Below are 72,089 nucleotides of genomic sequence, written 5' to 3' on the forward strand. Positions count from 1 at the left end.
ATACAACTTGCCTAATAATTCTGCACTCCCTGTATGTATGTATGTATATATTATATATATATATATATATGTATGTATATATATATGTATGTATATATATATATATGTATATATATATATATATGTATGTGTATATATATATATATATGTATATATATATATATATATATGTGTATATATATATATATATATATATGTGTATATATATGTGTATATATATATGTATATATATATATGTATGTATCTATACTAATAAAAGGCAAAGCCCTCACTGACTGACTGACTCACTCACTGACTCACTTATCACTAATTCTCCAACTTCCCGTGACATTCGGCATCTGTCAAGCTGCCAGGGCACACAACCAGTTTCATCGATAAAATCACATCCAGCTATTGAGAGTTTAAACATTCATAAACATCAAAGTGTCCACTACTGAAATCGCACCTGTGAATCTAAGATGTTTAAGAGGCATTGGCAGTTGTCTAAAGGTGTAAAATATTTGGCTATTTCGTACACTTGAAAGTTTACAACCGAACAATTCAGCGGCAGCCATCAACTCACATGCAGAACCATAGGTGAAGGGCTTAAGCATTTCACTCTTCTAGTGCTCCTGTGTAGTATAATTATCTCCTGTACCGTCATCAGTCCACACCTTGAACCTGTCCCAGTCATTTAATACATAAGACACAATGTTCTTCCGATATCAAGAGTGAGCCTGATATGGCGTGCAATATGTAACAAAGAGAATGGAAAAGGTAGGTGGTATCTCCGGGCATGGAAACCACTCGGTAAGTGACAGTTCTTTGATCGATAGAATTTCTTGAAGATGGGCCCATAAGTAACAAAGACTGTTGAAAAGTTCAATATGGCGGCCGACAGTGGCATCATACCACCGAAATAAGTACGTACATTGGTTTCAGTTAGTGCAGGGAAGCCACCTACCAAATTTCGAGAAGATGGGGCCATAAATAAGAAAGTTCAACATGGCGGACGTTGTTGACTGTTATGACCGTTACTGCGTAGAATTTCGAAATGAAACCTGCTTAATTGTTGTAAGTAAGCTGTAAGGAATGAGCCTGCAAATTTCATCCTTCTACCTACACGGGAAGTTGGAGAATTAGTGACGTTGGAAAGTTCAATATGGCGGCTGACAGTGGCGTCATACCACCGAAATAAGTATGTACATTGGTTTCGGTTAGCGCAGGGAAGCCGCCTACCAAATTTCATGAAGATAGGGCCATGAATAAGAAAGTTCAATATGGCGGACGTTGTTGACCGCTATGACCGTTACGCGTAGAATTTCGAAATGAAACCTGCTTAACTTTTTAAGTAAGCTGTAGGAATGGGCCTGCCAAATTTCAGCCTTCTACCTACACGGAAGTTGGAGAATTAGTGACGTTTGGAAAATTCAATATGGCGGCCGCACAATGGCGTCATACCACCGAAATAAGTATCGCATACATCGGTTTTGGTTAGCGCAGGGAAGCCGCCTACCAAATTTCGTGAAGATAGGGCCATGAATAAGAAAGTTCAATATGGCGGACGTTGTCGACCGGTATGACCGTTCTACGTAGAATTTGAAATGAAACCTGCTTAACTTTTGTAAGTAAGCTGTAAGGAATGGGCCTGCCAAATTTCAGCCTTCTACCTACACGGGAAGTTGAGAATTAGTGACGTGTGGAAAATTCAATATGGCGGCCGACAATGGCGTCATACCACCGAAATAAGTACGTATATCGGTTTTGGTTAGCGCAGGGAAGCCGCCTACCAAATTTCGTGAAGATGGGGCCATAAATAAGAAAGTTCAACATGGCGGACGTTGTCGCATCGTTATCGACCATTATGACCGTTACGTGTAGAATTTGAAATGAAACCTACTTAACTTTTGTAAGTAAGCTGTAAGAAATGAGCCTGCCAATTTTAGCCTTCTACCTACACGGGAAGTTGGAGAATTAGTGATAAGTGAGTCAGTGAGTGAGTCAGTCAGTCAGTGAGGGCTTTGCCTTTTATTAGTATAGATATATATATGTATGTATATATATATATATGTATGTATATGTATATATATATATATGTATATGTATATATATATATATGTATGTATATATATATATATATATATATATGTATGTATATATATATATATATATATATATATGTATGTATATATATATATATATATATATGTATATATATATATATATGTATGTATGTATATATATATATATATATAGTATGTATATATATATATATATGTATGTATATATATATATATATGTATGTATATATATATATGTGTGTATATATATATATGTGTATGTATGTATGTGTATATATATATGTATGTGTATATATATATATATGTATGTATGTATGTGTATACCTGATCTACATACTCTCAAATAGACAAGCCACACGCTGGTGCAATGGTAGAGGCTTTGCCTCTAGCGGCATACATCCGAGGTTCGATTCCCGAGAGGGGATGCACTGAGTATGTACGTGCACTTCCCGATTCATTTTACCCTCGCATCCCCTTGGTTTAAGACGTATGAAAAAAATATGTGGTTAACGCAGAATCATGTTACGCTATTTTTAAAATGTTTCCCTTTTCTTAGCACAAGCACAGCTGAGAAGCTTCATGCATGTACTCCATAACGTGTTAAAAAATAACGCATTTAATCACACTTTCAATTCCAAGCAAAGGGGAACTTTTGTCAATGCATGATTTCCTGGTACATCGACAGTACCGCCGCTCCCTATAAGCAGAGTAATGCGCAGTCTCGTAGGGCTCCAACTCCCAGGGGCACCATCCCAGCTGCTCAAAAAATCGTTTTATATATTATAATAATAAATTAAGATTAGTAATATACATATACAAATAAACAAAAATATAAACGTATATATTGCATTTTACGGTGAACGCAGAGTAGGCTAAGCACGCGATGACGCGTGCCCTCACCTCTGTTACGGCTGCCTATTTGGCCAAAAATAATGATAATTGAACAATATGCCTGCTCCTGGAAAGAGACATCAACAGTCCGGCGCCGTAGAAATGAAAGAAAAAAAAGCCTAAGATGAAGCCCGTGCATGTACCCAAATCTCTTTTGTTTTGGATTGTTCTATGCATAACTGTGGACGCTCCCTGTAACTGTTGCCTCTGCTGAGCAAAGTTTTTCTAAAATGAAGCTCATCAAAACGTACTTGCTCATCTATAGCACAAGAGCGCATGAGTGGTCTGGCAATTGTCAGCATCAACTCTGAATTAGCAAAGGCTTTATCATATGAAGAGCTCATTTACGACTTTGCCTCAAGAAAAGCAGAAGTGTGCCTTTGTAAATTTTGAACTTTGGAAAGCTCCAGCAGATGACAGTGTTGATTTTATTTCAGTTTATTATTGTTTATTTTATTTATTATAAATGTTTTATTTAAAGTGTAATTTTAGTTTGTATTTTTGCTGTAGAGCTACAATTGTAATTTATAAATGATACAATTTATTTATGTATTTACTTTTATTAGAATAAAGTTCTATTTTGGCCCCTATAGTAGGTGTTTTTTATTATTTTATTTTTACTTCCGTAATATTTGGGAGGGGGCACAAAGTAAATTTCTGCTTAGGGCACCCATTTGCCCAGCAGCAGCCCTGTACATTGATTACATTGATGCACACATCAGAGCTACAAAATGTTAGAGTCGAATAAAGCACGCTTCCTACGACTGATCGGAGGAAAATTTCATTTCAAAAGACTACCCGAAAGTGAAGCCTTGATAAATGCATGGTTTTCTGCACACTGAAAAGCAAGCAAAGTTAGATGCATTACAGAAAGTGGACTTTGTGGCTCTTACTGGGGATCATTGGACTTCCGTGACCGTTAGTAATTCTAATTACATCTAATTATAAAATGTTCAATGATCACACTGTTTTAGCCTAATGTACAAAATAATTTTGGCTAAGGTTACTCAGAGTTTAAAGATTAAGTTGGTCAAATTACCTTTTATGTTTCTGACTTATTTTTTAAGAACAAAACTGCACTTTATGTTGAAATTTTGCTTATTATTATTTAAAGACAATACCATTCTGAAAATGTACTTAAAGTACTTAAAATACCACTTTATTTTTAAGTCTACCCAATTTTAGCCAGGGATGATATTTTTGTTTCTGTTTTGAATTATATATATGTCTATATTTGTATATGTGTATATATATATATATATATATGTATATATGTATGTATGTATGTATATGTATATGTATATATGTATGTATGTATGTATATGTATATATATGATGTGTATATATATATATATATATATATGTTTATATGATGTATATATATGTTTATATGTGTGTGTGTGTGTGTATATATATATATATATTTTTTTTTTATTTACTTTATTTTTCTTCACCGTACATCGCCTTCCCCGTGACCTACAGGCAATACACAGTCCCAAATACACACATTAAACCACAACACCACTTTTCTTCCTTTACCACCACTCCTCCTGAAGCTTAGTCATCCTCCCGACTCTGGCTCTTGAGTGGTGGTGGCTGGCCCTTTTATAACCACCTGGTCCTGATTGCACCTCCGGGTGGGGATGAAGAATCGGTCCAACCAGGCTGCTGACTCCATGCAGCTCCCCAGTGGCCATCCCAGCCCCCAACCAGGCTGTGGAGGACTCCATCTCCCATGGAGCCATGTGACAGGCTGGGGATCACCGCCAGGGATGCTGCCACCAAGCATCCCGGGAGGTACTGAACTGCCCATTGTTGCTCTCCTGGAACAGATGCAGCAGGGTTGTCCTGGCTATATATTGGGGTACAGCCCGACACAGACAGGCAGACATGTTGTTTTACCACACACGTGTTTATTATCAACTATTTTACAAAAGTCAAGTGCACAAACCCAGTGCCGCAGCACCAATCACCCCTTCAAGTCCTGGCCGCACAATGATGCCTTGCTCAGTCCTCAGACCGCCTCCACTTTTCTCCTCCGATCTCCGGCCCACTTCCACCCACTCTTGCCCTGAATGAAGGCACCTTTTATCCGCACCCGGATGAGATCCAGGTGCTCCCCGGCAATCTCCCCGCTGACACGCCCCAGTGTGGCGGAAGTGCCGGTTGTTCTCCCGGAAGCTCTCCGGTGTCCCTGTTTCTTCCCCAGCACTTCCTGGTGTGGCGAAGTGCTGAGGTCCAGGGTCCCCAAGGCATTGGGGCCTCCCTGGCGGTGACCACGGGCCCCTACAGGGTGGGGCTTCCATGCCCTGAACCCATGGCCCCCAAAGCAACCAGGAAGGCGGCCCCCACGTGATCCCAGATGGGCACACGCCCACTTCCGGTCCTCCAAGGCGTCCTGGCCGGGTCGTGGCCCCTGGCATCCTCGACACTGCCAAACAGCCAGTGAAGACCACTGGAGGAGCGGCCCGTCCCGCGAGGGCAGCATACCCGAAGCTGGGTCCTACTCCTGGGTCCGAGGTCCGGCCCTGTTCTCCCAACAGGGATAGGGGTGGAGACGCCACCTGGACACCACCAGTTGGTGTCCCCTATCGCCGCACAGGTTGCGCCCCTCCTCTTACCGGCACCCGGGCGCCCACTCGCTCGCACCCCCTCCGAGGTTTCGCGCCCTTGGTAGGAGCCACTCGCTCCTCCGGCCTCCGCAGCCGTGGCAGCACCCCTCACCAGTGGAGAGTCCTTCCGCAGATGGCCCGTCTCCTGAGGGCAGGGTCCCAACGAAGTGGGTCCTACTGCCAGTCCAGGGTCCGGTCCTGAAACAGACAGAAAGAGAGGGCAGAACCGCTGTCTAGACACCCTTCCCTGCTGTCTCTGCGTGCCACGCACTGGCAGCGCCTCCATCCCACACCCGGCACTTGCCTTTCGCACCCTCTCCGCTGGTCCCATGTCCCTCCTGGTGTTGGAACCGCCTGCAGTCTCTTCCTCTCCACCGGTTCAGGGATTCCCTCTGCCCCTGCAGAGGGCGTGCCAGCACCCGACGCGTGCACCCAGCAGCACGCCCCGCTCTGTCAGAGGAACCGCATTCTCCCTCGACCCCCTATCACTCTGGGACGCCCTGACGGTTTGAGTCTCCTTATTGTGCAAAAGAGACTCCTTCCCGCTCCTGCGCCCTGTAGAGTGGTTGAGACTGCCGCCGACTCGGGCGGAGGCGCTTAGGACCTGGGGCACTCAACAGCCCGTGTCCTGCCAGCCCTCTCGCTGTATCTCCCTCATCACGCGCGACAGCCCCGCGCCGTGTCCACTGTCGGAGGACTGCCTACTTGTTGCTGGTCATTGTTATCACAGCCGCTTTGGCAGATCCTCACATATTCTTTACGGGGCGGCGCCACTTACCTTCCTGTTTCCAGCACCGCCGATCCGCCCACTGTCGAAGCGTCTTCATGGACGCTATCGCCTTCACCTCCAGCTCCATTAATCCTTTACGGATGACGCAAATCACCCGTAAAAGCGACTCTGCGGGCTGCAGGCATTCCTCCAGCTCACGCAGAGAGCCGCCGGCAAGCACAAGGGTTATCCGACGGCTGCCCTACCTTCCGCCAGGCAGATCCGCCGCCACCCCTGTGGGGCACTTCCTCCAGCCCCATCGGGTCCTTCTTCATCACGGGATTGAAATTCCCTGGTCCCGCCTCTATACATTCATTGGCGGGCGACAAGACACACCGCCAATACCGTGCCTGCCAGCAGGTGGGACTTCCGTCCGCTGCCATCTTTGCTCTTCTCTTCCTGTGCGGTGGCCTGTTTGGGCTTTTACGAGCAGCAGCGGCTCCCTTTCGCAGCTCTCCTAGCTGCTGCCGCTACCGCTGGAGCCCCGCGAACCAACATGCCCCGGCACTGACGCGGATCCGGGCAGCCCCTGCTCTGTAAATAGAAAACACACTCGGCCCCACAGGGCCGGTTGCCGACAAGCAGGGAACTTACCTCCCGGATCTCGTCTGCCCGAGGAAACGCCCCGCATGGCCGCTGGGTGACACGCGCCGCTGGCGCCTCCAGCGCCGCACGCCATCGGAGCCGCTGCACTCCTGCCCTGGCCGTGGTCTCTCTCCCGCACCAGGTGAGCACCATTTCTCCGTGAACCGGCAGCAGTCTGCTGGGCGAATTCTTGTCCCGGGTAGTGGGCACGCGCCGCACTCCCTGCACGTGTGGGCGCACCTGCTGCCCGGGCCGTCCACAAAATATTTGTTTGGGGGTCCCCGTCTTGCACCAGACGGATCGCCCCACGCTAGGCGCCATTGTGGAAGTTGACCCGGACACAGACAGGCGGACACGCTCATTTCACCCACACGCTTTATTTACACTAATAAAGTCACACAAGTGCACCACAAAACCCCAAAGTCCCCAAAAGTCCTGGCCACACAATGCCTTCTTCACCTTCAGGCCGCCTCCTTGCCTCCTCCAGCAAGCTCAGTCCTCTCCTGGTGTGGCGGAAGTGCTGAGGTCCAGGGTCCCCAAGGCATTGGGGCGCCTCCTGGCGGTGACCACGGGCCCCTACAGGGTGGGGCTTCCATGGCCCCCAAAGCAACCAGGAAGGCGGCCCCCACGTGATCCCAGATGGGCACACGCCCACTTCCGGTCCTCCAAGGCCGTGGCCCCTGGCATCCTCCATGCCCTGAACCCGTGGCCCCCCCGTGATCCCAGCTGGGCACATGCCCACTTCGGTTCTATATAGCAAAATACCCCGCTTTGCAGCGGAGAAGTAGTGTGTTAAAGAAGTAATGAAAAGAAAAGGAAACATTTTGAAAATAACGTAACATGATTGTCAATGTAATGAATGCAATTGTTTTGTCACTGTTATCTATTTATATATATATATCTATATCTATATATCTATATATATCTGTATCTCTATATATCTATATATATATCTATATATATATCTATATATATATATATATATATATATATATATATATATATATATATATATATATATATATATATATATATATATATCCTTTGGAGGTGCAAGCAGCTGTTGCTGGGGAAGAAAGAGGAAGAAAAAGGAAAAACATTTGTTGTACAAAATCTTAATTTATCTATCCATTCCTAAATAATTAAATGGGCAGGCTATTTCGTATCAGTGCAATATGCTGCTTGTTAAAACGGATGAATCCTGCTCTTACGCACTTACTGTAGTGCTGCGTGGGTATTATGAAGTATCATATCTGTTCAAGTTCTATTTAAATTTTAAATATAAGTAATTTTATTTAGTTGACTGAAATATGTTTGTAGGAATGAAAGGTAAATTTAGTCAGCATTGCATAAATTTTTCTTCACCATAGAAATTTAAAGAGTAAATTCAGCTTACATTCCTACCAAAGATATTTCTGTCGACTAAATAGAACCTACTTATATCCAAATTCGAAGCTATTGAGGTGTCGCCTGCCTGCCTGGATATGTCACTCCTCGCTTGCTCTTACTTTTTACCGCTCATGTAATCATGGCTAGTCGCAAAAAAATTAGAACATGGAAGGAGGATTATACTGAGTATGGCTTTACCAAAATAATTATTGATGGGGAATAAAGTATCCATTATTCATAAAGCTTCAATTGGTGATCTTTTTTTCTGCTAACCTCATATTTTTTTCATACTTATTCTCAAACCAAGGGGGTGCGAGGGTAAAATGAATCGGGAAGCTTTGATTTATATATATTGAATATACTGAAATAGTTTCACTGTCAAATAATGCAAACAATACGCGGCACGTGTTTCGCCCTAATTCTGGGCTCATCAGGCGTACACACTGACGTGCACCCCGCCTCAGGAATCAAACCTCGGATCGCCAGCTTAGAGGCTAAGCCTCTCGTGTTGCACCACGGCGTGTGTTTCGCTTATTTGACAGTATGTAGATCGGGTGTATGGCTGCTCGAGTTTTGCTGGGCAGGAGACGCCACTTTTGCAGACACGCTCACGCGATCAAAAGTCTCTGCGCTCTTTGAGGTCATTCATATATATATATATATATATATATATATATATATATATATATATATATATATATATATATAAACTGATCAGCCATTGGCCTCGCTCACTGAGTGCAAGGGAAAAAATAAAATGTAGTCTATAAGTTATTAAACAGTAAACCATTAACGCTTTTAAGAAGTAAAGATACATTGAGCACCACTGAGTGGTTTCGGTAAGCTACATTTTAAAGCTGGTATAACATAACAGGTAAGTAGTACTAACAGCAGCTAAAATGTATATGGATCATCTCTTGGTAGTAGATCCCTTTTGAAAGGCGCTACGACAGCTGTGGTATAGAAATTACATTTTCTATGTGAACGTCCAAATTTCTGCCTCTGGTAATGTGCCTTACCGCATTACCAGCAATTAAAAGAAAATCATTTTTGTGTCCTCTGCAGTGTTAAGAGAGAAAGGCTTTTGGTTTGGGATAAAAGGAAAAAGGTGTAAAGAAAGGAAACTTGCCTTTTTCTTTTATATAGTGTAGAGAGGTCTTCGCTGATGATATGAGTATCGCGGTGGGACTCGTGTAGACTGGAGAGACGCCCTGCCATTTACTTCTCCAGGATGGCACTGTCGGTCCTCCACTCTTGTGCGTGTCTTCATAATCCGACCTGACGACCTCATAATCGTATACACGTAAAAGAAAGTGTGAAGTGCCTTAATATTAGTTTGCCACGGTCTAGAAATGGGATCCCGTGTTTACAGTTGTCTGGGCTGTAGCTCATGGGAAGGTGAAAAAATTAAAAGTGTTTACTTTCACTTAAGGCAGAAGCGCAGTCAGCGTCTCAAAGGCCGGCACAGTTACGCATGCGCCGGCTGGCCGACTTTTGTAGTATTTTTGCAATGCAGGAAACGCCACTTTTGCAGACACGCTCATGTGAGCAAAACTCTCTGCGCTCTTTAGAGGTCTTGCTTTCTCTGCGACTGCGCTCATAGCCAGTTCACGTGAACTGCTCGGCGTACATGCATCGAAGCTTCTGAGCTGTGCCTGTGCTATCTCGTGCGATCTTGCGATGTCCACGCATTATTTAATGTTAGCTAAGACCCGGCACTTAAAGTTTCTCGCATAGCAAGTTTAACTCCGTTACAAAGTGATCCAAAGTCTCATTTATACCTCGTGTCTTCTCATTAAACTTGTATCTCATGAATAAAGTATTCTGCGCTTTTCTTCAGCGCTCTTTGGGGGCTTTTCCTTCTTTTCTACGTACTGCAGTCACAGTCAGTTCCGCGTGATTACGTGGGAGGCGTGATGATGTCTCACGCAGCTCCGCCCCCCACGGCCATCGGGCTAACGTCCATTACAGTATATAGAGAAAAATAGGTTCCAGTTATGACCATTACACGTAGAATTTGAAATGCCCAACTTTTGTAAGTAAGCTGTAAGGAATGAGCCTGCCAAATTTCAGCCTTCTACCTACATGGGAAGTTGGAGAATTAGTGATGAGTGAGTGAGTGAGTGAGTGAGTGAGTCGGTGAGGGCTTTGCCTTTTATTAGTATACAGTATATATATATATATATGTATGTATATGTATGTATATATATATATATGTATGTATATATATATATGTATGTATATATATATATGTATGTATGTATGTATATGTATATATATGTTTATATGTGTGTATATATATATATATTTATATGTGTGTGTATATATACAGTATATATATGTGTATATATATATGTATATATATATATATATATGTGACAGCAACACTCATAACAGTGACAACACAATTACTTTGATTGTAATTATATTACGTTATTTTCAAATTGTTTCCTTTTCTTTTTCATTACTTCTTTAACACACTACTTTCTGCTGCGTAGTGTGTTAAAGAAGCAATGAAAAAGAAAAGGAAACATTTTGAAAATAACGTAATATGATTGTCAATGTATTTTTTGTCACTGTTGTAAGTGATGAGTGTTGCTGTCATATATATATATATATATATATATACACGCGACACACATATAAACATATATATATACATATCCATACATATACACATATATATACACACACATATATACACACAAATACATATATATATACATACACAGACACATATATAAACAATTATATACATACATATCTACATATATACATATACACACACACATATATATATATATATACAGTAATCCCTTGCTATATCGCTACGACTTTCGGCTTCACTCTATCGCTGGATTTTAAATGTAAGCACATCTAAATATATATCACGGATTTTTCGCTGGTTCGGATTTCTGCGGACAATGGTTCTTTTAATTTATGGTACATGCTTCCTCAGTTTGTTTACCCAGTTGATTTCATACAAGGGACGCTATTGGCGGATGGCTTAGAAGCTACCCAATCAGAGCATGTATTACGATTAACTAAAACTCCTCAATGCTATAAGATATGCTTCCCACGCATTGCTTGATTGTTTGCTTGTCTCTGCCTCTATCTCACCCTCTCTGACATTCTCTGCCTGACGGAGGGGTGTGAGCAGAGGTGCTGTTTGCACAGAAACTGTTTGCCTAGTGGATACGGACGCATCTCTAAGAAATGCCGCTTTATCGCGGTGCTTCCAAAAGCACACTTATTGATTTTTGATTGTTTGCTTTAATCTCACGCGCGCTCTCTCTCTCTCTCTCTGACGTTCCCTGCGCCTGACGGAGGGGGTGTGAGCAGAGGGGCTGTTTGCACAGAGGCTGTTTGCTTAGAAGATACTGATGCTACTCTAAAAAATGCCACTTTATTGCGGTGCTTCAGTAAACTTAAAAGCACACGTATTGATTTTTGATTGTTTGCTTTTTCTTTGCGAGCGCTCTCTCTCTGAAATTCTCTGCTCCTGAAGAGAAGAAGATATATTTGCATTCTTTTAATTGTGAGAAAGAACTGTCATCTCTGTCTTGTCATGGAGCACAGTTTAAACTTTTGACTAAAGGGTGTTATTTCATGTCTAGAGGGCTCTAATAACGTTAACCGTGTGGGAGAGTTTATAAGGGCTTAAAATATATAAAAATAACTATACAAACATATGGTTTCTACTTCGCGGATTTTCATCTATCGCGGGGGGTTCTGGAACGCAACCCCCGCGATCAAGGAGGGATTACTGTATACAGTCTTTGGGGTGCGAGCAACTGTTGCTGGGGGTGCCAGAATCCATGAAGGAAGAAAAATGAAAACATTATTTGTACAAAATCTTAATTTATTTATCCATTCCTAAATAATTAAATGGGCAGGCTATTTCGATCAGTGCAATACGCTGTTTGTTAAAACGGATGACTCCGCTCTTACGTGCAAGTCTGCCTGGATATTATGAACTATCGTATCTGTTCAAGTTCTATTTAAATTTTAAATAGAAGGAATTTTTATTTAGTCGACAGAATAATATTCGAATAAATCAACTCAAACCTTAAATAACTTATAATATTTTGCTCTCCATAAAATATATCCTGTCTAAATTATACAAGTTAGAAATAAAGTAAACGTTAAAAGAACAAACATTCAAATTTCTTTACTCTTATGTAATTTTATATAAAAATAAACTTAAATTTTAAATATCCCAAAAGATTTTGCTCTCCATAAAAATATATCCTGTCAAAATTATACAAATTCAAATATGAACATGGTGCATAACAAAACCTGGAAATATAAATAAAATTTGTTCTTTTCAGCAATAACAAATCAAATCATTCAGTTGTCTTTGCTCTTATGTCATTTTATCAGAGCTGGACGCCTGGCATCTTTTTTTGGCAACAAGTTCATTTATGTTTGGTGTGAGGTTCTGTGTTGTGGAGATTCTCAGGATGGACTGCAGGTGCTCATCAGTGAGGCGACTCCTGTGTGCTGTTTTGTTAGTCTTCATCACTGAGAAGAGCTTCTCACACAGATATGTGCTACCAAACATGCACAAGGTTCGAGCCGCATGTAGACGGAGCTGGAGCATTTTGCGGGAATGGAGTGAATAAACTGTGCGGGCCGTGCAGTATCGTACTTTGCCTTCAGTGTGCCATTACACTGCAGCTCAATCACCTCCATCTGAATCTGCACAGGTGCAGTTTCCACATCGACGGCAAATGGGTTGCGAAACAACTCAAAATTCTTTTTTTGTTCTTCAAAGTCACCAAAGCGCCGTGCGAACTCAGTGCGCAGTGCGCTCAGTTTATCAGCAAAGTGCGATTTGGGAACACCATAGTGCCGACTTGGTTCAACATTACTTGGCAACAGGGAAAGTGGGGCAAGTTGCACTGGTGCATTTGTGTCTCCCATAAAAGTAGCTTCACTTGAAATCACTTTGTGATTTTGCACGGTAAAAACGTCTGCTGAAGTGTCAGATTCTTCTTTAACTCTTCTGCTTTCTGTATCTTGTGCATTGCATTCAGGTCTTTCAGGTTATCTTGATGTTTTGTCTCATAGTGCCGTCTTAGATTAAATTCTGTAATTACAGCCACATTAGCTCCACAAATGAGACACACGGGTTTACCGCAATGTCAGTAAACATATACTCAGCCTCCCATCGGTTTTAAAGGCTCTATGTTCAGAATCACCTTTTCTCTTCGCATCGTGTGGGCTAGCTTCGCAATAACTTGCAGCATCATAAGCTAGACTTGATTAACGCGTAAGTGTTCAGCAAGGCAGCTGAAGCGCTGCATTATGGGATCTGTAGTTTATTGTGTTACCAGCGCTTCATATCCCCGGGCCATTAATAACAATAATATATAAAATGATCTCGGGCGGATATAATTACGCCGGGCCGGATGTGGCCTGCGGGCCTTGAGTTTGACACATATGGACTAAATAGAACTTGAAAAGATATATTTTTTCAAATGTGATCGCAATTCAGATCGAGTTGACGCGCACTACAGTACATCGAGCCCGCGTGCTATTGTGGTTTTGCCTGCGTGCCTCAATAAGTTACCTTCCCTCGCTCTTACTTTTTTACCGTTCATCTAATGAATACACTGAGTATGGCTTTACCAAAACAATCATTGATCGCGAATAAAGTATCCATTATTCATAAAGCTTCAATTGGTGATCTGTCTTTCTGCGTTAACCGCATATTTTTTCATATGTCTCAAACCAAGGGGATGCAGGCTAAAATGAATCGAAGCGCGCACATACTCAGTGCATCTCCTCTCGAATGAACCTCGGACGCCGGCGCTAGAGGCGAAGCCTCTACTATTGGCCACGGCGTGTGGTTTGTCTATTTGAGCGTAGCAGTGTAATTTGGTTTTTGTTCAGCACTCTTTGGAACTGTTGCTTTTTGTCTGTGCACTGCGTCAGTTCACGTGAGCCACTGAATATGGTTTTATATGTCACTCGCCGCTTCTAATTGTTTCGCTGCCTTCTTAATTATATAATGTATGTTTTCTTCAGCGGTTTTGGAGCTCTTCCTGGTTTTCTACGTACTGCGTGATTACGGGAGGCGTGATGATGTCACACGAAACTCCGCCCCCCACGGCTTTCGAGCTCAACTCCATTACAGTATATGCAAAAATAGCTTCCAGTTATGACCATTACGCGTAGAATTTCAAATGAAACCTGCCCAACTTTTGTAAGTAAGCTGTAAGGAATGAGCCTGCCAAATTTCAGCCTTCTACCTACGGGAAGTTGGAGAATTAGTGATGAGTGAGTGAGTGAGTGAGTCAGTCAGTCAGTGAGGGCTTTGCCTTTTATTAGTATAGATATATAGATATATATATATATATATATATATATATATATATATATATATATATAATATATATATATAGAATATTATTTGTTCAGGGGCAAATTTAGCTTTACAGAAGCTCAAAAAATATATAAATATAATAACAAATACTTTAAAATTATTTACATCTTTTCAACACTATTTTGTGGTGCAGTTGCCACAACATTACCATGGAATTATTATTTTAATGTGGAACGCGTAACATCATTTACCCCATATGATTTGGTTTATCTGAAATTTGGATACAGTAAACTTTGTCCATATATATTTTTTCCTTTACTTCCTGCCTTAAACATAATTTCTTAAGGTTTTCTTTTGATCCATAAAACCGATTTTATGTAAAATGTAACCTTTTAAATGACATGGGCCCCATTATGTCTGGAGGAGAGAGCACAACATGGCACAATAAGAACATCAATGTGATGATAGTGAATTAGACTCTGTAAGAATTATATGGTGTAAAGAGTGATATAAATTATTCAAAGAGTGACGTAATGAAGGATATACACCTGAGAAATGACAAAATTGACATCAGAATAGACAAGCTGCTTCAGGATATAAAAGACCAGGATGTACGTTTAAACATTATCTTTGCTGTAAGCTCTAAGAACATTCTAGCATGAATGGATGAGAAAACACAGGTAAATATGAGTAAAATTGAGAATAATATTAGATTACTGTACTTCCTGCTCATGTTGAAGAAGTTAAGCAAATATTTACCACTTATATTGAAGAAGTTGAGCAATTGACTTCCACTGTCGATAAAAATCAACTGCTGTAGACTTCAAATGCAAAGTGCTTGTTGATAAAGTAGGAGTGCTGGAGGACAGATATAGAAGGAACAATATCAGAATCGAAGGTTTCCGGAAAACTGTGAGAGTCCAAACCCTGTGAAACTGATAGCTGAGCTATTCTTTAAAATAACTGGAGAGGACTTTAAATTGGACAACTAGATCTTAGCAGCTTACTGTATATGTGCTTCAAAACCGAAAAGCCTAATTACCTGTGTCTACAAACTATGGGTTAAAGAATATTTGATGTTGATTCTGAGACAGAAAGAGGAGATTATATTTGAAAACAACCACATTTGTATTTTCCTAGATTTTCACCTTCAACAGCTGCCAAAGCGAACCACATTCTACAGCTTTAAGCAGCGCCTACACAAAGCTGAAATCCAATATGGCCTTTTGTTTCCTGCTAAATTGAAAGTGATTTTTGATGACCAATTCTATATCTATCTTCTCTTAAAGAAGCAGAACAATAGCTAAAAAGACTGATCCTGGCATTATTTAAAACATGAACATGAGTCATATTGTGTCCTGGTAATGCAAAGACTGTTTGGACTGTACTATCATGAGGTATCTTCATTTTAATCTTTCTACACTGCTGCTGGGGGTTTGTTTTGTTCTGGGCGTGCCCTGTCTCTTAGACGTCAGAGGACTGAAACTTTCTAGAGTGTGGTCTAGTCTCATGGGCGTAAATTGGGGAAGGGCTGGGGGTGTGGGAGAGAGTAAGTTACTTCTTATGTATCCTTTTTACCCCAACAACTTAAGTGCCAACATAATAATAGGCTCCTTAGACATAATACTTGGTAATAATATGAAATCAAAATTAAAGCCATTGTATGAAACAATGCACTAGCTTTACTCAATTTTACAAACTGTCCTCAAGCAGAAGCAGTATTTCTCTGACCAAACAGTGAACTTTGTGAGCTGGAATGTTAAAGGTCTCAATCATGATCTAAAGAGAAAAAGCATTTTCTCACCTAATAGACCTAAATCTCAAGATAGTATTTTTACAGATGACTTGCTTAACAAGTAAGGACCAGTTTTAGTTGCAAAGAGATTGGACTGGCCAAATGTTTCACTTTAGCTCTACAAAGAAAACTAGAGGTGTAGGAATCTTAATACACAAACTCATTTATAGTATAAGACATAATATCATCTTGAGGAACGATATGTCATGGTAATGTTAAAAGTAATGTAATTTTTATTAAATATCTATACACCTAATGTGGATAATAGAAATTTAATCTAAAATGTACTTGCATCTGTTCCTAATGTGAACACTCATAAAATGAATGGCTGGATGCTTTAATTGTGCTTTAAATCGAGACCTGGATAAGTCCTCAACTATAGTGGCAATAACATCTAACACTGCAAAATAATCACACAGTTTGTAATGGATCATAACTTATCAGACCCATGGACATTTTAAAACCAAACTCATGACCATATTCCTTCCTTCCTCAGTTACTCAAGAATTGATTATTTTCTTTATAGACAATAATTTATTGCCCACTATCAAACCTTGCAAATATAAAGCTATTGTTATCTCTGACCACGCCATCTGATCATGGAGCTTAAAACACTATGCCCTACACATTCTTCTCATAACTGGTGTCTTAACCTCCTGTCATTAGTTGATGAGAACTGTACAGAGTCCATCTCAAGTCAAATGCATCCTCAGAGGTCTCTGCAGGAATACTCTGGGAACGCTGAAGGCTTTTTAAGAGGACAGATTATTTCATATATTTCCCACAGAAAAAAACGAAACAAAGAAGGCGTCTAAGTTATTACGGAATAGGTATTATATATCTAAATTATTACTGTAGTAGAAAAATAAAGAATATGCCACGTCTCCAAATGAGGCACTTTATAGGAAAAGACAGGCTTTGCAATCACAATTTAACCTCTTGACAACAAAAGAAATGGAAAAACTTATTTTTAAATTGCTACATCATTACTATGAACATGGAGAGAATGCTAATAAGATCTTGGCTCAACAAATCCTCAAGCAGGAAGTTTGAAATGAAAACCAACACGGATGGAGGTAAAATCATTGACCATAAAAATATAACCCACAAATTTAGAGACCACTATAAGTCATTATATTCTACTCAGTTTAAAAACAGAAGACACAATGTAATTTGTGTTTTGATGCATTACAAATAGCACAGCTAGATACTCTTAGTGTAGAGGAATTGGATAAACCTCTGGGACTCTTTAAGAATTATTAGATGCTATAAACACTCCAAAGTGGTAAAGCAGCAGGTCCTGCTGGCTACCCAGTGGAATTTTATACAAAATTGAAAATAGTTAGCTCCACTACTATTAGCAACATTTATAGAATCCATAGTCAACAAAATTCTACCTCAAACTTTTCACCATGTTTTAATTACCATCTTCTAATCATCAACTTTTGTTTAATGTAATATATTCACCCATAAAGTCTAACACACCAATGATCTTATTATCTTTGAACACAGAAAAAGCATTTGACATGGTTAAGTGGGATTACTTATTTACCACATTGCACACATTTGGGTTTGGGCCAAATGCATAAGTGCATGTTTTAAACTACTTTATACCAGTCCAGAAGCTTGTCTTTATTAACAACATTATTTCATACTGCTTCAAACTACAATGTGATACTCAACATTGAGGCATTGGCAATTCACTTTTGAAATGCATCAGAGACAAAGGGATTACCAGAGAAGGACTTGAATGTTAGAAAATATCACTATATGCAGATGATATGGTACTGTATATACCTTACCCACAAGCTTCCATACCAATAGTCCTTAATGCACTAGCAGGATTTCAATAGATAGCTGGACTCAAAATTAATTTGAACAGAAATGTGTTTTTCCAGTGAATTCTCTAGCACACAACATCAGATTGGATACCTTTCCTTTTACCATAGCAGATCAGTTTAAATACCTAGGTGTAAACATGGAAGCATGGAAAAGTTAAGATGTGAACAAATGGTCTACCCTCCATATCACATTAGCAGGGAGAATCAATACTGTTAAGATAAATATCCTTCCCAGCCCATATCGGCTACCAAGAATTGGCCAATGACATCTCGTCGGCTACCAAGAATTTGCAAATCATGGCTCGTGTTGGCTACCAAAACTCGGAAAAGACAGGCCAACCTCTTGTCAGTTAATGTATTCTGCAAAAGCTTGTTCGAGTCGCACACAGGCGCTTTGCGATTTCGCGTTTCATTTTGAAATTTCTAAAAATGTTACTCACGAGTGTTGGTTTGTGCAGATATATTTACATTCCGCATTACACATTTTTGAATGATTTTTTAAACATTCTTGGTGCAGTTTATTATATTTATTAAATATGTGTGCAAAACATGTAAAGAAAGATATAATAATATATAAATATAATAAACACTGAATTGTATAATCGTAGTTTAATTTTTACACTTATCACTAATTTCACAAATTGTTCAAATCAATGGTAATACACAATAATAAAATATGCTTATAAAATAGACCTACACCTTTAATATTCAGATGATTCTAATTGTGATGTAGAATATATACAGTGCATCCAGTAAGTATGCACAGCATCACTTTTCCACATTTTGTTATGTTACAGCCTTATTCCAAAATGGATTAAATTAATTTTTAACCTCAGAATTCTACATACAACACCCCATAATGACAAGCGTGAAAAAGTTTACTTGAGGTTTTTGCAAATTTATTAAAAATAAAAACTGAGAAATCACATGTACATAAGTATTCACAGTCTTTGCTCAATACTTTGTTGATGCACCTTTGGCAGCAATTACAGCCACAAGTCTTTTTGAATATGATGCCACAAGCTTGGCACACGTATCATTGGCCAGTTTCGCCCATTCCTCTTTGCAGCACCTCTCAAGCTCCATCAGGTTGGATGGGAAGTGTCGCTGCACAGCCATTTTAAGATCTCTCCAAAGATGTTCAATCGGATTTAAGTCTGGGCTCTGGCTGGGCCACTCAAGGTCATTTACAGAGTTGTCCTGAAGTCACTCCTTTGATATCTTGGCTGTGTGCTTAGGGTGCGTTGCCCTGCTGAAAGATGAACCGTCACCCCAGTCTGAGGTCAAGAGCGCTCTGGAGCAGGTTTTCATCCAGGATGTCTCTGTACATTGCTGCAGTCATCTTTCCCTTTATCCTGACTAGTCTCCCAGTTCCTGCTGTTGAAAAATATCCCCACAGCATGATGCGCCACCACCGTGCTTCACTGTAGGGATGGTATTGGTCTGGTGATGAGCGGTGCCTGGTTTCCTCCAAAGCGTGACGCCTGGCATTCACACCAAAGAGTTCAATCTTTGTCTCATCAGAATTTTGTTTCTCATGCTCTGAGAGTCCTTCAGGTGCCTTTTGGCAAACTCCAGGCGGGCTGCTATGTGCCTTTTACTAAGGAGTGGCTTCCGTCTGGCCACTCTACCATACAGGCCTGATTGGTGGATTGCTGCAGAGATGGTTGTCCTTCTGGAAGGTTCTCCTCTCTCCACAGAGGACCTCTGGGGCTCTGACAGAGTGACCATCGGGTTCTTGGTCACCTCCTGACTAAGGCCCTTCTCCCCGGTTGCTCAGTTTAGATGGCGGCCAGCTCTAGGAAGAGTCCTGGTGATTTCGAACTCCTTCCACTTACGGATGATGGAGGCCACTGTGCTCATTTGGACCTTCAAAGCAGCAGAAATTTTTTGCAACCTTCCCCAGATTTGTGCCTCGAGACAATCCTGTCTCGGAGGTCTACAGACAATTCCTTTGACTTCATGCTTGGTTTGTGCTCTGACATGAACTGTCAACTGTGGGACCTTATATAGACAGGTGTGTGCCTTTCCAAATCATGTCCAATCAACTGAATTTACCACAGGTGGACTCCAATTAAGCTGCAGAAACTTCTCAAGGATGATCAGGGGAAACAGGATGCACCTGAGCTCAATTTTGGAGCTTCATGGCAAAGGCTGTGAATACTTATGTACATGTGCTTTCTCAATTTTTGTATTTTTAATAAATTTGCAAAAATCTCAAGTAAACTTTTTTCACGTCATTATGGGGTGTTGTGTGTACAATTCTGAGGAAAAAATGAATTTAATTTAATTTTGGAATAAGGCTGTAACATAACAAAATGTGGAAAAGTGATGCTGTGAATACTTCCGGATGCACTGTATATGTGTGTGTGTGTGTATGTATATGTAGGGACCCGTGGTGTGGCGGAAGTGCTGGGGGGAAGACTTTGGGAGACACCCGGGGAGCTGCCGGGAGGACAGCCGGCACTTCCGCCACGCTGGGGCGTGGCCAAGCGAGGAATGCCGGGAACACCTAATGCTCATCCGGGGACTGTATAAAGGGGCCGTCTCCATTCATTCAGTGCTAGAGTCGGGTGGAAGAAGGACAAGGCAGAGAGGAGAGTGGAGCGGCCGAAGAAAGGCATTGAGTGGCCAGGGCGGTATTGGGGTTTGTGCATTTTGAACTGGGTCTGAGTGACCGTATTGTAAATATTTGTAAAATAAACATGTGGTGGTTTGAAAACAACATGTCCGCCTGTCTGTGTCGGTCGGCTCCACAATATATATATATATATAAATAACCACAAGCGTTACCTGGTAGGTAACCACCCATACAATCAGATTGTGATTCAGACTACAAATGTCATGAATGTAATTACCCTGATCTACATGCTGTCAAATAAACGAACTACACGCCGTGGCGCAACATAAAGAGGCTTTGCGCTGACATCCAAGGTTGATTCCCCAAGAGGGGGTGCAGTGAGTGTGTATGCGCCTGATGAGCCCAGAGCATACTCTTTGCATTATTTGACAGTAAAACTATTTATTTACCTCCTTCAAATTAATTAAATGTCAGCATTAACTACAAAATATTACTTCCCAAATTTTATAAATACATACAAACACAAGGCTGTGCACTATTATTTTATTCATTCTTATTGTACTTTCATTTTTATTGTACCCCTCTTGATTATCTGTGTGGCCGTCTGAGACCATGGTAAAGGTGCTATATAAGTAAGTGAAATGTGTTGTTATTTGTTATAATTATGATTCAATAGAATTTACAGGCAGTTTGTTTAATTGTGATTTTAACTATGCTTGTTGTCCATGTGTTCCTTGACAATTCAATCATTCATTAAACAGTTTTGTTTAATCAAAAAGAAAAATAAACAACTAAATCAGCAAAGTTCAATTCAAAGCACCGTTTGTTAAAGAGAAAGTTTAAAAACATATTTTAGAGATATATTCTTCCATTCAGCAGCGTGCCATGAATGGGATTCGATCGGATCCCTCGCGATAATTTCTAGTAGATCATCTCAAGAATCACAGCTATACCTCGACTAATCACGCACAACCCTGTGCACCATGGTAGTGATGCAAGTCTATATTGGTAAGGCCTGGTGACAGTTGGAGTTACATCATGGGTGCAAGAAAAGCAACTTATTTGACCCTAAACATGTAAATAGTAACCACAAAGGATGGCATATGAGTAATTTTAAGCAGGGGTACTTGTGCTCTCATATGGGCAAATGTGGTAGTCGCCAGCACCTGCAATGTTACTTTCTAAATTTTCAAAGCTAATAGTGTAGCTAGCTGCATGTGCTTTGATTGATAGTTCAGACAATGGTCTGATTAGCAGAGATACAAGATCACGGTTAGGGTTAGGGTAACAACAGAAACCTTGGAGCCACTGTGGTCCTCCAGGGCTACAGCTGTCACCGACTAGAAAAAGAAAGCCAAAACTATAGTTCATGTATAAAAGAGATTGTTTAGTGATTTTATTCAAACATTTTAAAGGAGTGATTAGGAGCATATCTGGGCCAAGAGGTATTTTCTGATTAGCAGAACTTCTTTCCAAAATGTAGGGTTTGGAGTGCCAGACAAGTACAGCTACAGATGCTACAGCTCACTTTGACTGTAAACCTCCCGATGAAATTCCTTGGTGTAAGCTTTTAGGATAACTTCTCTCATGTGGATATTATTTCTGGTTAGCCAAAATTTTCTTTTTATAGATCTCCCAGTCAGTTTAATAAAACCTGTAAAACCCACCTGAGCTGCCAGGAGACCAGGAAATAAACTTGAAGAATAAAAATATTAAATGCATCTCTTATTTATTTAAGCACTTACCAGATACAAGTTATCAAGGATTGATTATGAAAGCAAATAAAATACAGTATGTCAACTTAATTGTTATCTATTCAATCATCTACAACCTAGCTAACAATTACATAACATTTCCAAATTTACTTAATCTAATTCAGGCAATCAGCATTAGCAAAATTAAAAATGAAATATATTTGCATTTGTTATATGTTTATCACAAAGAAAAATAACATTTATTTGCAAATTTTCAGAACGTTTGTTTGGGCTCTCCTCTTTACAATAAGGCCTTTTTCTTCTAGCAATCTAACTGATCTCGGTTTAGCAAGCAAACAAACTAAAATGAGAAGCCTGACTGCATTTTTCCTAAGCCTGTGTCCTCTGCTCTTTGATCTTATCCTCCTCGGAGCCATTTATAGTTCTCTGCTGCTTTAGGTATTACATGTAAAACCTGAGTCATAAAGCTTACCATTTGATAGCATGAAAACTCATGAGGTGAATCTTTTGAAAATATACCTTTCTTAATTTTCTTAACATGGGGTCACTGGAAATGTTTGCATGCCTTTTAATATTGGATTAATTTTAATTCTGCTGTTTACTTGTCTGTATTCACTCTGTTGTATGAATGGATCTTTAGATTCCAGAGTTATTTTTGTTTTTAGTTAGATCTTCATGGCTCATTTATGTGCTGAAACAGGTTTTACGTCTGTACAGGTGACAAGTGCACAAAAGGGCCTGATCTCTTGACCTGAAATTTCATGCTGAGAAAATTCAATAAATGTAGCATTTTCAACTTTAACACCTAAAGGGAGTTTTATTGATTATAAACATAATGTGGAGATAGCTATGATCCAGAATCACTATTCCTAAACATGCTAAATTTGATTAATAAGCTATTATCTAAGAAAATCATAATTCAATATTTAAAAGCTGTAGAATGTTATTGAGCACAAAAATATTACTAGTGGATATCCATTTGTCTATCACTATCTTTTGCAATTAACCTCTATTTAGAATATTCCAATTATTTCTTTAATCGTTTGTGTAATTTAAATAAAGGTATGAAAAGTTTCCTATATAATAACATAAATAAAATCACATTGTGTAAATCTTCATTTTCCATCAACATTTTTTTTTTTTGAGCAAGCCCTATTCCATCTCCCTGTTCCAAAAATCAATTTAATATATGGTCCCCAGATAGGGGACGTATCAGATATTAAACTGATAAGAACAGATACTACACTTGATCTTAGCCAAAAGGCCGAGAAGCGACAACATTTTGAAACATAATATGGTAATTGCTACTTTCATAAGTAAAAGGACACATAATTAATATGCTAATCAACTAGAAATCCTCATTCTTAAAGCAATATATTTAAACCAAACTCAAAAGTGCATCACAATATTAACTGCAATCATCTTGATTGAAAGAATAGTCAAATATATGGATTATGGATACATTATTATACTACCCAATGGCAATTTAAAGTCTCCAGTAATTGTAAACAGTATTAATTTGGACCTTGTATAGAAAAATATCATTTAAAAGAAAGATATAACAAAGATAATTGATCATATTTATATATGCTTAGTTAACGTCTAGCTCATACATTCAGTGGCCACTTTATGAGGTACACCTGTTTGTTAATGCAAATACCTTACATCTATATAGACACACTATATGTGAAAATATACTGTTACGGACATGCAAAATGTCCAAAGGTTGTTTTAAGTGAAAAGGACCTGGATGTGATCTACAAGTGGAGAATCAAAGTTAAAAGGAATTACTAGGGTCAAAGTACCAGGAGACAACATAAAAGTTAGTAACCTGAACAACCGAGCAAAACAAAGTTGTAGTGAAACTAGTTGGAGGGTTCAAAAGCAGAGAAACAATCCTAACAATAGGGCTACCTGAGTTAAAAATAACTAGCACTAAACAGAACAAGAGATTTTGCATCCACTGAGCGATAACTGAATGTGTGAATGTTGGAATATTTATGTCATATCCCATGATGTTACATGTGAGACTGATCAATCAGATGTGTCGCATAAATCATGATTATCGAGACAGTAATAAAAATGTGTTTTAATTTCACCTCAAAATGCAAACCTAATAACAGATTCTGTATTTATAAAAACCCAAAATAAGTCAGATATACATGTATAGAAATATGTAAATACTACAGTGGACCTGGTCAAGAGGTTTACTTGTTGTTTGACCAAAAATTATAAGTGTTGATAAATGTGATATAAACCACTTTGACTGTCATATTTTTAGCAACAAAGAAGGTGGTTTTGCATCTTAAAACAGTTGTCCATGGATGTTTTTGCACTAAAACCTATAGAGTTCATAAAGAAAGGTGCAAAAATGATACACATTGAGTGAACCACAGTCCTACAGGTGAAAACACCTTGGTAATGAGTAAAGTCAGAAGAGAACAACCAGACTTTTTCAAGCTAACAGAAAGCCAGAAATAACCCAAATAACAATGGTGTGCAGAAGAACATCACTGGATGCATACCAGGTTGAACTCTTAAATGGCTGAACTACGGAAGAATAAAACTACTGGGTTCAATCCTGTCAGCTGAGGACAGGAAGATTAATGTTGCACTAGATGTATGACCACCAAACCTGGACTGGACCAACTAAAATTGGAAAAATGTTGCCTATTTTGACAAATCTCAATTCCTGCACCTACAAACTGATAGTAGGATCAGAATGTTGTGTAAACAGCAAGATAGATTCAGGGATCCATCAACACAGGCTGATGTTGACAGTATAATTTGAGTGCCAAAGAATGTGCATTGTTGAGTACATGTATCACTTTATGGCCACAGCCTTCCCTTTTTGAAATGTATACTTCCATCAGGATAATGTGCCATGTTATAAAGAACCTCAAACTGGTTCCACAGACATGATAGTGACTTCAGTTTACTCCCAATGACCTATACAGTACTAATTTATCAGTTCACCAGAGCTCCTGGGAAGAGGTACAACAGGAAACATGAATGTGTGTGCAGGAACTGTGTGATAACGTTAGCATGGACAAAATCCCTAGTGACTACTTTCCAGATTGATAATTTCAAAGAACTCAGGCTGTTCTGGAGCTAAACAGGGGTTGAATGTAGTAGTAGACAGGTGTACCTTACAAACTGGTTACTTAACATATACCATAATTGCTATTAGGGAGATTTTTAAGACACAGTATGAAGTGATGCACTAAGGAGAATGCAGAAAAAGGACATTTACTTCTTCGATAGTCAAAAATGAAAATAATCAAAGTAACATTTTCATTTGCTGGCAGTAACTTCTGAGACTCTTGAGAAGGAAGCATGCACATTTTAAAGTGAAGTTTCTTGAATCTGCTTCTTTCTAAAATGTTCCACCATTTTCTTCATTTCAGGCAAGGTTTGAGATCCCGATTATGAAGAGGTTTATTAGTAACAGGATCTGTATTATTCCTGAAAAAATAAAACATGACAAGTTACCTCATATAAACTATGTCTGTTATAGAAATAACAATGATGTAGACATATTGTGAGCAAAACTGGTTGCCTTTGTACATTCCAAGATGCAGAAGAAATGTCAAATAGGCCAATATATTAAAAATATATAGAGGTTAAGTGCTGTTAGCACAAAGGGCTAACATCAAGGACCCAAAGAAACAGAAAAGAAACAAACATCCTTCTGCCCTTCTAGGCCTACACAAACAGGTCTTGATCTCATGTTTAAGGTGTTGGATGTCTTGAGCACTTGCCCACCAAAAGTACCATACCACAACACTTATTTCTTTTCTTTTCCTCCTCCTGCAGTGAACTGGTTGTCTTTTATCTTGTCTCAAATCACATTCAGAGGTCTGTCTGGATTTAAGCATTTCTTTAGAGAATTAGTCGAGATCTAATCCAGAATAAATTTTTCCCAAAGGACAAATGCTACAAATATCTGCAGCCATAAACTTCAGAGGGAATTACCTTTACAGGTGCTTATTTGTTTGGAAAAACTTTTGTTTGTAAATATAAAAAGCTGACAAAGAAAGCAATAACACAACAAAATAAACATATCTTTATATAGGTGACAAAAAGGATCCAGGAAACTTGGAGTAGAGCTTTTCAGGACTAAGCCTTGTTTTGATAATGTTTCTTAGCTAAAGAAGGTAGCCTTTAGAAGGTATAGAAATGTTAAGACAGAATGGTAAAATCATGCCAAAATAACACATAGAGGTAAACTAAAATTTAGGTCTTATGAGTTGAGAGTATTTAATATTCTCTTACTACTCGTATTAACAGAGATATTACCCTTTAACAGAACTTCAGTTTTTATTTTATTCACTGTTTTATATCATTAAATGAGTTAATTACTGGTGTAACTCAAGACATTATTTGTTATAAATGATAAATACAACTCTGTGTCATTAGCACATGAATGAAATGTAATATGTTTCTGAATTATGCATCCTAGAGACAATGCATAACAAGAAAAGAGAACTGGTTCAACTACTGGTCTCAACATATCAACATTTCTAAATGATTATGGGAACAAGAGAATGGTTTGAGAGGTATTATATAAACCAGCCAAGAATAACACCTGATAGGTCAACTAAATTCTCAAGTTTGTGTGGTTAGAAAGCTATGATAAATAATATCAAAAGCAGCACTTAGGTCTAAGAGCGTATTAATTGTGGAATTTCCTGTATCACATGAGATAAGAAAATATTTACAATACAGGTTAAACCTCTCTGTGCTGTGACCAGGGCAAAAGTCCCACTAAAGGTTTTATTAAGAGTATTACATGCCTTTTCATACATTATAGTTAAGTTGTATGGTTTTAATTTGGTTATAACTTTATAATTGGAAACTGCTTTGTCATTCTTAAGTACACTAATCTTTTAACAGAGATGTAACAATGGTTAATTTGAAGGAATCAGAGACAATGCTGTTTAATTAAGGATTTATTAATCATGCATATTATTGATTTTCCAACACACTATTTAGAAACGTCTCTGAAGAACAGTTTTTTGCTTTTGGAAATAAATGATCCTGTTATCTATTTAAGATGTTAAGTACAAGGAATGACATGATATGTCAAGTTGCTAGACTTTAACAGTTGACTGCTCAATTTGTAATCTGAAGTTACTTAGTTTATTATTAAAGAAATCTGTTAAGTAATGTCTGCTATTATCTGTAAGGTGGTGGGAGGCTACAGCAGGGTATGCATATACATCACTTAATTTGCATTCAGGATTCAGCGTAGTACTCAGTGCATGGAAAATTCAAGATTTGCTTTTTGGAATTTTCTGTACATTTTTTTCCAAATATTTTGGATCACCAGTTGGTTGAATATATGGATGCAAAACACCTGGATATGGAGGGCCAACTGTAATGTCATTATCTAGAACTACTTTATTTCCTAATGAGTGTTTAATATACAACATTTTAAAATGCTTTGATATGAAGGTGCTATTTAAGTAAAAATGATTTACATTTGTGCCCCTATTGAAATGTCTGGGTTTAATTTAAGGCGAACTATAGTCTGTGCATGGTTTCCACAGTTTTGATGTGTAATTGACTTAGAAAGTATAGAAGATAGTAATTAAGAAAATAAAAAATTAAATTAAATCCAATTAAAATAAACACAAACAATGAGATAAGTCGAACACATAATAAGCTAACTAAAAGAGTACTGGTTTATTCTCAAGCTTTATAGAATTGTGGGAATGATAACACTATTAGCAGGTTAATAATAAAGCCATGAAAAACAACAAACATGCAGTCACTGTCGGCCCAGGGCCCCTAGTGCAACTGTCCAAGCTACACTGCCAGGGATTATGCTATTGGGTCCTCACTCTCTCTCTTTTTTTTTTTTATAAATTTTATTGCAATCATTCCATACAAATCAATCAATTTTACAAAAGTAAAATTGAGTTAAGAACAAATCGACCCCACCCTGAGAGAGAGAGAGCAAGGCCAACGGTGTAAAATTTAAGGCTTGTAAACATACCTAAAATAATAAGTTTGATAAGCCAATAGAGATGAATGCAGAAGACAAAGAAATACGGAAATAGTTGCTTCCTCTGTGCTTTAAGAGCCTATTTTAAAATATTACTGATTAGATCCTGCCATATTTTGAAAAAGTCTGTACAGATCCTCTGAGTATTTGATTTTTTCCAATTTCAAATAATATAAAACATCGGTTTCCCACTGACTTAAAAGAGGAGAGTTTGGGTTCTTCCAGTTTATCAGAATAAGTCTGTGTGCCAACAGTGTAGTGAATGCAATCACAATTTGTTTGTCCTTCTCCACTTTAAACCCATCTGGAAGAACCCCAAACACAGCTGTTAATGGGTTAGTAGGGATTGTGAGTCCAAGGCTGTCTGAAACGTAATTAAAAATTTTGATCCAGAATAATGTTAATTTGGTGCAGGCCCAAAACATGTGACCCAGTGAGGCTGGGACTTGATTGCAGCGTTCACAGGTTGGATCTTGACCTGGAAACATTTTGGAGAGTTTTAGATGAGACAGATGTGCTCGAAATTTTGAGTTGAATAATTGTGTGCTTTGCGATATGGAGCTCGAGTGAAGTCTCTGCATTGCTACTTTCCACTCCTTTTCTGATGTATTAATTGAGAGATCTTTTCCAGTGTCATCTTGGATCCTTGAAATGGAGGGACTGTAAAATGATTTTATATATTGTAGAGATGGAGTCTAAGTCCTTGAGATTGAGCAATATTTTTCCAACATGGATGAGGGTGAAAGATGAGGAAAATCTGGAAGGTTCTGTTTAACAAAGTTTCTGATTTGAAGATAGTGAAAGAAATGTGGAGCTGGAATGTTAAATTTGGAATGTAATTGTTCATAGGATGCAAAGACGTTGTCTATATAAAGATCTCTAAGCAAGTTAATCCCAAATTTTTTCCAGATATTAAAAACTGCATATGTTTGTGAGGGTTGAAAGAGGTGGTTCTCTTGCAGAGGTGCCACAGATAGAAGCTTCTCCATCTTAAAATGCTTTCTACATTGGTTCCATATTCTGAGTGAGTGGAGCACAATTGGGTTATTAATATATTGCCGATAACTTGCATTTATTGGGGCACAGAGCAGGAATATAAAGAAGTACCACAGAATTTTTCTTCTATTGCGGTCCAAGCCTGTGTATGTTCTTCTATTTGTGTCCAGGTTCTTATCGCCTGTATATTTGCTGCCCAGTAATAAAACTGGAAGTTAGGTAGAGCCATGCCGCCTTCTGCCTTTTGTCTTTGTAGGGTCGCTCTTTGGATGCTGGGGTCCTCACTCTCTAAATGATTAATTAATTAAATATGGAGATAAATTTCTGCATTCTGCATATTTGATCTTACATAATATGGCATTATTTACAGTAGAAAGCTAAAATCCTTGAAAGACACCTTGATGAGCAAACGGGTAACATGCCCATCCAAATGCACATTATTGTTAAATTGAAAGAATGTCCAAATGTTCTGATATAGCACCATAATGCCAAATAAACTGTAATATTTAACAAAATCAGTTATAAAGCATTAGTTACCTTTTCAAGTGAAGTTCAATATCTTTGCGCTCATATATATCACCCCTGGAGTTTGAACTGGATCAATGAACAACTGCTTTGACAGCGGACAAACCATTGGTTTAGGTGTAGGATCCTCAACTGTATTTAAACCAAGCACCCTCTTAATATAAAGGAATAAAGAATTATAGGCAACATTTTATTCAGTTTTAGACAATGAGATGTTAGTTATAACTCTGGTCACAAAAAGATTAATAGTGAAGTTGGAAATATTTACATTTTCCATTTCTTGAAATGATGTACTTGCATGTTCAGCAGTTTTCTTCCTGGCTTCTTCCAGGTATTTTCCCCTACTAGTTAAATATTCCTCTGCCAAAATGCTGAAATCACAAAATTTAGTTGTACACTGAACCAAAAGAATATGTAATACTGAAACCTCATATAATTTGTGTGTTTATGTGTTAGGAAAAAGGTTTATTCTATTTTTATTTGTCGAATTTAACACCAAGCCACCACTTCTTGCATATGGATGCTAATGCATAAGGCTTGCACTTGTGGAACAAGTTTTTTTCCTCTTCTTACTAAGCATTTTCAAAAACTAACAAAATAATCCTTATAACTATCTATACAGAAGGCTTTGACAAGAAACTGATGATCAGTTTTGCTGTCAGTTAAAAGCAAGAGTATTAAAATATACTGTAGGTTGCCTAATTTCTGTTTGAGTCTTCAGCTTATTGGAAGCAGTTATTAAAACAAAAAGGAACTTTGTGAATTTTGATCTGTCTTCAAACTACATTTGAAATATGATGTCATCATTTTCTATTCACAGAGATGAAAGAAAAAGTGGGGTTCTTTTAGTGCTTTCCTGCATCTATATGTTACCAACAATATATAAAAATACATAGAGTGAATCATAGTTACACAGCTATACTGTATTTATATATAACTGTATATGTATATATAACTGTATATGTACAGTTGGCATTCAGATGGCAGCCCCTGGGTGCCGGCGGTGCTCGGACTCCGCAGGGCTTCATGGGATATGAAGTTGGACACAGCCCTGTTGGGATCTGGGCGCTGCCAGGAGGCACTGTAGTTGTTCCTGAGCCGAGTGGGTAGTTCTTCCACCCTGCCCAGAAGTGCTGCCGGAAGTGGGGCAATGAGCACCTGAAGAACTTCTGGGTGCCTTATATAAGGGGCCAGTGGACACTGGACAGTACTTGGGGAGCCAGAGTCAGGAGGAGAGAGAGAAAGCTTGCTGTGGAGGAATGGAGGAGAAAGAAAAAGAGAATATTGTGTTTAAAGTGTGTTGTATTTGTGCTTGGGACTGTGCTGTGTACTTGTGGGAATGGGAAAGTGTTTCCAACAAGTGAAGAAACTATATATATATATATATATATATATATATATATATATAATTTTTTTTAGTAATATACTATATCTATCTATCTATCGATCGTTATTTTTACATTAACAAATACACTACCAATTGAAATACAAGTAGAAAGATATATGAGACAATGTCTGCCAGTACTACACAGACCGAAAAACACAAAAGAAAAAATAATTACCTGTCCAGAGGATCATCAGGCTCAGGAGCAATCAACAATCCATACACAGCTTCAAGTATTTGTTTCATTGTTATATGAGCAGTATAGCCTCTGTCAAAAATATTGTGGCAAATGCCCAGCACTGTTTACATTGCAGTGATATATCTTAATGAATAATTTAAGGAAAGTGCATATGATAAAAATATATTAATTATTTCTTCTTATTTAAACAGTTAAGTTAATAAATATCTTGCATTTCCTATCTGTGGATCATGAGAAAACTACCTGAATGAGTATGAAACTGAAGAATAACACTGCAAGGCCACTAACTGCTTACTAACATTTACAACACTGAAAATGCTTTAGAATATTAAAGTCATGTTAGATGAAATAAATGGTAATTCATGACAGTACAAACAAGTTCCATCTTGCTACTGTGTGCTAAAATTCCAATCTACAGAAACTGTTTTGAAGTTTTTTTAAATTAGATTAAAATAAAGTGAAATGGAAATCAATATATATAAACACAAAAAATACTGTAATTTTAAAAGCAGATAAGCAGAAAAAGTAAATAAATATAGATATCTCAAATGCAATTTAAGATATCTTGAAATAAGTTCATCTGCATTTTGAAATATCTCAAATAGATTTTGATCCATCCATCCATCCATCCATCCTCTTCCGCTTATCTGATGTCGGGTCAGCGGGGCAGCAGCTTGAGCAGAGAGGCCCAGACTTCCCTCTCCCCAGCCACTTCTTCTAGCTCTTCCGGGAATCCCGAGGCGTTCCCAGGCCAGCCAGGAGACATACTCCCTCCAGCGTGTCCTGGGTCTTCCCCGGGCCTCCACTCAGTTAGAAGTGCCTGGAACACCTCACCAGGGAGGCGTCCAGGAGGCATTCTGATCAGATGCCGAGCCACCTCATCTGACTCCTCTCGATGCGTAGGAGCAGCGGCTCTACTCTGAGCTCATCCCGGATGACTGAGCTTCTCACCCTATCTTTAAGGGAAAGCCCAGACACCCTGCGGAGGAAACTCATTTCAGCCGCTTGTATTCGCGATCTCGTTCTTTCGGTCACTACCCACAGCTCATGACCATAGGTGAGGGCAGGAATGTAGATCGACTGGTAAACTGAGAACTTTGCCATACAGCTCAGCTCCTTTTCACCACGACAGACCGAGCAGAGCCGCATCACTGCGGACGCCGCACCAATCTGCCTGTCGATCTCCGCTTCATTCTTCCCTCACTGCGTGATCAAGACCCCGAGATACTTGAACTCATCCACTTGGGGCAGGATCTCCTCCCAACCCTGAGTGGGCACTCCACCCTTTTCCAGCTGAGGACCATGGTCTCAGATTTGGAGGTGCTGATTCCAATCCCAGCCACTTCATACTTGGCTGCAACCAATCAAGAGAGAGCTGAAGATGACGGCCTGATGAAGCACACAGGACAACATCATCTGCAAAAGCAGTGACCCAATCCTGAGTCCAGCAAACCGGACCCCTCAACGCCCTGGCTGCGCCTAGAAATTCTGTCCATAAAGTTATGAACAGAATCGGTGACAAAGTACAGTCCTGGCAGAGCACAACTCTCACCAGAAACGGGTCCGACTTACTGCCAGCAATGCGGACCAAGCTCTGACACGGTTGTACAGGGACCGAACTGCCCTTATCAGGGGTCCGTACCCCATACTTTTGCAGTACCCCACAGGATTCCCGAGGGACACGGTCGAATGCCTTTTCCAAGTCCACAAAACACATGTAGACTGGTTGGGCAAACTCCCATGCACCCTACAGGACCCTGCTAAGGGTGTAGAGCTGGTCCACTGTTCTGTGACCAGGATGAAAACCACACTGTTCCTCCTGAATCCGAGGTTCGACTATCCGACGGACCCTCATCTCCAGGACCCCTGAATAGACTTTTCCAGGGAGGCTGAGGAGTGTGATCGCTCTGTAGTTGGAACACACCCTCCAGTCCCCTTTCTTAAAGAGTCTGCCGGTCTGCCAATCCAGAGGCACTGTCCCCGATGTCCATGCGATTTTGCAAAGACGTGTCAACCAAGACAGTCCTACAACATCAACATCAAATACATTTTGAGATTAATTAAAATAATTCTACATTCATTTTAAGTATTTGAAATGAATTTCAAAATATCTCAAAATTACTTGCAGTAAATTTGTTTTCAATGAGGCTTGCTGTCTATTTTAAGATATCTTTAAATTATTTTGAGATATGAAATAAGCAGAAAGTTTGTTTAAAATATCTTGAAATGCATTCCTTTTATACAGTATATCTGAAAATGGATGGGAAACTAATTTAAGATGTCAAGAAATACCTGTGAGTTAGATAAAATATCTTCCTGGGCAATCAGGGATATTTGAAATCTATATATACATATTTTAAAATAATTTTATTGTACAATTTAAGATTTGTCAAAAGCATTTTTGTGTTTCTCAAAACAATATGACATACTGTTATGGGGTACAAAAATTTTTACATTTGTGTCTATATTTTCATTATATTTTGCTCAAGACAACACTAGATGAACTTAAATACAGCATATCCTTTCCGAATTGTACCTCACTTTTAAAACAGCTGATCAAACAAAAAGAGGAAGACATGGCAATGCCACAGGCTATCAATTACTTCATAACCTGAGAAAGGATGGGCATCTAGGACAACATGTTGCTAAATGGGTTTACAGCCTGGGAAAGGAAGACATGCTAGTAGGTACTAAACAACATCAAAAAGTTTTATTATTTGGGGAAACGCAAGAGTGAATTCATCCATCATATTGACAGTGAGAGTAGAGGAAAATATCACGATAATACACATACTTCTGAAAACAAAAAAAATCTATAGGAAGTTATTTCAATATATTTGGAAGTATATTTGAGATGTCTCTAAAGAAGTAGGAAGAAATTTCAGGATATCTGAAAATGTATTTTTGATGTCTCAAAATCAGCAGAAAATACTGAAACTGCCTTTAAATTAACTTTAAGTTTGATTGAGTAAGTTAATGAACAAAGAGTGCAGCTTACTATGAAGTAAAACTGATTAAGCACAAACAAAGAAAACTAAAATTAAACCACATGATGTTCCTGTGATAGAAAATGAACCAACATCTGTAATAAGACATGAAAAGGAAATAATTATTAGAGGTAAAGGGGTCAAGAATCCAGCAATGTTTAGGTAAACTAAAACTATCATTATGATATCATCACAGCAGCAGTTTGGAACAAATTTACACTGTGAAATCCACCATTTCACACTTGCTTTGCATGTTGTGGATATGTTGTGTATAGCAACAATGCCTGTTGCTATACAGGCCTGAATTGCCTGTTGCTGCCCAGAGGGGACTGGGTGGTCTCATGGTCTGGATTCCCTGCAGATTTTTTTTTCTCCAGCCGTCTGGAGTTTTTTTGTTTTTCTGTCCTCCTGGCCATCGGACCTCACTCTTATTCTATGTTAATTAATGTTGACTTATTTTATTTTCTTACTGTGTCTCTTATTTTCTATTCTTCATAATGTAAAGCACTTTGAGCTACATTTCTTTGTATGAAAATGTGCTATATAAATAAACGTTGTTGTTGTTTCCATCCTGTGATCATTGACATAGAGACATGTGACCACATGACATGACTGTTACAAAATTTCACACTGTAGCGACACAGATATCCAAACTTGCATAATTCTAAAAGAAACCACTTGCAATCTTCATACTTATATTTTGGTTATAGAATATTTGTTGCTAGCATTAGTTCTGACAATATGTCTGCCTTTTCCACCACTGAAATTTCAACTTTCTTTTGGTTTTGTTATCTGTCTGTGAGACTCTTAAACAGTCATCATTCATACCTAGATACATGATTTTATTTGTCAATTAATGAGTATGGTTTTCCAGTTGCAATTTTGAAATATTTGAAGGCAAAATATATTGTCAACATAAATGAGTAGTGATAGATGCAGGTTTTAGTCCCAGTATTGCAAACCTATATGTCTCCCATTTCGAAGAATTTTTTATTTTTTCAGCTATTAAACAGTACCTTTATTATAGAAATTTGTGGGTAAGATTCATTGACTTCTTTTAATTAGGTCAAGTTCAACAGAAGAACCTTTTGCATTCCATTCATTCATCAATACATGTGACAGTAATTTAACATATATTCTTGAGTATAATTCTTCCACCACGTATTTTTGGATATCTCTGTGATCAAGCTAGATAGGATATTTTCTTTTCTTTGAGCCATAAGGCCAATGATACTGTAGAAACACACTTCTGTAGCCTTCTCTGTGAATAATAAATAACCTTCCAGTTAACTAATTCTTTTCACTTGCACAGGATTTGTTGGGATACTAGTGATTTTGTAGTGAAATTAAAGATTTTGGAAAAGACTTACTGACAGGGGTGATCAACACAAATGTATAAAATCAGCTTAAAAAGAGCCCTACATATAGATAGAGGGATACTTTTACAGTCCTTCCCTAAGAGCAATTTTACTCAGACTTGGCAATAAGAAAAATAGTTTAAAACGCCAACATATTTTTCAATTAACACCAGACTTTTGAAGCTACCTCGTTTTCTTTTTCCTGCACGAAAAATATATGGAATTGCATTAGAAAAAATATTGAACAGACAGACAAACGCCACATATAGATCAAACCTGGATATTTTCCATGTTTAAGCTGCAGTTGTTGCAGTAATATTTTCAAGGGTGACAGCCTAAATGTTAAAGGCATAAATATAACATTGAAACATCATTAGAACTGCAACACAAAAGGTCATTTACAAAATGTATTATTTTGCCATTGCTCATATTTTACATTGGAAACTCTCAACACTGTATATGCAGTAGAATCTTAAAACACAAAAAGAACAAATGAATTTCCAGACTGGAAACAGTTACTCCAGGTGGTCTCAATGAACTCTTTGAACTGAGTTGTTGCCTCTGAACTTAGGTACAGTAAGACTCAGCTCTTGTGATTCTTAATTTCTGGAGCAGGAATTCTTGTTTTCTGTTCACATGTAATGTTATGTTCTTTTGTCAAATCCTGTATGTTTAGGTAAGATGCTCTGTAATACTGAACACTCTCCATTTCACATATATGCCTTGTAGTTTGACTTTTATTTATAAATGCTTTCAAGCTGAGCTTGACATTAAGCAGTCTGGTTGGTCCTACCTTTACATCCGTAGATTTGCTACTGCTTTGGGACTACTGAAATAGACTTGAAACATTGAATTGTTTTTATTGCTTTGTGCCTAAACATATAGCAGAGCTACAATTTTTGCTTTTCATGATTCATGACAATTTATTCATACTGATGTCAGTCAGTCATTTCCCAACCCGCTATATCCTAACACAGGGTCACTGGGGTCTGCGAGCCAATCCCAGCCAGCACAGGGCGCAAGGAAGGAACAAATCCCCAGGCAGGGCGCCAGCCCACCGCAATCACACTGATGTGCTTGTGTCAATAATATTTGTTTAATCTTGGCAGTTCAACGTTTTCATAATTGACAGCTGTATACACTTAATCTCCTTGTGAATTCTCTTCTTTATTCTTTTTAAAAAGTATATACAACAAATTAAGTTTAATTTTTTAGTATGGAATAGACTATTTTAATACAATTAAAATGAAGTCAGTGTTTGTTTAGAATAAAAAATTTTTAGATGATAGCTGGAGGTAGAAGTACTGGAACTGACATTTTGCCAGTAAACTGTGTAATTCATAAGCAAGCGTGATAGAGGTAAAAATAGAAAGGGTTTATACAAGGGGTAAATAATGATGTTAAGCCATAGTTCAAAGCTACTTTGACTCGCACAGCTTATAGTAAAGTATGACATTGTATGAAATTATATATATATATATAAATACAAGTATTATGGATAATACCATTAACACATTTTAAAACTACAGCTTGCATGGGACTTGCATGTGTTTTCACTGAGGTTTTACTGAAGGTTAACTATTTGTGTGGTTCTTGCTGGCATGTATTTTCTTAACACACTACACAGTACATAATAAAATAAATAAACACATATGGCAGATTATCTTTTGATCCGGATGATGTGACATGATGTGCATGGTAATGGCAGTATGACCAGTTAACAATCTAGGATTGTCTTTTAAATTAGTCCAAAGTTTGATCTGCTTTAATACTGCCTAGTATGTCTGGATATGAGTGTGAATGCACTGCCTTCCTGTTAGGTGGCATTTTTACTGTTTACTTTTTACTTACTCTATATATATATAATGTACCCATCTAAACATCTCTGAACACACTTTGAATGTTTTCACAGTAATGTTAGTGTATACTGTAGGCCAAAGTGCGAGTCTGTATATCCCAAAATGGATTGCTCAGTCCAAATGAAACCTGGCACAGTTATCATTCCAAACTGCTAGACTCGCTCGGAATTTGAGCAAAATTGCTTCAGTAGATGTTGTTCTAGAGAGGGATGATTTATTGTTTTTAGTGCACATCAGAGTACAATATTAAACTGCTAAAATCACAACTTTAAGTAAGGAAAGCCACATTTTGGACATATTTTTTGTCTTTATATTTCAGTATTTTTAAACTTAATCATAATGGCTAGCATGCTCATTTTAGGATAATAAAACAAATGTTAGGGTACTAATTTCTGAGGAACAAACTAAAATTAGACACTTAGTTTTTAAAAATATTAATATTTTGCTGTTTTTACATTTATTGTACCACAAAGAAATTTAAAGTCTGAGTTTACTTTGTTATAATATTTAACAAAAGTGTTTGTTTTTTTGAAAGAATATTGCCTATTATTAAAATTGTATGAATGAGTAAGAATGTATTAATGTGAATGAAGAACTTCACATTGTTATTTGCATGGGTGCTTCTTGTCTGCTAACTGTCATTTTGACACAGGTAATTCCACAGATGAGCATGATAAATCTTTCCACAACAGAGAGATTTCTTTTATTCTGTGTATTAATTGTGTTTCTGTTTAGATGTTAGTAGAATATACCCCTTAATTGTATTTAAATATTTTCCTTTACAATGAAAAGCTAACTTTAAAAGGATACAGATGTGAAAAATCTCATTTCTGGAGGCTTGACTGGGTACTCTGGAGGAAATTGGCAATAAAGGAGGAAAACACCATTTTCATAAGGCGTGTCAGGTGGACCCATCAGAAGGATTTTCCAAAATCTTAAAAACAAATAATTATTTTTGATATACAGGACATTAAAAATAATACCAGATTATAAAATATATACTGTAGTATAAATATACTCATTATGAATTAGCAATGTTCTACAGAGACAACTTTGATCATTGGAGCTTTATAAGCACTTGGTATTTCTGCATTCTAAAGTGTGACAGAGGTGGGGTTACTTTTCTAAATTACAGTATATGATTAGATTTTTGCATTTTTTCAAGAAGAATATATTCTGTATTTTTAAAACTGTATTACATTTTTCCCAATCACATTCATTTGCCCAGAAATGTGTGTTTTAAATAAAGGATTATTTATAAATTCTTAAACAGGCATACATGAAAACTTGTGTTAAAACTGCAGAAATATTATCCTTATTGTTCATCACTATCACAATTTGATAATTCTACACAAATGTTTCTTAACTGGTGCACCAGAAATAACTGTAATACCCTGAGTCCTGACCTGTGAGAGACACACTCCTCAGGTGAGACTTGTCTGAGGTGGATGGGACTACTTGGAGAAACTGACATAAAAGCATCTCTGCTTTTATATCCAGAGAGATATAAAGGACTGACAATTAGTACCTATTTATGTTTAATTATGGTCAAATGACTGTCACCTTTGTGTCTTTTGTGATTAATTTGTCATTTGTGTAAACCTGGAGCTTCCAAAGCACAGAGGTTTAAATACTTATGCAAACACTAACTTTTGAGTTTTTCTTCTTCAGTTAAATAGTTACAGAAAATAGTTTGTTTAGACTTTAGAAATGTATTGTTACAGCATAAGAGTTCACTTTAAATAATGAATGGATAAATATGTATACACATTTTTGTTATGCAGAAAATTATGATGACTTTCAAGGTGATTGAATACTTTTGCACTCCACTATATATGAAGAAGTAAATAAAATCCAAATAAATGTAAGGTGCACATGATAATAGAATATATAAAATATATAGAAAATATATACAAACTGAATACAATAATAATAATATAATCTGGGGACATCAAAGATGCCTGTTTACATGGGTACTCATGGCAACAGCAAATTTGAAGGAACCCCTTGTAGCATAGCAGTGACACACTACAACAACACAATCAGAAACCACTCCCAAACGACACTAGAATGGATATATTTAATATTTATTAATATTTAAAAATGATATATTTAAATATTTAATATTTAAAATATTAAAAATAATATTAGTAATATTTAAATTCATAAAGTAATAATGGTAATATTTAAAAAATAAATACAAAGTGAACATAATAGATATTTAAAAACAAAAAGAGGCTTTTTGGCTAAAGGTATTACTGTAACTTTCAAAATCGCTGCTCGAGGCTTTGGCTACAGCAAATGCAGCCATTATGTCCTCCAAGTCCAAAGGCCATCAAACGCTGCACTTATTTAAAAGCAGAGCTAGGGCTGAAAGCCTATCCTGGCACATAATAGATCTCTAGAAAGATTTAATCAGCTTTAAAGATTAAAAGCTACTCCTACCAAAGGCAATAGTGATAGAATGACTCAAAGGATTAAATTTTGACTTCTGGAACCCTTGTTTCACTGTTACTCACTCATCCAGTGGCTGAACTGGAGCTGCTGATTTTGACTATGCACTGACACTGGGGACTACTAAAACAGTAACGTTCATCACAAACACTCTTGCAGCAGAGATTGGGTCCCCCATGTGGGTGGGGTGTTCTGATTGTGTTGTTGTAGTGTGTTGTTGCTGTGTTTCAAGGGGTTTCTGCAAATTTTTGTTGCCATGAGTACCTGTGTAAACAGGCACCTTCAGGGACCCCAGGCAATTGCCTGCCTTGCCTGTCCTGTCGCTATGCCTTGGGATGGGGTTAGCTGTGTTCCTGCACATTTCTAGATTCTTGGGTTATAATAAAGACTTAGCTGTGCATGGTCCATGAGTGTACAGTTTGCATGTTCTTCCGTGAATTTTCTTCAATTTCCTTCTACATAATAGATACACTGAATAGCTTGATTGTTAACTTTTTAATTCATCCTAGTTTGAGCGCACGATTGTGCCTAGAAATGGGTGCCCCTTTCCTGCATCGGTTTGCCTTGCAGCAAGAGACCAAAATTAGCTACTTAACCTCAACTTGCTTATTCAACTAGCTACTTTTTCATAGCTACATAGTTGGCCAAGTACATAGCTGTGAATAAGTGTCTAATTAAAGCCAAGACAGATTCCATTCCTCACTCCTTTGAGACACCCGGTTTTATTAATTGGGATACTAAGAATCTCACTGTATAGTACATGTGACTTTAAACATAAACCTAAACTTAAAATAAGTGTGTGTAACTTCACACTGAAACGTTATTACAAGATACTAAATTATATTTTAAACAAATGTTCAAAAAATCATAAGATTTTTTATTATCTAATAAATGTACAATTTATTTCAAACTAAAATATATTTATTATTCTAGACTGGAATATTATGTGTTGTAATGTTATGAACATACAATAATCTTCAATAAAACAATATTTGCTGGTTTAACTTGTATAAATATTCTGAAAGTAATGGGATGCCATCAGCTATTACTACAGTAATTATAAATTATTTAGAACTACTTGCTGTTAATGGTACCTTTTAAACAAGCTTGTGGATAACAGTATTCAACATTTTAACTTTTTTTAATATACTGTAGTTATCATTTTCAATTGATGGATAAACTAGCAAAGTGAAAGGTTTTCCTTATTTGTTCTATAAACTCACCCTAATTGTATGTGCCATTGTTAGCATGCCTTACCTTACTTTGACATTCACATGTTCTTTTGCACATATTTAGGCTTTCACTTAAGCCACCGTTTTGGTCAATTTTATTTCCAGGTGTTTTAAGTGTAAATTGTACAGAAGGGTGAAAGAGGGAGCATCCATAGAGGAGGATTAAGTGATCAACAAATAATTAGGATTTTTGTTCTAGCAGCATGCGCTAATACAGTGTGTCACCACACCCACTACATGACAAACCACCTTAGGATCTCAGATTAGGACCCAAGTGCAGCAATGTAATGGATGACACCTCAGTACCACACCAATTCAGATGCATTATATTTTTTTTAAATGTGCTTTACATATTCAAGTAAGAATTTCACTGTACTCGGTACATGACAATAAACATAAACCTAAATTTAGAACAGTTATATATTGTCATTAATTTACATTTCTTAATATTTATAGTTAAATCTGATGCTCTAGAACATAAGCAGTTATTTAGCAGTTAAAACTTTGGGATCTCAAAAAGATCTAAATATAAATTATAGACAGTGAAATTTAAATTCTTGCACTACCTTCGTCAAAACAAAATTGGACAAATACAAACGATATGCATTACTCAGCAAACTTAAATCTGTGTTTTCATTAATAGTTAGATTTTAAAACATTACCCTTTATAATAATTTAAATATAAACTTGGCTGATATCACCAGGATATGCTTTCTACTCTTATTTTGTGATTAAGCAGAAAATCGTAAAAATGTGCATTTTAAATTCTAATTCTAAATTAATGTAAGATAGGAAATCTTAATTATAATAAAAATTAGAAATAAAAATTATCTTTTGATGTTTTATATATAAAACTTTATTTCTCAACCAAGTTAGGACAGTGAATTGTTTGATGACTTAGTGTGATGGGAAATGCAATGTTGGCTTCAAAACTGTTTGCATGCACTATGGACCAATGTGTTTTACTAAAATTTTTATCAGTGCACTCTGCTATGTGATGACACATATTGTACTTGGAGTTTGTTTGTCATTTCTGTAGTCATGGAGAGGACACATAATATGCTTGGAAATGGAGCCATGATGTCCACACTGTTAAAACAATTTACAGGTACATTACCTTTATTAGTACAACATGACACTTGCAAAGCATTATTTGTAATAAATGGTGAATTTTGAGAGGTCATTTTAAATAAAATGCGTTTTTGGAAAAGCCATTTGTTTTCTGTGTGAAGATTGGAAAATATGAGCACAACATTTAATTAAAAGAATTATTAGCTGTCATAGAGCTTATTTTGATATTTTAAATTTATTATCCTGAATTAATGTTTTAAGTGATCTTAGACTAAATGGATCCTGGTCAAATTTACATGCACATTTCCAGTTATAATTAAGAAAGGTGTGTTTACTTTGAAAACACTACTAAAATGAAAAGAAAAAAATAAAACAAAAACAAACATAATAAGTTACTTACCAAACCTATTTTCACTCGGATAGATTTTGATGTATGGATGTGGGGAACAGTGAAGAGCAGAGATTTCTTGAAAAATACGCTTATGTTTGTCCTGTTTGTTTTTAAGAACCCTACAAAATGAAAAGAATATCTCTCTAGAACCAATACACATGTGATTTAAAACATACCAGTTACGTTATAAAAATTATCTTTCATGCATCAAAACAGGGTTTCAGTCCTGTGATAAATGTGATAGTGCTGGTACCTCAAAGCACCAGAAGACCAGGCTGAAATTCCAACCTCAGTTACTGTTGATTTGGAGTTTGCATATTTTCTCGTGCCTGCATTGAGTTTCCTCACATATATCAAAGGTTTATTGATATCTCTATATTGAGCAAATATGAGTAAGTTTAAACATGTACAGTATATGAGCATGCCCTGCAATGGATTGACATCCCAGATGGGTTCGAATTATATCTTGAATTAAGTACAGTCAGGAAAAGCTCTGGTACTCTTAGACAAAAATGTTACTTTAAACAGATTCAGGAAATACTCAAAAATGAAACCAAAATGTGTGGCTTGTTTTCCTTACAAAACTTAGCAGTTTTACTATTTTTGGATCCTTTTGCTCTTAAACTACATATATTCAAAATATATATTTTGTTTCTTGTCTTTTAAGGGCACTTGGTTTAATTCTGATCTTCTAGCAACCTATGCTTGCATCTCAAATTTAGAGCAAAGTAGCACTTTTGCTATTAAAATATATTTTAAAAACTCAGCCTTTGTCTACTTACATTATAACACCAAAACTCTCTGTTTGGAACAGGAGTCAGGAGAGTGCAGGAGGACAAATCACTTTCTTAAAGAAGCAATTAGAAAAGACAGCACAGCATAAGTTCAACACAGATCTTCTTAAGCAGATTTTTTGTGTGTCCCTTCAATTCAGAATTAACTCTAAAAATGTGATTATACATTTGACTGAACAATAAAATGATGGTTAAGAATACAGTATAGCCGTTGATGTTTGTATTTTATACTTTTTGTCTCTGTACATTTGTATGGTGTTTAAGTAGTACCAAAGTATTATGGATTAAAATGCGTGCAGCAGCAGAATATTACTTGGTAGAGGATTTGCCCAATGTGTTATTGGTGTAATTGAGTCAAATGTGGTTTTTATTAGACTACATAATTTACAGTATATTAGTTTGGCTGACATGGAATAAATTTTTGTCTGTATAAACAGACCTGCCAAATGAGTATGATAATGACATCTGATAAATTAAAGATTTTAACTCAGCATTTGGGACCGTTACACCACACATAGACAACACAAACATTTTAGAGTGAATCATTGTCAATCTGGAAACAATTGTTGGAACAGATTTTTATATAACAAGATTGTGTGATTAGACTAGTTATTTCAGACAAAAATACTCCTGACTGTGCAAGTCAATTCAATATAATTTTCTATTATAATGGTGGTTCTGATGAAGATTCAAAACAGGTTGGGATGCTGTGTATAATGTAAATAAAAACAGAATGCAATGATTTGCAAATCATTTAATTCCTTTATTTCATTGAAAATGGTACAAAGATAACATACAAATGTAGAAAGTGAGACTTTTTATTGTTATTTTGAAAAATAAAGGCTCATTTTGAATTTGATGCTAGCAACACATTCTAAAAATATTGGGATGGGGCATGTTCACCATTGTGATGCATTGCTTCTTCTTCTAACAAAACTCTCTAAACATTTGGGAACAGAAGGGACCAGTTGGTGTAGCTTTGAACATGAAATGTTTTCCCATTCTTGTCTGATATAGGATTTCAGCTGCTCAACAATTTGGGGTCTCCTTTGTAATATTTTTGTTTTATAATGTGCCTAATGTTTTAAATGGGTGACAGGTGTGGACTGCGGGCAGGCCAGTTTAAGACTCAGACTCTTTTACTTTGGAGCCATTCTGTTGTAATATGTGGGGAATGTGGTTTGTCATTGTCCTGCTGAAACAAGTAATGCTTTCCCTGAAAAGATGCTGTCTGGATGACAGCATATGTTGCTCCAGAACCTATATATATTATTCAGCATTAATGGTGCCTTCCCAGATGTGAAAGCTACGTCATTCCATGTGCACTTAACCACCTATCCTATAACAGATGCTGGCTTTTAACTGTATGCAGATAACAAGCTGGATGGTCCCTCTCCTCTGAAGGACACAGCAACCATGATTTCCATAAAGAACTTGGGCCCAAATGAGGTGGTGTTGTTTCTCATTTTATGATCAAGTTTATATATGGCTTCTTCTTGCATGGTAGAGTTTAAACTCACATTTGTAGACATAGCAATGAACTATATTGACAGACAATGGTCTGTGGAAGTGTTTCTGAGCGCATACAGTGATTTCCAATACAGAATTGTATCTGTCTATAATGTAGTACTGCTTGAGCCTGATTTGAAAATCGTTACTCTGTGTTTTCATTTATATTTTACACAGCATCCCAACTTTTTGGAAATGGTGTTGAAAATCTTTGTAAGGCACAAGTTGATCTATGACAGCAGGCTGTGAGTATCTAATGAGTGATGTCACAATACTAGTATTTTGTATTCGACACCAATACCAGTTAAATTTCATGATACTCAATATCTGTTCAATTCCATGGCAAAAAATCCCATTCATTGACTTTTTATTAAAAGTACCTGCATTATTCAACTCAACAATACTGTGTCTTTTAGTGTAACAGAATATAAAATATAAAAACACTAATAGTAATGGCAGCTTTAAAATACTGGTGCACCCAACAAATAATTGCCCAACTATCAATTAAGTAAACTGGTATTGGCATTCATCAATATCAAAATACAATGCAGAGCTTGAATTTCAAAGAGTGATAGAAAGTGTAACAAATTAGGAGAATTTCTTAAACTTGAGGATTGAATGACATCACTCTCTATCTAATTTTATTTACCATGTGCACATTCAAAATTTTATCTCCAGTAAATGAACTGCTTAAATACTGCTTAAAATCAATACTAAAAAATTTAAACATTATTTACATTTGTACTGTTAAATTGGTGAGTTCCAAGATAATGCATGATATTTTTATTAATAAAATTAAGCAGTTTTAGTAAAAACATGCTTTTTCTTAGAGAGAATAAAAAGTAACCTGTGTTAGGTTTGTAATATTTTTAATTGTAAGTTTTATAAGATTAATATTAGCTGGGTATAAAATACTAAAGTTATATTTAACGGGTAAGACAAGTTGGTTCAGTTTTCAAAAGTGACAAAATCCTGGTGCTTTAATTTTCCAAATCAGTCCCTTCTTTTTGACATTTGTCCAATCTGTCTTATCTTATATGATTGATAAGACTTTTTATCACTTAGCCTGTGTACTAATCCAGAATTAGAATATTAACTGGACTGACATTGCCTGCAATGTAACAGGGAGACTACATTACATTTGCCAATGTACCATTCAAATATATGATATGTATGTTCATCACATTTTAGGGATTATACAAATGAACAATAGATTGGCTTCAAAAACCAAACCAATGACACAAATTTAACATTTGCATATTTGTATTTAGCAATGAAGTATGCTGTTTTGTCCATCTTGCTAACTGGCAGAACCACAGTGCTTTGTGCTTCAAAGTACAAAATAAGTTTTGGGAATAACAAATGAGCAACTCATTTCATCACCAGTGTAGACAAACCAAATAGCCACTTTGTGTGACACCTGCTTTGATTTTTACTTGCTACAGCTGTTGTAAGCACTGCCTGATGGCACAGTCCTATTTGCATAACAGTGGATGGTTATAAGGTTTTCTTGTGACTATGAACTGTATAGAAAATAGATGGATTTTTAAACAGACAGCTGTAGAAATGCTTGTTGCAAGCAGAGGATAAATCAAAGACTCTACTCCTTTTAGAGATTGTATTAGGCACAGTATTAAAAAGTGATTAATCTCATCATCATTTCGTCTTCTCTTACAACTTGATGCTACTAGTTGAACTATTACAACTCTCATCTGATCGTTGAATCATTGCACTATCAAAGAGTGCAAATCCGTGTGTGTCTTTTAGATTTTAAAAAAATTAATAATTATAAGTCTGAAATTCTCCTGCCTCAAACAGAAAACATTTCCAGACCTGACCTCTTGCTGTATTGATTTGGTGCTGTGTCATCACCACTGTAAGCAATTTTCATATGTAGTTTTTGTTGTGTATTATTGTGTCTTCTGAACTAATTAATCTGCTTGCAGTCATGCAGAAGCATGGTAATGACGACATTCACTTGGTACTACTGATACTGTAATAAAGCAAGTACAGTTATGTTTTCTAAACTTTGGTGTTAGCTTGGTACCAAAGTATCAGCTATTATGATATCTCTTTGTCTTACTTGTTAAAGAAGAGTCCTTGTGAGAGAATAGCATTTAAGAAAAGATTATCATTTTGACTTTTGTGTCAACTACATTACTAATTTTGTCCTTAAAAGATTTTGGTTAATGATTTAACTAATCACTGTTAACGACCTTAGCTCAAGCAGAATTATTTTATTTTGCTCTTAGACCTGTGCCAAAATATATCAATAAATTTGTTACACAACAAAATGTTAGAATAGAATGATAGAACGACAGAATCTGTGGTCAATTTTGAAGTTATTATTTTATTTGTAAATTACAGGAGGACACAACTCTGGTCTGTTATGCTTAAATACTATTAACACAGATTCTCCACCCCATATGGACTGGTCCATTTGGACTGGTTTGAAGGTTAAATCTTAATTCCAGGAATCTTTTAAAATTGAGACAAAAAATTGTACGAAAATGAGCTCAGATAAGTCATGTCATTTTCTAACTTGCTTAATCATCCTATCCCCTTAACTTCATTCAGATAAATTAAAAGAAAATTTAAGAGATGTCCACAGAAAAAGTACAGTAATCCCTTCTATTCAAGTAAACAGAGAGCCTGTTGAATTGGTCACATACTACAACTGTTTTGAATCCAGGTTGATAAATTGAGATATTTTTGGTTGTACCCAGACTATCATTATGAAATTAAGGCAGTCTTTCTAATGTAAATCTAATATCATTAATTTTACTGCTGTATTTCACAACTGCGAAAATAGCAAGCAGATTCATTGTGGCTAATCGAATATCTGAGAAGAGCTATATGTAGAAATTGCCCTAAAATGTTTAATCAGATCCTTGTGTCCAAACTTAAATCTTTTATTAATGTTTAAAACTCTTGAAGGCTTTATTGAATACTAGCAGAATACCAGCGCTTGGCGGAGAAGTAGTGTGTTAAAGAAGGTACGAAAAAGAAAAGGAAAAATTTTAAAAATAACGTAACATGGTTGTTAATGTAATTGTTTTGTCATTGATATGAGTGTTGTTCTATCTATCTCTATCTATCTATCTATCTATCGAGAACTAGTGTGTTAAAGAAGGAAAGAGAAAGAAAAGGAAACATTTTGAAAATAACGTAACATGATTGTCAATGTAATTGTTTTGTCACTGTTATGAGTGTCGCTGTGATATATATATATATATATATATATAGCAAAATACCCGCGCTTCACAGCGATGTCATGTGTTAAAGAAGTTATGAAAAAGAAAAGGAAACATTTTAAAAATAATGTAACATGATTGTCAAAGTAATTGTTTTGTGTATTTGGCAGCGTCACAAAGTTGTTTTCGCAGCTGCATCAGAAAATGTACCACGACGTCTGACATGCCTCCTTTTTACTGTTTTCTCACAGCTTGGATTGCTGCTGTCATATATACACATACACACACACATACACACACACACATACACACATACATACATACATATGTATGTGTATATATATATATATATATATATATATATATATATATATATATATATATATATATATATATATATATATATATATGTGTGTGTGTGTGTGTGTGTGTATATATACACATACATATACTTGTTTGTATGTGTCTATATGTGTGTGTATAGGTTTGGTCACTGAGTGCAAGGGAAAAATAATAAATTATAGTCTATAAGTTATTAAACAGTAAAACATTAACGTTTTAAGAAGTACAGGTACATTGAAATTACATTTCTATGTGAGCGTTCAAATTTGTGCCTCTGGTAATGTGCCTTACCGGCATTTAAAGAAAATTAGTTTTGTGTCCTCTGCAGTGTTAAGAGAAAGGCTTTGGTTTGGGATAAAAGAAAAAAGGTGTAAAGAAACGAAAGTTGCCTTTATCTTTTATATAGTATATGAGATGTGTTCGCTGACGTTATGATCGCCTTTTGGGGACAGTCGCGGTGGGTCTTGTGTAGACTGGTGAGACGTCCCGCCATTAATCGGCTGTGATGGCACTGTCAGTCCTCCACTCCTGTGCGTGTCTTCATAATCCGAGCTGAGGACCTCATAATGTATCGTGCAAAAGAAAGTGTGAATCGCCTTAATATTATTTTGCCGTGGTGTAGAAAAGGGGTCCGTGTTTGCACTTGTCTGGGCTATAGCGCGGGGAGGATGAAAAAATTAAAAGTGCTCACTTTGACTTAAGGCAGAAGCGCAGTCAGCGTCTCAAAGGCGGCACAGCTATGCGCGCGCTGGCTGCTCGACTTTTGCTGGGCAGGAGACCCCAGTTTTGCAGACACGTTCATGATATCAAAAGTCTCAGCGCTCTTTGGAGGTCATTCATATATATATATATATATAGCAAAATACCCGCCTCGCAGCGGAGAAGTAGTGTGTTAAAGAAGTAATGAAAAAAAAAGGAAACATTTTAATAATAGCGTAACATGATTGACATTGTCATGAGTGTTGCTGTCATATATATGCCTGCCTAAATAAGTCACCCTCGCTTTGCTCTTACGTTTTTACCGTTCATTTAATCATGGCTAGTGGCGGAAAAATTATAAAATGGAAGGAGGATGGCTTTACCAAAACAATTATTGATGGCGAATCGATTATTCATAAAGCTTGAATTGGTGATCTGTTTTCTGTGTTAACCTCATATTTTTCATACTTCTTCTCAAACTAAGGTGGTGCGAGGGTAAAATGAATCGGGATGCGCTGATCAATGTAATCGGTGTACCAGGAAATCATGCATTGACAAAAGCTCCCCTTTGCTTGTAATGCAAAGTGTGATTAAATGCATTATTTTTAGCGTTATGGAGCACATGCATCGAAGCTTCTCAGCTGTGCTTGTGCTAAGAAAAGGAAAGATTTTAAAAATAACGTAACACGATTGTCAATGTAACCTTTTGTAAGTAGTGCCTGGAGGATTCAGTGTGGAGAAACTCTAGAGACAGCGTGTGTATTAACTTGTGGATTTTTCTGTGAGTATTTGGTGGCAGTCTGACGAAGTTGCTTCGTAAGACGGCGTTAGCTGAGCTCAGCTCAGAGCAAAATGAGGGAAAGGGGATGGGAGATGATGACGGGACTCCCCCACCCGCCTTAACGGTCAATCCCCACAAACACAGTCTCGGAATTTGCATAAGCACACCCCTTCACCTACAATTTTAACTTAGTTACAAAGTGATCAAAACTCTCGTTTATATCCTGCGTCCTCTCATTAAACTTGTATCCCGCATTACCTGTGGGCATGTGAAACACCAGCGGTAGCCTGTCTATGAACTTAATTTAAAGTTTAGGTTTACACCTTGCTTTCTTTCGAGTAGCAGCACTCATGAATATGGTAGTATATGTCACTCGCTCACTTCTTATTGTTTAGCTGCCTTCTCAATTATATAATGCATGTTTTCTTAAGCGCTTTTGGAGGTCTTCCTGGTTTTCTACGCACTGCGTTGACAGTCAGTTCACGTGATTACGTGGGAGGCGTGATGATGTCACACGAAACTCCGCCCCCCACGTCATTCCAGCTCAACTCCATTACAGTTAATGGAGAAAATACCTTCCAGTTATGACCATTAGGCGTAGAATTTCGAAATGAAACCTGCCCAACTTTTGTAAGTAAGCTGTAAGGAATGAGCCTGCCAAATTTCAGCCTTCTACCTACACGGGAAGTTGGAGAATTAGTGAGTGAGTGAGTGAGTGAGTGAGTGAGGGCTTTGCCTTTTATTAGTATAGATATTGTCAAGCTTGGGTCACACACACAGAAGAGTACAGCACGTTTTCCAATGAGTAAAAACTCTATTGCTGTTCTAGCAGATACAAACACAAGTCTCTTTCAGAGGCGATCAAGCCTCAGAAAAACAGCTGTCGAACTTGATGCATCAGCCGTGACTCCTGCTCAAAAGAACACAAAGTTTTCTTCATGAAGGGGGTACAGCAGCTCGGTAGCAGCGGCCAGAGCAGAGGGAGTCTTGGGGAAGAGAGACAGGAGAGTGAGACCTCAAGAATGGCCATGGCTCGGTCTTTTAAATATTTCAAATGTTTGAAGCCCTGCGTGAGGAGCACATCTCACGGCAAGCCAGCAAGCCTGTAGCTGATCCCACAAAGAGGAGCTGTAATAGTGTGTTTGTTTCCCATTGAAAAAATGTTTAAGAGGGGTTTCTGAAGGGCTGCCACATCCCCTGCAGCAGCGCTCACAATATAATAATATTTTAATTGCATTGTCACACACGAGAGATAGTAGGAAGCTGTATGGACGAAGTAAAGGTAATTCTAAGCTAGCCAGGGGAGGCGGGGTGCACTAAACCCTCTTCTGTTGTTTCTACAGACCAAAAATGGGAAAACCTGCCTGATTCAACCTTGAAGACATCACTTCCGTGCCCAGAAGAACGTCACATCCGGTCCTGGCCTTTAAAGCCTCCATGTTTTGAACGGTAAAACAGTTCAGTCTGAACTCAACCAGTGCACAGAAGTGCTCTTTCAAATACCTATTTGCAGCCAGGGACAATATATGGGTGGCTCCAAACCTTTTCTTGTGTTGAGGCTGATTTATTTTCACAGTATATATAGCTGCTTTTAACAAATTTAGTCTAAGCAGAACTTCTCCCTTTACAATTTCCAAAGCACCTAAGCCTATTTCTTTAGTAGTCATTGCTGCTGCTGGGAGGTTATCCACTTTTCACATGTGAAAACTTTAAAAGTGCAAGTTTACAGCATTCTCTGTTTCGCTTTCTGTATATTTTCATTCTCCTTAGTTTTCCTGATGCACTTCCCTTCTTACGTGACTGTTTTTATGCATAAAATGCTGAATAAATCTTTTTGAGCCATCTTTCACTTTCTCTGCAATAACTATTTCTATCTGCAGTTGAGGTTCCCCAATATCCTTTTTAACAGTTGCCCTCATCAGGAGAGATCCCAAGTCAATGGACCCCTGGGCCTGACAAAATGTTCGGCAAATATTGGTTGGTTTTCAGCTGTCTTTAACTGTTCTCACTGACTCATTAAAAATGAAGAAATTAATGGTACATTCTGCAGGAATGTTTTGTCTTTAGAAGTTTTGTTTCTTAACTTATGGTTTTCTTACACTCCATGGTTGCTCAGGGATACATCTTTTGTTGCTTATATCGGCAACCCAGTATACTTGTATACTTACCTGAATATATAAATGCATACAAATAATTTACAGTTAAATTATGAGGAACAGAGAAGCTATTAGTGATGCAGTTTTAGATGTTTGAGTGGCAGCTTCTTGGGAGTTTTGTCTCCTGAAGTTTTCACAGTCTAATAGCCACAGCAGGAGAAATAAATATCAAATGTCATGTCTTCGCTTCTTTAACTGATGGTGGCAGTGATAGTATTTGCTTTCTAGACTCAGTCCAGTTCTTACCCTTCATTGGTGGTATATATTCTATTATTGTGAATTCTGCTTTAAGGCATGTACTGGATTCTTATATGTGAACACAGGTACTGTGAAACCTTGTCTGCCTGGGGAAATCCTCTGAAAATAGGAGATGGAAATTGGTCTCTGAAAGTATATTTTATGCCCCTGCAAGGCATATCTGATCAAATCAGCTGTGGCAGATGGCCAGGGTCCATGCCTGGCCAGGATGCCTTTGGTATATGTTCAGGGGAGCAGTCATGGACTTTGCAATATCTCCTTGGACGCAAACCCTCTGGGTTGGAGTGGTGCCTCAGTTTCCCACAGGGCTCCATGGGAATTGGAGTTTGGTGCAGCACTGTTGAGTCCTGCAGGCGCCCGGCAGGTGATACTGCAGCTGGGACTCCTGAGCCCTTATGGGCAGTGTTTTAGCCACACCCAGAAGTGCAGCCAGAACTTGGCAATCAAGCACCTGGAGCACTTCCGGGTGGACTATAAAGGAGCCAGCAGCCACCACTCGAGGAGCCTGAATTGAAAGGAGGAGGACTATGCTTGCTGAGGAGTGGTGGTGCAAAGAAATACTGTGTGGGTTTTGTTTGGTGTGCTTGGGACTGTGCTGTGCTTGTGGGTCATGGGGAAGATGTGCCTAACAGGTGAAGAAAAATAAATGTTCTTGGTTCATTTTACACATGCCTCCAAGTGTCAGTCTGTGTTGGGTCGGCCTACAAAGCGCTACTTGTTACATCAGGACTAAACATTTTGAGCCCCAAAAATGGCATACTTGACCACCTCTACAAAAGGCATTAATGAAAACAGTCAGGTTTGTTATGCTGCAGTATTATAATATTTTATGGCACATCAGGAGTTATATCAATTTTATGATCTTCCCTTACACACCATGAACAGGAGGTGCAAACAGCAATTTGGTATTGGAACATACAAAAGTGGTGAATCAGAAGGCCTCTATAATGTCATTATAAAGTAGAGGAAAGCACTGTGTGGTTCAGGGTGCACATATTTCACATGAGCCTTCAAAGACCCCAGGAATTGTAATTTTACCTAGGGGCCCAAAATCTTTAACATGTTATTGATGTTCAGATTCTAAGACTCTGTTGGTTTAGTTTTCATGAGGGCCCCACTGGACCTGGGCCTAGCAGGCCCATTCAGGGATCCATGCTTCACTCTTGTACATTCTGCAGTTAGCGATAGAGTTAATAGTCTTATATGCCTTATATATAGTGGCTTATTTGTCAGTCCCAACCAGTTTAATCAATTCTTTGTATTGTGTATGTTTTACTGTGACATTTTCAAATAGATTTGTGGTACTGCTACATTTTGTGGCAGCAGTATACTAGTATGAACCTCATGAGAGTTTCTCGTTACAACAATCTCTTCAGTATCAAAATACCTGTGGTCAAGTTTGACATTACAATGTCAAAAATACAGCTAGAGAAGACCACTCCAAAGATAGTACATGAAAGTGATTAGTACTGGTTGTGCTAGTTAGGAATTTAGTCAATAGAGGGAATACAATTACAAATAATCTCACAACAAATAAATTAAAGCAATTTAAAATTAAAAATTTAAAACTACTAGTACCACCTTATACATATAGTTCTGTGCACTGAAATCTTTTGCTTATGCACTGTCATTCACCTGCAGCTCCAAAATGATACCCAGTGAAGGCATGTGGCCCTATCTGCAATGCCCACATGAGGCTCCGCCCCTTCCTGTCAGGAGGCCTTAAATGAGACTTGCCCAGAGAATGACATCTAATTTGGACTCTAACTTGCTTGATAATGGAGCTCTGGCAGCCAAATTAAGACATTCTTTTGTTGTGCTGGGTCCAGCTTTAGCCAAGGAGTTAAACAGAGCTGACCCAGGTTGGTTCACCAGACATTTTTGTGGACCCCTCATCTCCTTCGGACCATGATAAGTAGCATAGTTGTCAGCATTCTGCTGGTACCGTGGATGTCTGACCTGGTGGATGTAATAAAGATGATGCAACAGCTTGCTGAGTAAGTAACGCAGCTGCACATGCAAATTGCTGCACAATAAATGGAATTGGCAGAGGCCAAGGCACGCCATGAGGCAAATGAAACACATTCCTTAGGCTGTGCACAAGGCCCAGCTCAAGTATTTATTCCCATCTGTCTTCACAACGATGTGGAAGCTTATCTGTTATATTGGAGCAAATGGCAGTGCAACAGTGCCTGTCGCACCACAAATGGGCTCATATTCTGTCTCCGTTCCTCACAGGTGAAGCACAGTGCACTTATTATGATGCCTTATGACAAGCGCCCTGTAGATTATTATCCCAAGTGGTAGATACTGGCCAGGTATGTGCTCATAGACAATTGTCAGGCGAGTGCTACAGGGTCTAGTGCTTTGACCCAGCCCAGGCACAAACTTTGAGAAAGCTGGTGTGCTGGTTCTGAATCTGGTGTGATGTAGTTGAGATGATGGCCTGCAATTTTTTGATTCACATGCTCCCGACCACCTAGCCCACCCGGTGAGAAGAAGGACCTGGGCTAAGAAAACTCTTGTTGAAATTATTAAGCATTACAGTCAGAGCGGCCTGAAGACAAAAGATGCACCAGGACGGCTAAAACCACAAATTGGCTCCCAAAGATGCATTCTATGATGTGTGAAATCGGGATATATTGTTACCAAATGCCCCAGACTGGAGAACGCAATTGACAGCAGGTGGGCCCATGGAGACAGGTACTATACTGTAGCCATGCCTAAACCTCTCACAAATTGTGCAGCTAAATAGAACAGGCATGCCTATGCTGACCCTGTACGATATCAGCAGCAATATCACCATTGTTGTGAACCGAAATGTCTAGTTGCAACAATATGACTATAGAAAGTCTAGTCTGGCCTGTATCCATGATGTTTCCTGGGAATACCTCACTACGGTCTGCTAGGTATGCTCAGCCAGGCTGCTGTGTACACTTAGGGTGTGTGGTGCCCAGTGCAATGGCACTGTTGCACTGTTCAGACTCCGCACCTTGAGCAGTAACTGAATGACCAGGGAAGGGAAAATAGAGAAACAGACAATGACAACTGTTCCAAAAACAGAATTCTGGTTTATTCCAGATGTGCCAGTAACTATTTACAGTAATGTCTTGCAAATTTACTCTGTGTTTATTGTTCGCAGTTGAGATCTAGACAGGTGACCTTAAGACAGACTGGATGAGAAAATAGTAATTTGCCATCCGCACCATTTCAGTGTCCTCTTCTGAATACGGATAGGGCTTCCCAATCAATATTTGTAAAGTTAAAATCACCCATGACCACTTTCTCTTTGTTGCACATATGACTTATTTGATTAAAAATATGCTATTAACTAACATATCAGAACTTGGCAGCCTATAGCAAACTCCATTAACCAGATCTCTGGCTTTCTTCCTTATTAGCTTAACCCAAAGTGATTCTGACATGTTTCCTCCTTCCATCTTGAAAATATGGGCCTGAATATTACTTTTACATCCACAACTCCTCCATTCCTTTCTTGTCTCTCTCTTCTGAAACGTGTAGCCACTGGTATTGTATTAGTCTACATCACTCTCATTTAGCTATGACTCTGTAACTCCTACATTATCATAGTCCCAAGTCAATACTGTTGTCTCTAGGTTCTGCATTTTATTTCTAATGCTTCTTGCATTAAGAAGTAAACATTTTAAATAAGGAAGGTTACTTTTGTGTATTTGTTTCAGTTTTCTTTAGGTTGGGATGAATGTTGTTTTGTGTCTTTCTCAGTCCCCCAACCCCCACAATCTAGCCGGGTTGTCTTAAAAGGGGTGTGCCCTGAGAATGAGAATGGAGCTTTGGTATGACTTATTTCCATAACTTCTTTTGTATAATAAGGGTATTTTGTTTTGTTGTGCTGTGTACACATTGTTTTATGTTTTATTTTTGCTGTGCAATTAAACAGGGTTGGATTACCAAACATTTTATGGACATCTTGCCTCCTTCGGACTGTGACAGCAGTATTTTAATTCTATTAATGAGTGAGAGCTTGTCACATTCCATTTTATTTTAAGGTTTGCTTATTGTGAACTGAAATTATGACTGGATGATAAATCTATGCTAGTAGTGAATATGGTTCAGGCTAAATTATGCAAGGACTGTAATATGTTTGTGATTAAAGTATAATTATAACAATTTTAAAATACAGAAAGTATCTTAAAATCTCAGTAAATTATGTTACTTAAAGTAAGGACCTGTTCTGGATGGGATATGAATTTATCCCTTGGGACAATGCAAATCAGCCATACATACATGTGCCTTGTATGTGGGAAGAAATTATGCAAGCAAGTTATGGAAGAGCAACAATTCTTGGAGTTCTGAAGCAACAGTAGCAGTGACCATTGTAACTAAATTTGGTAGTCGAATAACTCAGGCTATACTAAAACTACTTGGGTAAAGATCTCATTATCAAGATTTAATTTTAAATATAAGGGTTTGCAACTCGGTGTGGGTTTGCAGGTATGCCACAAAAATATTTTATCAAATTCTACCTTTTAATGTATAGATTTCCCAAATATATTTATTTGGAAAGCAATCTTTCACGGCTGTTGTAAGAATATTCAATACCTTTAAAATTACTATTTTACAATTGTACTTAATTTTCTCCTTATGAAGTAATATATTTTTCCTTATGTACATTTTGTTAAGCTCATGTGCATATTACAGTCATATTGAAAATTTTGGGAACTCCTCTTAATTCTTTAGATTTTTGTTCATCATTGGCTGAGCTGTCAAAGTAGCAACTTCCTTTTAATATACGACATGCCTTATGGAAACAGTAGCATTTCAGCAGTGACATTAAGTTTATTGGATTAACAGAAAATATGCAATATGCATCACAACAAAATTAGACAGGTGCATAAATTTGGGCACCCCAACAGAGATATGATATCAATACTTAGTTGAGCCTCCTTTTGCAAATATAACAGCCTCTAGACACCTCCTATAGCCTTTGATGAGTGTCTGGATTCTGGATGGAGGTTATTTTGACCATTCTTCCATACAAAATCTCTCCAGTTCAGTTAAATTTGATGGCTGCCGAGCATGGACAGCCTGCTTCAAATCATCCCATAGATTTTCGATGATATTCAAGTCAGGGGTCTATGATGGCCATTCCAGAACATTGTACTTCTCCCTCTGCATGAATGCCTTTGTAGATTTCGAACTGTGTTTTGGGTCATTGTCTTGTTGGAATATCCAACCCCTGCGTAACTTCAACTTTGTGACTGATGCTTGAACATTATCCTGAAGAATTTGTTGATATTGGGTTGAATTCATCCGACCCTCGACTTTAACAAGGGCCCCAGTCCCTGAACTAGCCACACAGCCCCACAGCATGATGGAACCTCCACCAAATTTGACAGTAGGTAGCAGGTGTTTTTCTTGGAATGCAGTGTTCTTCTTCCGCCATGCAAAGCGCTTTTTGTTATGACCAAATAACTCAATTTTGTCTCATCAGTCCAAAGCACTTTGTTCCAAAATGAATCTGGCTTGTCTAAATGAGCATTTGCATACAACAAGTGACTCTGTTTGTGGCGTGAGTGCAGAAAGGGCTTCTTTCTCATCACCCTGCCATACAGATGTTCTTTGTGCAAATTGTGCTGAATTGTAGAACGATGTACAGATACACCATCTGCAGCAAGATGTTCTTGCAGGTCTTTGGAGGTGATCTGTGGGTTGTCTGTAACCATTCTCACAATCCTGCATATGCCGCTCCTGTATTTTTCTTGGCCTGCCAGACCTGGGTTTAACAGCAACTGTGCCTGTGGCCTTCCATTTCCTGATTACATTCCTTACAGTTGAAACTGACAGTTTAAACCTCTGAGAGCTTTTGTAGCCTTCCCCTAAACCATGATACTGAACAATCTTTGTTTTCAGATCTTTTGAGAGTTGCTTTGAGGATCCCATGCTGTCACTCTTCAGAGGAGAGTCAAAGGGAAGCACAACTTGCAATTGACCACCTTAAATACCTTTTACCACTCATGATTGGACACACCTGTCTATGAAGTTCAAGGCTTAACGAGCTAATCCAACCAATTTGGTGTTGCAAGTAATCAGTATTGAGCAGTTACATGCATTCAAATCAGCAAAATTACAAGGGTACCCAAATTTTGCACAGCCAGTTTTTCACATTTGATTTAATTTCATACAACTAAATACTGCTTCACTAAAAATCTTTGTTCAGAAAACACCCCAGTACTCAGATGTTCCTAGGAAATGAAAGACATACCACTGTTATCTTTTTGTTGAAAACAGAGTAAATTATTATGCAGGCTGAGAGGGGTTCCCAAACTTTTCATATGACTGTATATTAGCTTACCTGTTGCAGATGTTCTTGACTGGATCATGGAGCTGTGGAATTTGACTGTTCAGTTGGACCACACAACTACGCACTAAGAGTCAAAGCTGGTGCTCAGTGCATTTTGTTTAAAATGGTCTTTACTCGCATAAAGTATGTTAAATTGAAAGCTAAATACAAACTTAGCATATTCCTGTGCTAAAATGAAAACAGAAATTCCAGAAATTGACTTGTTTAGTGAATTTGTATTCAGTTTCACTCCTCTTCATTTGATGGACCAACCACTGCCACACCGTGGCTTTGTTAAGACATGCAGTCTTCATTTCTTTTAAATGTTTATGATGGGCTGACTGTCTAAATCTTAAAAGTAAATTTGGTGACACAAACAAATAAGAAAGAATGCTCAAGGATAATTTTAAATTAGATCAGAGGTGGGTATACCTACGGCTAAGGCAGCCACCTAACTTTTAAAAGAAGACATTTCAGTAGAAAAATGAGGACTGTGTATGACACCTTCCCTGTGATAACGCAATTCACCTTTATTTTTCTCTTATAGTCTTTAGGAAACATCCGTTGGCTTAGGCTACAGTTCACGGTCATCTAAAAGAAAATGTGTTATGTTCTCTGACATACTAATAATAATTTATAGTCAAGGGTGGGGTGGAACTGTCTTTCAGTCCTGGAGTGAAATGATGCAGAACGGCCCACCTCACTCGGAGGAAAGGGGTGGAGGGGGGCATTATTATTAGGCATCATAGTAACAGGCAAAAATTAAAAGATATGCAGCTCCTAAATCAGCTGTTTCCTGCTCTTTTCAGTACACTCATGTAGATGCTGGAACAACACGTTTCCATGGTCAAGAGTATGATTGTGTAAGTAGCTTCAGCTGTATACCCTTAAAAGTTAGCTCCACACTATCCAATCAGTTTTACTACATCCACAACACACTCTGTCTTTGGAAACAGTGTATGTAAGAGCAGAAAAACAGATTAAGATATTTGGTCTGGGGACATGCAAACTAATGAGAGCTTGTAGCAGCCTTCTCTACACTCCTTTTATCTTACCTGAGTATGTAATTTTTATACACCTCAGCTGTTATTGCTTTTGTCATGTACCCAGAAGTACAACCCTTGGCATGGATCCTGCAGTTAAACTAACTAACTGACTGACTAACTCCCTCCCCACAGAACATGCACCATCTTTAATAAGAAATAAATTAAGGAATTAGCAGGATTACTATGTATCATGGCTAATTATAACTTTGCAATATAATATATGATGCCTGTATAGCTAATGTATAATATTGCATATCCTTCTATAGGTAATTTCTTCATAACCTGCAGTTATAATAATATTTCACACTGGTCATGTAATTTTCTGTAATATGTAAAAATACCACCAAACCTCTGTGCTGTCATCACAACACAGCACCACAATGCTGCACATACTTGTTGCTGCCCTTTCCTTACTACCTCCTGCCCTTTCCTTAATTACCATCACTGCACTGATTCTCTATGGCTGCTAGTTGGAGCACGGCGGACTCAGATGGGCAGCGTATTGTTCTCCGTGGTAATTCATATCATGTAGCATTTCAGTGGCTTAATATTTGCATTGCAAATTCACTAAAACTTTCCCTTTCTTAATTGGCTACACAAAGCCTAAAAGTAAAACCTGGACTACTTACTTAAAGCTATGTAGCAGTGGTAAGTTACAACTACTCTCTGTGGATGCAAACTTATTCAGAGAACTGAAGTTAATAGTGTTGCCATGTGAAGCACTGCACATCAATGTGTTTTCAGTATGACAGACTTTAAGGACAATTGCATTTGCTACTGTAGCTAGCTGGCTGCTTTGCTGTCACCTTGAGCCAATGTTGTGTTGTAAAATTAATGGCTGCCCCTTTCCTCACCTATTCTAAATAAAGCATCCTTCTCAAGCACCATTTCTTTTCTTTTTTTTTGCGTAATCCTCACCTTCTTAACACCAACTTTCTTTTTCTTTTATCTTTCGTGTCCATTGGAAAACGGCTAAATGCAGTGAGTGGGTCAAGAAATGGATGGATGGCTGTAAAGTGCCAATTTCACACATGCACGGCTGTAACATTTGGGGAGAGGTCATCTTTCTACAGATTTACTAAATACATTTATTTGTGAGAATTTGAAAGGTGTGCATGGCAGTTCAACTAGCCGAAATGTCACCAACCCCTTGGAAATTCTTCCTTTATTCTTTATGGCCACTCGCCTATGCCTACTCCTACTCTGGTAGTAGTCATTCTCAAGCCCATTTAGTTCAGTTCAGAGCAGCAGTGAGCAAGAGCCTATCAGCACTGGGTACATTGCAGAAAAAAGGCATGGACAGGGCACCAGTTTCTCACAGGGTCCACTCACCTGCATTGGGACTATTTAACCAAACCTGCATGTCTTTGAGAAAATAGGAGGATAACTGGAGTACTCAGAAGAACATCACTGAGATACATGGAGAACATGTAAACTCCATGCAGACAATCAGGTGCTGGATTTTAACTTGGTATGCTGGATCTATAAAGTGCAAGTACTAATCATTGCGCACTACTGTGCCACCAAAGCTACATAAATTTCAGTTAAATATCTCCAATATCTTAAATTAACTACATTCACACTTATGTTCTTATGACTGGCCAACTGGCTCCAACAGGAAAACTATGATATGGATGAAAAAATATAAAAATAAATATTTTTCTTGCATATTTTGTTTTATATGATGTCTATTATTTTGTACAATCTTACAAATAGTGGTTCTTTAGTGGCATTTTATGGTTCTTTATTGTGTTGTGTGGCTCCTTGTAGAATCATTGCCTGACAAAGCACCATTCTGTTGTGGGTTCTTTGCATATGAAGCTAGTTCTTTGTGCTATGAAAAACTTTCTAGTATGTGGAAAAAAACCTGAAATCTTTTGTGTATGATAGGCTACCCAGCAGGATACTTTCAGATTAAGATAATCTAGATTTAGTCTGTGTTACTGTATGTAAGAATAGCCATTTTAAGATCATGATGCAGTGGTATTTCACAAAACTGTTCATGGTTATTTACTGTATGGAGCTTGTTACAGATCTAAATAAATAGCAGTTTTTCTGGAATCTTAATGTGGATGAGTCTTTGGGAAACAAAAATTATTCTTCCATGGCATCGCCTGAAGAACCACTCTGGTACCTTTATTTTTAAACGTTTGTGACTCTACTGATGCAATTTTTCCATTGTAAGTCTGGCTTTTTGGTTAAATATGAGTAGAAATCTCTACGTGCAAAATAAAACATTATTTATTTAAAGTTAAAATAGAAGAAATAAATTATTCTAATCAAAATTTTATAATCTACTGTAAATGTCAAAAACAATAAGTAATGACATTAAAAATTGCCTGAAATATTAACATCAAAGTCCTCTGTAATTTTGGGGTTTTGACCCCAACCCGCCCCCATTCTACTCACAAAGTCTGAAATCCCACCTTGTGTTAAATTTAAGTGGGATCCCCAATTCAAAAATTAATTCCAAGACCTGAATATATATTACAAGCAATTTGCATCAATTCCTTACACTTGTGTTGAGGCCACAGATTTAGTCATTTCTTCAGGAATTTGAGTCTCTGGCTCAACATCATATCCATGTGTGTTGAAGATCATGGTCAAATCATTCTGGTAATAAGAGAAACATATGTTAAGCAGTATTACTGAGAATTATAATAGCCCAGACTTTTAGCTCTTCATTTTGACTAAAAGATTGCTGGAAGAATATAATCTGTTCTCGCAATATTAAGCACAAGTGAATATCGTGAGCTTACATTCATCCTTCATCTTTCAGATCATTTTTGGGGATTTTAGGTTAGGGATAATTTTCCTCAACTTGACTTGTTGCACTCATGAATTCACCTGGAGGAGTAGAGGACTGTTGATGAGGATCCGAATTTCTGGCATGTAGTACTCAGCTAATCACAACCATAATTCTCATTGATAAAAGCAAATGGAAAGTGAATGAGTGGATGGAATGAGAGAATGGTCTTATTATTTGAATGCAGTGAGACAATTATACATCTAAATAATCCAGGTGTTTCATGTCCAATTGTACTTTATGTTGCAATCATCTTCTTAACACCCTTATGTAAAATATGGCACAGACAATGTTGTGTTGTTCAAGTATGTCAAATATGTCTCCTTTACATAAGTGAAACCTTTTTCCATTGTGAGGCTATTCATTACAGTAGCTCTGAAATGCAAAGCGAAAAACAATTTAAATCAGGCAAAAACAAATCAGAAAACACAAAAACAAATTGTAAACACAAATGCAAAAGCAAATCAGAAAATGCAAAAACAAACAAGAAAAATGTAAAACAAATTGAATATGCAAAAACAAATCAAAAACAGAAAAACAAATTGTCAACAGAAAAACAAATCTGAAGTGCAAAAAATTAGAATACTCAAAAAAAATAATTAAATAGATAAAAGGGTCCGTGTACTTTTGGTATTTGAAATTTCATTTTAGAACAAAAACAAAAATACAAAATGAAAGGAATTTTCAGATTTTGATTTTGATTAAAGAATAAAATGAGGGAAAAGGAGGTATTTTTAGTTCTGTGGTAACAAATAGCAGTCACAAATTTAAAATTACACATACTTTTCTGGATTTATTTGTGATTCAAATAATGAAAGTGTTATAGCTCAAAACAACAAAACAGACGATTTTCGTTGTCTGAAACTGGAGGTACTTCTTCTGTGCGATTTTTGACAACATGTGCGAACAGTCCTCCTCACAACACATCGACCGACGGCCTTGAAGTTACACTGCATGGCATCAGCAGAGGATGGACCATTACGTTGTTTTTCAGAACAGTAAAAGAGTGACACTCTGGGACGAAGACATGACTGCAGAAAAACTGAGTCGCATCTTTCCGGTAAAAATACAAGCTTTGCAAACTTTGCTTCATTGATGTAGCAGTAGTTTTATGAATGTTATTGTTGTTACTTACTGCGAAACAGCTAACATTTGGTGATTTCATTTACTAACACTAAGTCTGGCAATTTTATAGTGCTAACATTTTGAATGGTTGCTCATTGACAAATGTAACACATGTTAGGAAAACTTTCTGTAAATCACGTTGCTCTCCTAACGTGTTACACTTGTGCGCATTGTTAATACTCGAAACGTTTACTAGCGATAGCACTCTGAAAATTGCCTGACTTAGTGTTAGTAAATGAATGCGTCTGTTTTGTTGTTTTTGAGCTATAACACTTTCATTATTTAAATCACAAATAAATCCAGAAAAGTATGTGTAATTTTAAATGTATGACTGCTATTTGTTACCTCAGAATTAAAAATACCTTATTTTCCTCATTTTATTCTCTAATCAAAAATCAAAATCTGAAAATTCCTTTCATTTTCGTTTTTCGTTTTGCTTCTAAAATGAAATTTAAGATACCAAAAAGTACACGGACCTAAAAGAAATCAGAAAATGCAAAAACAAACTGAATACACAAAAGCAAATTAGAAAACACAAAAATAAATTGGAAATGCAAAAAGTAATCAGAAACAACAAATGCAAATGGAACAGCACACAGACTAAACAATGACTATGCAAACAAATTGGGAAGCACGACCACACAACCTAAATCGAAACAGAAAAACAGGGAACACTACATGTAATGTTATTATTCAATCACAGCTTTTCTAGAATGGTGTGATGGAAGCAAGAATGCTGAAAGGTAAAAGAAATCTTTTATCTTATTTCAGTATTTTTATATACTTTCATAGAAAATATAATGTTTGTTGTTCATTTAGAGCAAGTTGAACATGTCCATTTTGAAAAATACCAGTCAACAGTGAGCACAACGATTTAACTTTTTAAGTACAGTAGTGCTCTTCAACTAAACATTGATGTAAGGATGTAAAAGCAATATTTGCATATCTGGAAGTTCTGAGAATTTTACAATCTCCTTAATTTTTGGCATACATTTCTCTGTCATTGTCATTCTTGCATTCTGTATCATGGAGTCTGTCTTGCGTGTTGTTGAGCTATAGTATTAGCCAGCTGCTCAATGGCTGTATATCCAGGGCTACCTCGTATCATTCTACATCATTGAACTGCCTCCTGTATTTGGCTTGATGCTCAGATGATGCCTCTGCTGGGAGTTCTTTATCACACCATCACAGTGTGTAGCACTGTATTCTTCGGTCATAAGGATCATTTGTGTTTGTCGCACATGCATTCTATATCCCATACTTGATGCTCAGCAGATGGTGCTTCTATTTTATTTTGTCTTTCTATCCATGGCCACAGCATGTCGCTTCATGCACAACAGATATCACCAATGTTCTTTTCCTTTCTGCCATGTCTTGAGCAGTTTGCTATAAGAAACACGCGAACCCCAATAACTTTGCAGAAGTTACTACTACCCACATGTTTTGCTTTACCAGTGTGTATCGGGCCATAAGCTTTCGATTAAGACCAAGATCAATGGATTGTGAGTACTGTATATATTTGTGGATAAGTTCTCCCTCGGATAAGTTGGGACTTGATGTTACCGTATAATTTCTGGTATTTTATAATGTTGGTCGATAAGTCAAATGTGGAAAACTCATGCTGTTGGTCCAAGAGATTATGATACGCTAATGCCCACCTGAGAGAGTGACCACGGAGTACATTGCCTTTTTCTTCTATGTGGGTGCAACAATGCGCTGTATCAGTGCGTGCTCTAACTTCTGTCTCTCTCTCTCTATTATGCCTATGTGACCACATGGTAATACCCGAACTATTCCAAAGCAACATTTGCACTGATTTGTGTTTTTGTATCTCACACCCTCATACACCTTTACCATAAGAGCATCCCTTATCTGCGATGGAGTGTTTGATCAGAAGAAAATATGAAGCTGGTTTAAAAAATTAAACATCGTTGAAGTAGCAAAAGAAATTGGTAACTGCACTGCTGCAACAAAATTTGATGCATCTGAGAAACTGATGAGATTGGAGGAGGCAAGAAGATGTAAAAAAATGTAAGTGTTGCATTTTGAATGGGTATAAGTCAGCGCCTGATTTAAAACTAAACTTATACGTGAGTATATATGGTAATTAAGTGGCAGAAGGACACAATTTTAGCGATAGATAGATAGACAGATGGATAGATAGACAGACAGATAAACCCCTTACCAGATTTTTCAAAGAAGATGCTTCATATTTATTTTTAGGTTTTCTTTTCAAGGGATAAAACTGTTTCCATTTCAAACAGTTTCATTGCATCTATGCTTGTCTTTGGCTTAAAGCAGCACCCCTGACAGAACAAAACAAATAGTTTGAATTATTGTTTGAAATATTATAATGCTAGAAATATTCAAATATGAAATTTGTAGTGTAAAGTGTATAAAATATGCAGAGCCCACATTCCAATAGCAAATACACTTCAGAGGCAAGTGCAGAATTCAAAATACAGCAATTATTTTTGTAATTGTTTCCATATGCATAACTATTAATAATAAAGTGAAAACATACCCATCTTCACACCCATTCAAAGCAGTTCTCCACTCAAACATCCCTAAATACAGATAGTCCAATCCTCTCCAATTTTATGCCATTTCTGGAATTATGACTACGCTGACATTATTTAAGTATCAGATCATATCAGGTAAGATAAGATAATCTTTTTGTCACTGCTCACAAAGTTGAGAAATTTTGTTTGACAGCATTCTAGCCACTAACGCGAAAATGCCACAATACTCAATACACGCCCACACAAACATAAAAAGACACAATAATAATAACAGGTGTTATAAATAGACACTATTGTAAATATAGGCAAGTATATAAATAGGGGAGGACTTTAAATTTAGACATCGAGATCTCTGCAGCCTACTGTATACATGGATCAATGCCTCCAAACCAAAAAGCCTAACTGTCCATTTCAAGAAACTACAGGTCAAACAAAATCTCATGTCCCATCTCAGATAAAAGACAAGATTATTTTTAAAATAGCCGCATTTGTATTTTCCCAGACTTCTCACCCGCTACAGCTGCTAAACATGCATTCTACAGCATTAAACAGTGTCTACGTAGAGTTGAAATCAGATACAGCGCCTTGTGCCCTGCCAAACTGAAAGTGGTTATTTTGAATTCTCCAGTCAAAGCAGATAAAGAGCTGAGAAGACTGATCCTGACTTTCTTTTGAAACACACGATTATGAGTCACACTGTGTTCTGGCAAGGCAAAGAAGATTCTACTTGAAGCTTGTATTTTGGACCATTTGTAAAGTGAAATTTGCCATAAGTATATATATATATATATATATATATATATATATATATATAAATATTATATATATATATATTTTTACCTTATTTTATATTTAATTTCTTTTTGACCATCCATTTCCCTTTTACCTTTTTTTTAAATTAAACTGTACTTACTATATTGATATTTCTTTCATTAATTATATGCACATTTCAGCCACTTATGGCTACATCTTGGCCAACTGGTTAATGAAAAAGTAAACAGTTATTGTTTAAGCTTCAGTTACCATATTGAAATTTCTTTCAATAATAATTTGCACACTTTGCCTACCAAAAAGTAAAAAGCTATGGTCTTTTGTTAAACTTTATTTAAGTAACCAGCGTTTTACAGTGTTTATTACAGTTTTTTTTTCTTTAACATCATAACCTTGGTCTATTATATTTGGATGATTTAAGATTATATAATTAGTCTATTGTATTTAAACTGTATCTTCACAGGATATGTCAGTTTTAACCTTCTTCACACGGCTGCTGGGGGATTATTTTGCTCAAGATATGCTCCTTCTCTTGGCATGTCAGAGGACTGGAACTTTGCAAAGTGTGGCTTGGGAGTGCAGGGGCTGGTTTAGTGGGTGGGAAGGAAGAGAGCAATGCTATTTCTGTTTTATCTTTTACCTTATAACCTAATAACCGTTAGTAACAACATAAAATACACTTCACAGCTGTATCACTTACATATAATATGAAATCTATGTGAAAGTTATTGTATGTACAATGTACTACCTTAAACTAAGACTACAAAATGTCAACAAAAGTTCAGAAGAAGTAATTCCATGACCATATAGTGAACTTTGTGAGCTGGAATGTCAAGGGTCTCAATCAAAAATTAAAGAGAATGAAAGTAGTCTTGCACTTAACAAGTCTAAATGCCAAGACAATATTTTTACAGGAGACTCACTTATTAATAAGTAAGGACCAGTTTTTGCAAAGAGAGGCCAAATTTTTCACTCCAGCTAGACAAAGAAAACCAGGGCTAGGAGACTCTTAATACACAGAACTATCCCATTTGTAGTGTCAGATGCAATATCTGATATGTCATGGTGACAGGCAAATTTATCTAATACTAAAATAATTTTGATTAATATCTATACACCTAACATGGATCATAGAGCTTTCTTCCAAAATGTATTTGCATATATCCCTAATGTGAAGACTTTAATTGCATTTTAAATCCAGATCTGGACAGATCCTCAGATACAACAGCGATAACATCTAATACTACAAAGATAATTACACAGTTTGTAATGGATCATAACTTATCTGACCAATGGAGGTTCTTAAATTCTAACCTAAGAGCATATGCCTTCTTCTAATAATAATTAATAATAATTTTTGCATTTATAGAGCGCTTTTCTCACTACTCAAAGTGCTCAGAAATTGCAGGTTAAGGGCCTTGCCCAAGTGCCCAACAGAGCAGAGTCTGTTTTGGCATTTACAGGATTCGAACCGCAATCTTCTGATTGCCAGTGCAGATCCCTAGCCTCAGAGCCACCACTCTGCCTAATAAATCAGGGTATAGCCGAATGCAGTGCCACTACCACAAATTATGCACTTGAGTTTCCCGATTTGGGGAAATCGAGGGGTCAGCACGCCCAGAGTGCAATGGATGAGCCTCGCCTGGGAGAACCACCTTAGTGATCATGGTATCTCCCCTGCCAGGTAAGTATGTTCTCACCCATACATCATTATTCTCCAGAATTGATTATTTCCTCATAGACAATAATTTTTGCCCAATAGCAAATCTTGTAAGTGCAACTATATTGTTATCTCTGATCATACCCCTCTGATCATGGAGCTTAAATCACTGCATCCTACACACTCATCTTGTAGCTGACGTCTTAACCCCTGTCATTAGCTGATGAGAACTATACATAATTCATTTTCAAACAAACTGATTATTTTATTGAGACAAATGCATCCTCAGAGGTCTTAGCAGGTATATCCTAGGAAACTCTGAAGGCATTTTAAGAAGACAGATTATTTCATATCTCTCTCACAAAAATAAACTGGAAACCAAGAAGGCATCTGAGTTAATCAGCAAAATTACCAGACCAGATCTAGAATACTCCAGGTATCCAAATGAGGCACTCTATATGAAAAGACAGGTTTTGCAATCACAATTTAACCTCTTGACTACTAAAGAAACTGAATAACTTATCTTTAAATCGCAACATCATTATTATGAACACGGAGAAAAGGCTAATAAGATCTTAGCCCAACAAAGCCACAAGCAGGAAGTCCGTAATGCAATAACAGCAATTAACAACACAGATGGAGATAAAATTATTGACCATAAAAATATAACTAACACATTTTGAGAGTACTATAAATCCTTATATTCTACTCAGTTTAAAAAGATAGTACACAATCTAATGACTTTCTTGATCTATTACAGATACCACAACTGGATACTCAGTGCTGTTGAACTGGATAAACCTCTGACACTTTCAGAATTACAAGACGCTATACACTCACTTCAAAGTGGGAAAGCAGCCGTCCCGAATGACTACCCAGTGGAATTTTATAAAAAATCTCAAATAAGTTACTTCCACTATTATTAGCAACATTTATAGAAGCTAAAGACAAAAAAATTCTACCTCAATCTTTGAGCCAAGCATTAATTACCATCTTTCCTAAGAAAGAACAAGGACCTACTATATTGTGCATTACACGGACCGATCTCTCTTCTGAATAACAATGTTAAGATACTCTCCAGAGTTGTGGCCAGAGGGACTGAGAAAGTGCTTCCTTCTGTAATATCACAAGACCAAACAGGATTTATTAAAAGCACACACTTAACTTTTAACCTTCAAAGTTTGTTTAATATAATATATATACCCATTATATCTAACACTCCAGCGATCTTATTATCTTTAGATACAGAAAAGCATTTGATATGGTTAAATGGGACTATCTGTTCAACACATCACACATATTTGGGTTCAGCCCAAACATGTGCTTGGATCAAACTACTTTATACTAGTCCAGAAGCCTCAGGTCGTATTAACAACATTATTTCAGTTATGGTGAAAATGCAAGTCGTAGCCCATTGCCAGAGTGTCATATGGAAGTATTAGGGTACAGAGAAAACAAAAAAATTAGTGGCACAGTGAAGAAAAAAAAAGGTCAAATGCAGACTTTAATCTCGACATATCCACTTTAATTTTGTAGTTTGTTTTGTCATTAAAGTAGAATGTTGTAAAGTTCAACTTAAAATCATTGTTTAATTTACTAGAGTTTTTCAAATCCCATCATAAACAAAGTAACATGTGTTCCCCGACCCAGTCATTAATCACTACGTGCTTCTTAAACAAGCTTTTCTTTGTAGACAGGAGTGCGCAGGCAGTGATCACAACATAGAATACATTACATTCATGATATTACAGCTCTCTGAACATTTTAGAATAGCACAATGTATACTTGATACCACTTTCATGATGAAATGAATTAAAGCATATAATAAAAATGTGGGGGCATGGTGGCACAGCAGTGGTAGCAATGATTGTTTCCTTTCTTATTCGCTCATCTTATGACAAATTGCTATGGAATACATCCCTCCCTGCAATCCATCTTATAATCTTGCTTTCATGTAATGCTGTACACAAGCAAATGAAAATAAACTGCATAAACATGTATAAACTATGAGAGATGGCTTCAGTAAACCGTTCCCAAGCCAAGCAAAATGAAGGAGGACATGTACTGACATCATCTTTGCAATCAAGAGTGAAGCAGCTGGAGTTGCTCAGAGTTTTTGTGTTTTCTGTGGTGTGACAGTTAATGAAAAATACGTTTTGCCCTGGAATCCTGTGGAATTTGTAAAGTATTTTTCCCTTAAGAAGGTTTTTTTTGCTTTTTTTCTGCCCACACAGAAGCACAAGCAGCTGGGCTTTGGCGTGCGCTTGGAGAAATTACTTGTTAAGTGTACTTGTTTTTTCGTTATTTGTATTTGAACTAGAGTTGACAAGGCAGGGCAGAAAGCAACAGTAGCTTTACTGGCATCTGTAAATACAGAAGTAAGTAAATAACCAGTGTCATAGCAATAAATAGTTAATAAGTAACAATTCATCTTTTTCCATATTTTTCTGTCCTCTGCATCTTGTTCTGTTACACCCACCTCCTTCATGTCCTTTCTCACCACATCTATAAACCTTCTTAGGCCTTCCTCTTTTCCATCCTTAACATCCTCCCAATATACCCAGCATTTCTCCTCTGCACATGTTCAAACCAACGCAATCTGACCTCTCTAACTGTGTCTCCCAACTGTCCAACCTGAGCTGACCCTCTAATGTACTCATTCCTAATTCTGTCCATCCTCATCACACACAAAGCAAATCATAGCATCTTTAACTCTGCCACCTCCAGCTCAGTCTTCTGTTTTTGGTCAGTACCACCGTCCCCAACCCATATAACACAGCTGGTCTCACTACTGTCTTGTAGACCTTCCTTTTCACTCTTGCTGGTACCCATCTGTCACATATCACTCCTGATGCTCTTCTCCAACCACTCCACCCTGCCTGCACTCTTTTCTTCACCTCTCTTCACACTCCCCATTACTCTGTACTGTTGATCCCAAGTATTTGAACTCACCCACCTTTGCCAACTCTACTCCCAGCATCCTCACCATTCCTCTGATCTCCTACTCATTCACACATCACCTCTTCTGGGTCTCCTCAACTTGTTCCCTACTATTGCTACAGATCACAA

General features: G+C 37.5%; 1 long non-coding RNA gene and 2 other non-coding genes across 3 annotated transcripts; all 3 read right to left on the reverse strand.

Moving 5' to 3' along the window:
* Window positions 1-23,661: 23,661 nt before the first annotated feature.
* Window positions 23,662-23,845, reverse strand: LOC120522156. The gene has a single exon (XR_005632303.1). It is a non-coding gene; the product is annotated as a U2 spliceosomal RNA (small nuclear RNA).
* LOC120522154 lies at window positions 23,794-43,148 on the reverse strand. The gene is made up of 6 exons (XR_005632301.1): window positions 43,045-43,148; window positions 38,698-38,821; window positions 31,663-31,806; window positions 30,369-30,471; window positions 30,113-30,254; window positions 23,794-26,034 (listed from the first exon to the last, which is right to left on the reverse strand). It is a non-coding gene; the product is annotated as an uncharacterized LOC120522154 (long non-coding RNA).
* A 25,747-nt stretch (window positions 43,149-68,895) lies between these two features.
* On the reverse strand, window positions 68,896-69,052 carry LOC120522155. The gene has a single exon (XR_005632302.1). It is a non-coding gene; the product is annotated as a U1 spliceosomal RNA (small nuclear RNA).
* Between the last annotated feature and the right edge of the window lie 3,037 nt (window positions 69,053-72,089).

This window comes from Polypterus senegalus, unplaced genomic scaffold, assembly GCF_016835505.1.
Source record: "Polypterus senegalus isolate Bchr_013 unplaced genomic scaffold, ASM1683550v1 scaffold_1103, whole genome shotgun sequence".
NCBI classification, from domain to species: domain Eukaryota; kingdom Metazoa; phylum Chordata; class Cladistia; order Polypteriformes; family Polypteridae; genus Polypterus; species Polypterus senegalus.